Here is a 72089-nt window from a genome sequence, read left to right as displayed (position 1 = left end):
ACTTAGATGTACCCTGTGTCTTGCACTGACTAGTAAAATGTAGCAGAAATAATATGTGGCTTTGCTTTGAAACCTAGAACTCAAGAGACCGTGTGGTTTTCTTTCTTGCCCTCTTGTAATTCTGTAATGATGATATAAAGAAGCCAAATTAGCCTCCTTGAAGAAGAGAGGCCACTTGGGGAGAAAGTGGCTTAGCCAATAGCCAGCACCAATGGCCAAGCAACTCAGTGAGGCTGTTGCGGACTATCCAGGCTCTTGAGCTTTCTGTTTCTTGTGTGTTTATTACCGGGAGCCAGTCACTGGCTCACCATTTCATTGCCATGTATGTTGGCTGTGTGAGTGGCAGTTGACTTGTCTTTCTGGTTCACAAGTCTTTGAATTAAGCACAGCGCATATGAGGAGCTGTGCTCAGAGAGACTCATCTGTAGCCAGCCTTGAGGCAGTCTACAAAACTGTGGATTTGAAGCCTGATGCCATCATGGTATGAGATTTGGGGGGGGGGGGGGTCTCTCGAGATTGTAAATGTTTTTTATGTGAAATAAATATGAAGTAAAGTGACTTGAGAGAAGACTATGGTAGATAATTTCATGGTCAGAAATTCTTCCCATCACTATCTGCACATCCATTTCAATGGAGATGAGGAATTTTGCTCCACTCCTTAAAGAGCTGGTCTCATGATGTGCTTTGACCAGTAGAATGAAGCAGATTTGACACGGTGAAAGTTCCTAGCCTAGACCTCAAAGAAGTCTTGCAGTTTCTACTCTCACCTTGGAGCAAGTGACCTTAGACTACCATAAGAAAGCTTGGCTTAGCCGACTGGCAGAGGAAAAGTCATGAGTTGAACTGTAGCAGCTAACGTGCCTTAGAAAGAAGCGGTGGCAGCCAACTCCATCAGATGTGTGAGCTTACCGTAGACATGAAATCTAATGAATAATTTCTTTAAAAAAAGGCATTCTACATATGGATCATTGAATTTACAGGATATTTAATTCCTAAGCAAAGTTCATTGAGAAGAGAGAATTTTCTTCTATTATTTACAGGCTTGTGTGTAATCCTTTCTCCTAAGAAATAGACTATGGCAGAAGTGATGGGAAATGGAAATAATTTCTCATACAAAGTTATAGAAAGAGAAAGACTGTGACACCTCTCTCTCTCTCTCTCTCTCTCTCTCTCTTTCTCCCTCTCTCCTTTCTCTCATCCATTTTCTTTCTCTCCCCTTCTCACATACGTTGTCAGAAGTGATCAGTCATGTGTGAGCACCCCACATGGTATGATGAGAAACCAAGGCCCCAAGTCCAACTGAATCCTGCCAACAACCACATGTGTGAGCTTGGAACCAGATCCTTCGGGCTCATCCGAATCCTGAAATGACGACAGCCTCAGAAGACAGCTTAATGGCAACATCATCAATGACCTTGAACCAGAGGCACCGAGCTAAGTATCAGTTTAGTTTCCTGATTAAATTATGAATTAATGTTTGTTCTTTTAAACTGCTAAATTTGGAGGCAACTTGTTACACAGCAGTAGGTAACCAAGACATATTTACTATAATTTATAGTCACTCAATCAGGAGGTACTACAGAGAGCATTTGGTGCGAGCTCCTGAAGAGAGAAATGGATTCTGCTCTTCTTCATATCCTGTTTTCACAACCAAGAATGGACACTTTTCACACACAAAGCATCTTCACTGGAATTATGTTGGAAGATAAGAAAATGAATTTCTTCTTGGGTATACAGAGGAGGGGACTGACAATTAATTACAAGAGCTCCCACCAATTCCTGTGTTTGATAACTTCGTAAGACGGCTAGTTCAACAGCATACGGCATACATTTTAAGCGACTCTCAGAGCTATGCGGGAATGTGTTGGCACAGAAAACCAGCCTAAATGTGGCTAGGGGAGGCATAGTCCCCCATGCATGCTTCAACAATTACCATCTAGCAGAATAAGTAAGACAGACACATAAATAGCCATGAAATATAATGCATTAAGAGGAGGCAGTAGGACAGGGGGCCTTTCTGCTGGAATATGGAAGGGCCTGAAAAAGTTCATTCCATTTGAAACCAGAATATGGGGTTTTAAGAGAATTTGAGAAAACAAAAATACTTGAGACTGAGGTCCAGGTTTTTGTATTGTTTTGCTTGTCTTTTTAAATTTTTGCTAAGAGTGGTATTGGGTTGCATGGTGATCTCGATGCCAGGCAGTGAGGAGTCGTGAAGCTGCACTCTTTGACTGCACATATGTGAGATCAGCTGTGAGTAGAGGTGACTTTCCTTCTCTTGTCACCTTAATTAGCTTTTTGGCAATGGTGTCTCCACATGCAGTTGAGTTTTCACTAAAATCAAAATTTAATTTTTCAAATAAAAACTATTCTGAATTATGATAGAATATAGAATCAAAATGCAAAATCATTGTATATACGGAAGGTTACCTGCAATTAAAGACAGAAGACATTGCCAAAACTCTGGATAAGATTGCAGAATGTTCGAAGCAAGATGTTAATATGAGCTGTTCTTGAGATTTAAAAGCTTAAAGGAGGTGAACATCTGTCAAGATCTTCTGGCTGACTTGGGAGAGACCTTGTATTACTTTTAAAAACAGGGAATTCAATGGAGAAAAAAAAAACGTAAAATTATAACACAGTTTGCTTGATAGAAGTTCAGACTATCTATCTTAAAATTTTTCATACATCTTGAAATTTTACTATTAATTTTAAGAATGTTACAAACAAAAATGGTGATCATGAATTAAGGGGATAAAAGTGTTATTTTCAAGCATGCACATGACAGAAACCAAAATGCAACATTTAATAATATTTTGAATGTGAAATATGATTAGACTTAAATGGAATAAAGAAACTTAAGTTTTATAATAATAGGGATGTTTAGTACTATGTTTAGTAAATGCAAGTGGGTATTAATATATTTATTTGTTCTATAAAAATTGTTATTAAATTGATGATTTATTTTGCAATTGAAGACAAATACCTTAATATACATTCTAACTGAGTAAAATAATATTAAAAGGAAATTCATAGAAAAATTTTTATGAAAATTTTCTAACCATAATATAGATGGCAAGAGATGTTTCAAGAATATTAATTTTTGTTATATTATTGACTTTGATGTTTCAGAATCATTTCACATTAACATATTGCTATTTTTTAAATTGATTTTAGAGAGGAAAAAAGAGAAAGAGAGAGAGAGAGAAACATTAATTTATTGTTCCACTTATTCTTGCATTTATTGATTGACTCTTGTATGTGCCCTGTTGAGGATCAAACCCACAACTTTGGGGTGGGAAGACAGTGCTCTAGCCAACTGAGCTACCCGGCCAGGGCTGTTATTTTCTAAAGTAAATTACCTTTAAGTATCTGTGATGCATTAGGCAGAGATACCTACTAGCAATCAAATCTAAGTACTTTTGATTTTTTAATGGAACGCTATTATGAAGGCAAATTATTGAAATGAATATAATTATCTATGCATGATTTATCTTTTGTAAAGCAGAGTTTTATTAAAATTTATTTTCTAAGGGTATTAGGCAAATTCTTAAATCTCAAATTAATAAAATCCCAGCTGTCAGAGAATATAAGAACACCCACTGTAAAAGGGGAGAGCATTCAAAGTGCTAACGAGTAATGGTCAGCTAATGATCTAAGACTTAAGATTGAATCCAGCATCACTGAGTTGAATATAATTATAGTCTCTTCTCCATTACCCACGCAAATGAAGAAGAACCAAGTTATGGTGTACCCAAAACCTTACACAGGTATAAAATAGGATAGTTATGGTTACTTTTGTGTTGTGTGTGTTTGTGTGAGTTTCATTCTATGTTATAGTTTGTGAAGCATTTGCTTTAGTGTTTGTCTAACAGATATCAATGTTTGATGGCAATAAAATAGTTTTTACCACACAAGCAGTGATGACTTCTATTTGGGGGAAAATAGAAATAAAAATGAAAAAAAAAACAATAAAAAATGATTTTAGTAACATTTGAAATGCACTTTACATAGTAAGATATTTTTCTGGTAAGTGACATGAAAATTATATTTCTTAAAATATACCTATTAAGGCTTGTTTAAGTAAACTTTTATAGAACAATACTTTTATTTGGATTCAATTACCCACAGATTTTCCCTTTTTTTTTTTTGGCTTGGCCATTTTTAAATGAAAGGGAGAAATAAATGATGAACTTTTGAGTAGTATATTTCTTCATATTTAACAGATCTCTCCTTGTCAAAATACGGAGAATGTAACTCTAGGTGGTTGTTTTAAATTTTTAAAGAATCTTCTAGTAAAGTGTACTTCCATTTTTGAAGTAATAATTCTTCTTTTGGAAGACTGATTCTGCCTTATCACAGAACAATTAAATGAGACCTTTAAAAAAAGTCTTTATGTCTTGCCCGCACATTCTGCGCACATTTCCTGTAAGTAGAAGGGTCCATTAAAAAAATGCAGTCACAAGCTGATCTGTGTCCTTGGTCATGTCCAGAAGAACAGTGGTCAGAGAGCTGAGGCTCAGGCAGGTTCAATAAAGACCCATTATATAAACTTTCTAACGTTGCTATTTTTACATAAAAGTCCTGAAAGTAGCAGGCATCTATAATGTGATAGCATTCTCTGCACAGGGAAGTAACCGGATGGCAAGGTTTTGAGAGAATGACATCCCCTTCACTGCTCCAGCACCTCTTTTATCCTCTTTTAAGATGTTCTCAGCCTGAGCTTTCCCACAAAGGGAAAGTCAGCTCAGTTTTTTTCCGGGAAATTAGGGTAAGGTTAGATAAGACTACCCAAGGACTTGCTTAGAAAAAGCTCTTTGTGTAGAGACCTACAAGCCATAGCCCACTGGAAATGCACCGCAGACAGGACCACTCAAATCTATATTGCTTAAATGGATGGATATGAGGTCATCTTGACCTCTCCCTTATCAATGAAGCCACTGAAGGTTTGGAGATGAATTACCAGGGCGGACACGTCAGTTGTGAATACTCCTTTCCATACCCCATTTCTGTTTCTTATTTTTTCAGAACTTATCTAAATGTTCAAGAGTCAAGTCAAATAATTGTTGAAAACTCTGTTGAGTAGCGCTGTGTCTATAGTTATCAAACAATTCCCAGTCACATCCCTGGCAGGTAAGCTGCAAGGAAGGTCTGACAGCGTTTCTCCTTCTTTCCTAGAATATGAAGATCCTAAGACTTCAGAGTCTGCTAAATAAGCTTCTTAGTGATGAGAGCCATTATAATTATAATTGCTACTCATCCAATATATCTCAGTAGAAAATAATTGTTTATAATACATTTCTATACCATAGCCATTTGCTTTTAAAATCAAGTCTCAGAGGTGTATTACTTGTTTGATCACGTATTTTATCAAATCATATTTTAGGAATTGTAAGATTCTAGATGACTTGTCTGCAAAGCAATTAACAAGTATTTGTCAGCACAGGTAATACATTCTATTTAAGAACTCATCTCCTATTTTTCCTTAGACATTAAGATGAAAATCAAATGTGGACGTCTTCCTGCATCTAGGAGCCAGATAACTTTGGACATGATACTGGACCTGTGCCCTTGTTTTTTAAACTATACAGTGGGGATCGTAATAGTATCCACCTTCAGATGTTTGGGTGAGGATTCAGTTCTTTCATGTCCTCAATGAATGTCACTTCTTACCATTTGCTTTCTCCCAGGGTTGCTAGTCAGTACAGATGTATATTCAGCCTTCTTTCAGAGCCCCCCCACTTTAAAGTTCATTTTGATTCTCCTACTAAGAGTACACTAAGATTTTTTCATTTACTGAAATTTAAATTATTTATAACTTGCTTAAACTACTTTTCATTTCAAAAAATTTACATTTAAGACATTTACATGAAGAACCCCCGGTTTATATTAAAAAGTTAGAATTTTGCTCTTATGATATCTGGTCTTGGGAAGGTACTTCTCTTAGTTTTATCATCTGAGTCTTAAATTTTAATCTGTTAAATGAAGATGATATTTATCTCACAGATTATTAAAAGAAGTTAACTTTCAGTTGCAAGAGAGAAAAATCTAACTCTAACTAACCTGGCAAAAAGAGAGAGAGAGAGAGAGAGAGAGAGAGAGAGAGATTTATTAACTCACTTTCCTGAAAAGTCCGAGCAAAACCAGGCTTCAGGCACACACCTGGATCCAGCTGCCCAAATACTGTCTGCAGGGATTATCTTCCCTCTGTTTTTAATTCTTGTTCCTCTGAGTCAGCTGTATTCTTGAGCAGCCTCTCTTCTGAAGATGCCGTCATGAACAATAGGCAAGTTTAATGAGGCAGCTGTCTACTCCTTCCAAAAAGGCTCATAAAGGCCTGTACCACATTGCATGGCCCTTCCTTGACCAGATACCTGCAGACAGTCAAGACCAAGGGGCCTGCTCCACCAGGCCGGGCTTCTGTGCACATTCTGACATCAAGTCAGTCAACTTGGGAATGAGAGAACCGTGTTCAAGTTTCTCAATAATGGAAATGATTATAACTATCATATATATTATAAATAGTGTAACAGATTATGTGTGTTATATATATTAACATATATGATAAATAAATGGATATGTGTGTGCTGCATGTGGTTTATGTTATACACCTCTTTTTTAAACTCTTTTTTATTTTCCAAGCAAGATGCCACCATTGTATGTGGGTACTGGAGAGTAGTGAGAATGGGTGGTTAAAGTGGAGGGAAAGTTTTACAGGCTCAGTTTACATCTGGCACCACAGGTTTATTGGATCAAACACGAAACTCATAAGAATGTGGTTAATACTGCATATTGCATTTGGTAATGCATTTTGTTCATTTTATGCCCCCTTTAAAGTGCGTATCTGTGCATGTCACTTTCAAACTAGCAGCGGGGGCTTTATAAACATCGTGGTACCACTGTACAAAGCCGCCAAATGAGTATTTTGAAATTTAACTACAATACAGCTGGCCACAGATCGAGAAGTGGTTTAAAAATAAATGAAAAAAGAAATAGGTCTGGTGTCTTTATTAGTGGGTCCAGGTAGAAACATTTGTTTAGGGGAGCTGGCCTGCTTATCAGCAATTGTTGACTGAGTTTCTCCTTTTGTCTAGCTCCACAGAGTGTTTTAAAACCCACGGCCTTTCTCTAGGGCATACTGTGGAAACAGTTTTGTGTCTAAAGAAGTCCAGAAGGTTCTTATTGGCAATCATTTCCCCACTACCTAAAGGGAAAACACAAATTCCCCGAACTTCCCTTGGAGGACTCTTGATGTGGTGTGGTCCAAATGGCCAGCATCTAGTGGAGATAGCTAAGAATTCAACAGCCCGTGTGAGGCCAAAGCAAGCATTTGGTTATGAAAAAAGAGGTTTAGACATAAATGTTTGCAAGAACTAGATCTGTAAGATGACTACTCTAAAGTCATTCTTCTTACTAGTAATAATAATATTTCTGTTCTTGTTCCCCTTTTAAAAAATACTCTCTGACCCTCTGGCACTTGAAGTCGTTTTGTTTTTGAAATGCAGACTTTCTTTCAGGTTCCCTTTTTTTCTCTCTCTTTCCCAGAAAGAAGAAAACTTGCTAGCTATCCCATTGCAATCCAGATTCAAGAAATCCCTCTTGTCCTCACAGATGGCCACCTGAGGCCTGGGAATGGTCAAGGTAAGCATTGCTTGTTCCATTGTTGACGTGGTAGCGTTAGGCATCTTATAGATCACTGCCAAAGTCCCATCACGCCCTCCCTCACCGACTTCTTCCTCATGTTCCGGTGAAAGCCCTGGCGTGCAGACCTCTGTGAGCCTTGGACGTGCCCATTCAAAGGGGCAGGGAGAGCAGGGGAAGGCACAGAGCTCGTGGGGCGTGTTCCCAGCTTTGTGGAAGCCGGGAGAGGGGCCAAGTCCAGACCTCAGTGAAACCACCCTGCAGGCCTGGCCAGAGATGACCCCGATAGCAGACAGGAAGTGTTCTACTGCCAAAACCTTCTCAGGAGCTGGCTTTGAGGCAAAGTTGAGGCATTAACTTACCCCCCAAACAGATAAGCTTTTCATTATAGGCCTTCCTTGGAAAGCAAGTTTAACACGTTTGATATTTATACTGGGACCGTGAAGTTTACTGGCAAGTTCAAAGGCATAATCCATTGCTTCATGCAGCTGCAAGTGGAAAGATGTTTAGCTGTATTTTCACATGAGTGATGGAAATGCTCAAGGAGTAATGATTTTTCCAAGGAAAAGGCCGAGGTTAGGCAAGCAACATTTGGGTTATGTCAACTATTATATTGTACAAAATTGGAAAATGCGTGCTTTGGTGCTCCCCATATTTGGAGCTGCATTTCTTCCACCCAGCTGCATGTGAACTGACAAACTCAGACACCTAGACCCATAAACATTTATATAGTCACACACGCGAAGTGTGCACACAAACGCACCCATACACTTAAGAAAGCAATCATGTTCACTCCCAAAGTCGCCATCATATTCTCTCTTCCTTTTCCTCTAAAAATCCTGAAAAAAAATGAATAAAACCAGTCAATAATATATACCTAAGATATCAATGTCTTATATCTTCCTTGAGATTTTCTGCATTTTAAGCTTTAAAAGAATCTGAAGCCTGACCAGGCTCTGGTGCAGTGGGTAGAGAGCCAGACTGGGACGCAGAGAACTCAGGTTCAAAACCTCAAGGATGCCAGCTTGAGTGCGGGGTTGCTGGCTTGAGCGTAGGCTCATAGACATGACTCCATGATTTCTGGCTTGAGCACAAAGGTTGCTGGTTTAAAGCCCAAGGTCGCTGGCTTGAGCAAGGAGTCACTCGGTCTGCTGTAGCCCCCCCATCAAGGCACATATGGAAAAGCAACCAATGAACAACTAAGGTGCCACAGCAAAGAATTGATGCTTCTCATCTCTCTCCCTTCCTGACTGTCTGTCCCTATCTGTCCTTCTCTTTCTGTCTCTGTCACAAAACACACACACACACACACACACACACACACAAAAGAAAATGAAGAATTGCTTTTCATGTGATTTAACAGGGAGGTAGGATACGTGATAGGAAAAGTGGGGGTTATGTTACAACATCATCACTGGTTTCAACACCGGCTGATTGTTGACTATGAATGAATGATTCACCCATTCTGGCCTCAGTTTCCTCATCTGCATCATAAGGAGATTGGCATCGTGTTGCCTGATTTTTCTAAACACACATCCTGAATGGCAGAAGAAGATGAATATATCATCTAAGGTGTTTAGGAGGCAGAGATCCAAGAGTCTAACACAAGAAAGTATTTTCTTTGGAATCATATTGTCATCCCAGAATCCAGCCAAACATGTGCCCTACTCTGTAATACTTGGATGGGAAATATAAAAATGAGTTTTTCCTTCACAGGTTTTGGGGCAAATTTAGCATTGAAAAAAATCAAGCCATACTTAACTTCTGTGGAATTGTAGACCCCCCTGGCACACTACCAGTTAGTCCATACCATATATATATTTCAGTTTGCAAAGCAATGGGTTTATATTTGGATTTAGTATTTTCTGAGGTCCCACAGGTCTGTGGTCTTGGTGAAGGGTGATTGATATAGCACACCAACAGTTTAGGGATATCACTAACTTATTTTGGTAAGGGGGCACATTAATATAAACCTATAGATCTTGGGGTCTTGGTCATTCTAAAACTTCACTTTGGACTCAAGAAGACTCTGCTGTGTTTGCTCAGAAGGGCTTAGAATCCAGGGTGTTCTGCATAATGGGTCATGCGATGGGCTCTTTGGACTTGGAATTTGTTTTAGAGATGCACAGATAACGTAGCAGAACAATTCCCTCGGAGTCATGACATCCTGACTTAGGGAATCCGAGACCACTCTGTACCTACAGGAGGCGTGGCGTCACTTCAGAACTGGATGTTGTTTGGGTCTGAAGGAGAACTATCACAGACCTTACCACAGGAGTTATCTGGGTATCACAATGAGCCTGAGGTTCACATGCTCTAGGCCAAGCCTGTCTTCTGCCCAAAGAAATGGACCTGAACTTCATGCCAGTTTGTGAAAACTGACCCAAGGCTCTGCAATGAAGGCAGGAAAACTTTCACCAGAATAAAAAAGCATTCTTTGGAGCAACATTTTATTCATTCCTCCTATTGACTACAGTGGGGCCCTAAAAATAAATTCATTTATTTTTCATATATTTCTGTTGCATGTTCAAGATGCAGAAAACCCCAACCCAAAATTTTGCTCTTCATTATTTTTCAATGAGCTCTTGATGGACAATAATAGACATTTTGTTTACATCAGTTTTGTTTACATCAGTACTCTGTTTTTGAAAAAAAAAAAAGAAAACCTGTTACCACGTGGGACTTTCTCTCATATCCCTGTTAACTCTAACTGCTATGCAGTCACCTGTATAATATCCTTGGGGCTCCTGATGGGCCTGTCCAAGTCTATAAAACACACAGAAATCAACTTTAGGAGACAGCCAGAAATGGTTCACCCAGTAATCAATTCTGCAGGGACATGGGAAAGTTAGTAAATAAAAACCTTAAGTCAAGAAAAGCACATGATTAAGGAGATTAGGTTTCAAACATACAGGATCTGGATTTTTCAGGGAGGAATAAACTTAAGATGATATATTTTCAAGATGTTGTTGCTTTTATTTAACTCTGTAAGATAAGTTACAAAGCTGTAGGTAGAACTGGAAAGCCTTCTGGTCCTTGAAATCGCTATTACATGGGACTATCAGACCTAGGTTAACATGGTGAATTGAGACATGTAGAGACGTGAAGATGGTTTAGGCTTTAGGAGGTTTTTTTTTTAACATTTCATTAGTTTTATAGGAATAAATATTTTCAAATATGGTCTGTGAACCCATTCAAAAAATTTTTTGCTACTCTATGTTTATTAAAATGTAGTTTCTTGAACCTCACCTTTGACCGAGAGAATTTCTGGAAAGCCTGAGAATTTATATTTTTATCAGATCTCCAACTGATATATTTAAACATAAATGTTGAGAACCACTGCATTAGGACATGAAAGTTTTTTGGGTTCATAGGAAATGGTAATACTTGATTTTCTTCCGAAGAATATTAGTTATATGTCTCTTCTCAGTTGGATAATAATTCAAGACTTGAACAAAAGATGAGACTTGCAGAATAACAAGAGGATGGAGGCAAACTATATTAAGCTGATTTTCAAATCTGACTCAACTATGTGGTTTCCAAAGCAACTTTTGAATGAAACGTTACCCTACAAATGAATGCTTGTGAAAATCAGTGTAAAGTAACTACTTGAAAGTCTGAAAAATGGGATTGTGCTTTGAGAATCTCTGTCCTGGTTACATGTCAAATTAACCAGGCAATTGCTGTATCCTGAGTTTCTAAATAGAAAACTGTTCTTTGTACTTGAGATGGTTTAGTGCCATGTTTAATTGACCTTCCTTAATTAGGTTGAATTGGCCATTCTTTCATTAAAAAATCTCAATATTGTGATTACTTCTCTTTACCCTTTTACAAGGAAACTTAACCTGAAGCTGGCTACAAATAGAGTTCTTCAAAGTCAGCAAAAAAAAAAAAAAAAAAAAAGAGAGAGAGAGAAATAAGAGAACCTAGTTTAGAATGAGCTTTAGTCTGTCAAACGTGGCAAAGCAAAAGATCATTTTGGGAATGAAAAAGAAAATAACATCGCATGATAGAGAGTATTAGAGACCCTGGTGTTTTCCCAGCCCTGGGATTAATTTCTCTGTGACAAGTCACATATCATTTCTGTGTGTCAATTTCCTGCACTTGTCATGAAAATGACTGTATCTATGACAAGCATGACCTATCAGTATTCAGTGGCCAACATCCCTTAGGAGACTCCAGCAGACCAGTCATCTGAAAAATCTAACTGTTGAGAGAAATTGTTTTCGATAGGCTGAGTGATTCCAAAGTAGCATAATAATGACTAGTGGAGAATTGTTTTAAGGATGTGAGATCAATGCTGAAATAAACATTAGAAATTGAGATAGGGTCAGAGTTCAGAGATCTATGACTAAATGGGTAAGCCTTTTTTGCCACAGTCACTAGATTACCTGTACTAAGCACTGAGACCTACATTCTCAACATAGACTTGAATCAATCAAAGTCTAACTTCAGGTGTTATTAAGAAGCTTCCCCTACTAACCTTCATTTTTGGGGATGAGTTCACCAGCTTCAACTGTACTCTTATGTTATTCTGAATGCCAGATAACCTTTGGCTGGTGTTAGCTGTTACTAGCCAACTCCTCCTAAGGTCTGTGTGTGCATTATGGACTCAAGACTCCAGACCAGGGCCCTATTTCAGGCCAAATGGACTTTCGGTAATCTCTGTAATTGAAACAGGACTATCTATGGTGTCCAAAGAAGCCTGGTGCTGAGTCCCTGCCTCTGAGGTCAGATCAAGCCTACCTGGTCAGATTGGGGCAGGTCAAACCTCAGGTCTTAGACAGAGTGATTGGGGTCATTGTGTTTTCTCCTCAGAGGGAATTTCAATTACAAGACTACTTGTCCCACCCCTGGCCTTTCCAAACTAACCTACTCGTTGGCAGTGTGCTATGATGCTCCAACTGTTCTTGTGGGTGAGATGATATTAACCACACCACTCAGACTCTAGGACTGGGAAAGAGGCACAATTTTATCAAGATCACAAGTGATTGGTGGTTTTGTTCCCACACAGGTGGCATGCCACATCTGCATAACCTAGTTATACTTACCCCCTTATAGGCCCTGTACTGGGTTCCAAAGTCTAAATGTATAAAAATTAAAGAGAGAAAAAAAAGAAATTTTTTATATATGTTAGGGCCAAAATATGAAAAAGTTCTCAAAGTAGGTTAGATATGTATTACTGTGTGTAAAGCACTGACATGTAAATATTATATATGCATTTAATCTCTGTTTAGAAGAGATACAATACTTGCCCTAAGAGATTTATGTTCTAGCTAGGACCACAAACACATTAATTTTAATAATGAATATTGTTTATGGATTTTTATAAGCATCTTGGGGAAAAAATCTCCTTGTTTATGAATATATTTTGTACTGCATTTCACTTAAAAGGTTATTAACTCAACAAAATGTATATTTACTAAAGAAAGCTATTCTACCTAAAAAAATTTCCACCTTAACATATTAGTAATGACCACTCCTCAAGATTCTTGAGATACAGATAATCTGAACAGGTACATGGCTAGGTTTTAGTTTATTTATTCAACTCCCATTTCATAAGCATCAATAATAGTTTTTGCCTAATGGCATGCGTCATGGAAAAACAGAGATGATAAAATACTCAAGGAATTTATAATTCAATTGGGAAGATCAGGCAGAAAAATAACCTTAGTATAAGAAAGAATGAAATGAGCACTATAATAAGTTATGAGTTAATAATAAGTTAGAGTTAATTGCAATGAGACTTCAAAAGTGGATATAATTATGGGGTATTATTGAAGAACTTCTGACCTCATTGAAACAGTTTTCTTCAATGTTTAAGGTAATGATAGTGTCAGATCTTAGCAGTTTCCCCTTGGAAATATTGAACATTGCCTAGAATCTCAAACTATGCCCTAAGTCAGATGCAGAGTCACTGTGGAAAGAGTTACTCTATGCTGTTTATTTACTCATTCTTGTGCAAACACTGAGGATTTTATCTCAAGGAACTGTGAGATCCCACAAGAAATCAAATTCTTCACCAAGTAGAACACTAATTCTTTTTCTTTATCTTTCATGGGAACATTTAAATTATTAAATGGATTTTGTCCTTATGAACATTTCCATGTGGCTATATTCAATATAAAAACAGAAAATTTGGCCACAGTTTAGGTTTCCATATCCAGAGTGCTTTAAATCACTTTTTGGCATGTTGACAGGTATCTCCCTAGAGTCTGTTGAAAATTTCTACAGCAGTTGCAGCCCAGGCTATCAGTGAGTTAAATATCCCCTCCCAAGAACTGATCATAAACACAGGTTAAATATGCAAAAAGCAAGAGTAAGACTGATTCTTCTTCAGTAATTCAAAAGATGCATTGTTAAGTCCTTTAGGATGGGGAGATGACAGGTAGAAGATAGTTTTCACCAACCAGTTCTCCAAAAGTTAGCAGAGTGCAGAATTACTAGAGGACAGAAGATGTCCTTGACTTTGACCAAGTAAGGCAATGATCAGAGATAAACTACCAGGGTCCTCCTTCAATTTATGCATTCACTCTGACCTTGTTCCCGGATTTATAACTGTCTTGTCTTAATACATACAGTAGAGCATGGGTCCAGTCAACCCGGGTAGCTCTATTTAGTGGAACTATGCCCTTGTTATTGTTAGTGCATAGCATGGTTTACTAGCTAAAGGTCTTTATGAGGCAATAAGTTTTAAACCTTATTTGGAGGCCAAATTTTTTATCTATTTTCAAGTTTCTATTCAGTAAGAAAATGTATAATAAAAATATGAGCTCATCTGGTGATACTGTTTATCTTCATAAGTGATGAAACAACAGAATTATTAATAAGCAAGCAATATTTCAGTAGGAGGTGGAGGAATAGCTCAAATGTACCAGAGTATTATATTTAATGGATTTTAAAAACATCAAAATTTATTTTTTAAGTTAAATTATCCAAGTATACCTTAATATTCTTATCTTCCTATCTTGGAAGTTTAGACAAAATGAGAAAGAACAAGTTCATAGATTACATATGAATGTACAGTATCTGTGCAGATGTATTCATCTCCAAAGAAATGATGAATGCATATATGTGGACAAAAAAATGTAAAATATATTATTTCCCTACAAGCACAGCCCATAATTCATTAATTTAAGTTTAAAATACCAAAGAAAAGTGTTTGCTAATTTCTGCTAGTGTTTCCAGCAAAGTGAGTGAAATGCTTGGGAGTATTTTATGTTGTAGAATTTCAACTAATTTTTTTAAAGAAATAACTCTTCAGATAAAAAGCAATTTTTGCATGTGAACAGAGTAGGCAGGACCTTTGCTCTCTTCTTGGTCTCCTCTGACTGAGCCAGGCACCACCAGCAAACTCATCTTCAGGTGGTTTTTTTGTTGTGGTTGTTTTCACCTTCTTGTTTGAAGACAACCATGAATAGGCCCTCTGAGAGGCTCTTGTGCTTTTCTCTGCACCAAGCTCTGGGATCAGATACCCATATCACAGAGTATAGGGAGGGAATCACCCATTTAACTTGAATCCTCTATGCCTTGGATTGAGGAACTTTAGTTAAAAGCCCTGAGTGAATGTCTCTTGGATGCAAACACCAAGAGAGTGTGAGTGGGTGACCTTTGTGCAGACACAGAGGAATGCATGTGAACGGGCTTTAGAAAATTAGCCTAGAGGTTCTGGATTGCCCCTTCCTTTGTGCTTGTTAATTAGCAAAAGAAAACAATGTTCTGTCCAAATTAGTCCTTTCTCCATGTCAGCGAAACAGCCATTAATCATTCTTCCCCTTGTCACCTGATCTCCCTCCCTTGTGATCCTGCTATCTCTGTTCTGCTTCTGATAATAAAAGCTAAGGGAGAGGGAGATGCAGGAGGTCTCTCTTTGCCTCCCTTGGCAGGCCTCCCTCTCTCTTCCTCTTGATGTAAGTTTGTGTCTTGAGTAGGTTTTTTCCACGCGACACCGGTAGTTCCCAGTGGACTGAGGGGGCACGTGGAGCAGGGGCGAGCCACTCCAGAGCCTCTCTGCTGTGGGAGAGTGGGGACAGCTGTGAAGACCTGGCAATCACAGTAGTCCTGCTTTCAGTTAAGAAAAAAATATGTGTGTATGGGGTGGGGAGGTACAATACCTCAGCCTCAAAGCTTTTGCACGTATTATTTCTGCTCAGTATTGTTGAGCAAGGACGCTACTGTTGGACCAGTTTTCTGTTGGACCGATCTTCTTTGTCTGTGGCTGTCCAACGCACTGCAGGACACTGAGCTTCCTCAGTCCCATCAGCTAATTACCAGCAGTAGTGTGCCCTCTGCCAGCTGCCTCCCACTCAGTCACTGTGACAAGCAAACACACACCAACACAACTGCGAATGGACCCCTGTGGCTGATGATGTTCTCAATCCAGTTTTGCATATAATTCAGCCCAAATCCTACAGGTCATTGCTCAAGTGATGCCCTCCCTGTGAAGCTGCCCATGACCAGTGTGTCTCGGGTGGGCAACTCCTACCCGCCTCTCCGCACTCTGCTTCCCCTTCCTCTAACTTAATTCTTTTTCCCCATAGCTCTTACCATCACCTGGTATATAATTTTTCCTTCTTTATTTTCTGTCTGCACTCCCAACTCACCATAATAGGTGCTTAATAAATAGTTGTCAAGCAAAAAAGCTAAATAGAGCAGGAAGAATTGTTCTTCCTTGGCCTCCTGAATTTCAGCATAAATCAGACAAGGATGACAGAAGAAGACAGATACTATTGCAAAGTATTCCCCAGGCTTATTAGTCAGTGCAGTGCCACAGGCTGGTCCATGCCCTGAGGCAGTACTTTCCGTCTCTTCTGCTTTATTGTAGGGGTCTCGGCAGCTCGGTAGGGTACCAGGATGAGAATCGGTGACTAGCGAGTGAAGGAAACAGATGGCACATCCAAAGTAGAAAGATTCAAGGACACTTTTATCAAGGTATTATTACCAGGCAGGGTAGTGTGTGGTTATGGGGATTCCAAGTTGAGAGTATTTTGGTGAAGGCTGGTTTGAGAAAGCCGTAAACTTTGGTTGGGTAAAAGCCAGCCACAGGGCATTCTAACTCTTCTGCCAATCAGCTCTCCGTGCCTGCTGGGCCAGTGGGGTCCCCACAGATGACTGGTAAAGCCATCATTCTCTGAGCGGAGCACATAGCTTGTACTGGCAACAAGCCTCTAAGGACAGAACAGGAAGATTTCTTCACCAGCCAGTGCTTGATTCCTGTGACTGGGTGTTATGTCATATTTTTGATATTAATAAAAAAAATTCTTAAAAAATTATTTGTAAGATTTCTTGAGGGATTTTGAGGACAATGAGAGGCCAACAGGAAACCCTTCTAAAAAGAGAGCAGATGGAGAGATTCCTGCCAGAGAAACCCTAGCAGAATTTTTCCTTCTCTTCCTGCCCTGTTGCTGTGTCCCGAGGAGTGGCAGACATGCAGTTGGGATTCAGCAAAGATTTCCCCAAAAGCAGTAGATTCATCTGATGTCATGGGACCTGTGCAGCCTGGACAAGAGGGACATCGGCAGTTACTGTGATCCCCAGAGGTCAGCATCCATGCCCCCACTTTCTGGGCATCACATAAATATCCTCTTTTCTCTTCTGAACTGACCAGGAGTCAGGTCAAGGGACTGGGCACAAGAGTAGCGATATCTAAGTTTGACTATCCCACCTCCCACCAAGGATAGAGACTTAAAATTCTTTGATTTGATTTAAAGAAGAGAAACAGACAATCCTCAAAAGCTATTTTTTTTTTTTTCTGGACTCAAGTTTCTTGCTGGCTAATCACAGACCTTTTCAAAATAACTGCTGTGGTTGTAGACAAAGCCAAGTAAACTGTATTACTATTTCCATGAGATTTTTCAGTTTCCTTCCTCTCTTTAACCTAATAGGTCTGACGGTCATTAACACTCATTCAGCTAAAAGAGGTAAGACTAAGTTAACTGGTCCTTCCTCCAACAGTTTGGATGGAGACTAATTTGGTATATGTGCTGCCCACGCGAGCACAGGACTGAGAACAACTTGGAAGAGGACTCAGAGGGACAGTGGGAAACGGGGTAGGGAGATGAATGGATCAGACAGATATTAATAGCATACAGACACTTGCAGGATTCCTGAGACTAGAGATTCTGGAGAACAGCCCAACACAAGAGAGGAGGAGTGACGAGGATATTGTATTTTTTTTACGCTGCTTCCTAATTTTCTCTTGACCCCCGTGGCTTCACGAAGGCCCCAAACAGGCTTTAGAAATAAGCGCACTCCGGATGCACTTTGCTAGGAAATTTCCAGGCGGTTCCACCCCTCTGCTGTGTTTACTGCCTCACTTTCTGGCGCTTTTTCCTAAATGGTGATCTACATCTGACCGGCCTCCGTCTCACCCAGGAGGAAGGGACGTGACCCCTTCACCCCACCTGTCTCTAGGTCAGGCTGTGATTTCCTCTGAGTCCTGCAGTCACCATGAGGGTATTCTGCACTTTCCACTGCACTCCACCTTCTTGAATTTGCTTTCGGATCCTCCCGTGCCCCGTGGACACCTGGATCCTCCCTCTGCCTCCGCCCGCCCCCAGCTCCACTTCCCTGACATTTAAACAGTGTGCGGAGCATTCTGGCGAGCAGGCTGACCTTTGAAGGGATGTCCCGGATGAAGTACTAGAGAAATGAAGAAAGAAACAAGAAGAAAAAACGCTAGCTGACATCTAGTTAATACTAATTAAGGAAAGTTGAAATTTGTATATTGATTCCAAAAATGTTCTGTCTTACTTAATTCGATTGACAGCTTTAAAACCGGGCTGTGTTTATTTTTGGTGCTTTGTTTTCCCATTTTATTTACGTCCTCTTTCCTTGAATACTTCCTCCACCTCCTTCCCCATATGAGTTTTCAGTGTAGCTTGGGCTCTAGACTCTTTACGGCGAATTGAGTGGATTTGGCTCTAAGTAGTCCAGGCTCCCTTCCCTGGTGAATTCCGTGTTTCTGGTGGTATATTGCCCACGTGGTTAGCATCCTGAAGTAAGCACACGCAGGAGCCCATTTCATTAATTGCAGAGATCCAGAGAAGTTTCATTTATTCTGTCAGAAGCTAAAGCTAGTCATTAATTTATCAGAAGAATTGACTATACTCCTGGGGAAACAGTCCAAACATTATTTTTAATGCTGGCAGCAAGAATTGATCAAATGGCTATCATCCATGATAGAACATCTTTTTTGATGTATGTTCTATATGGGGTGAAAATAAAAGTGGCAAATAGTAACGCAAATTCTGAAATGGTTCATGAGAGAATATAGTAACATTAAGAACTTCTCTCGTAAGGTACAGAAACTGTCATCACTCAATCATGAGCCTCTAGAGATGATTCAATGGACTTAACAACTTGATCATTTCTAAATGAATTTGCTTGTTTGCAAACAGTCTTGCTGATGAAAATCGGTTGGATACTGGTCCTTTCATTTTTCTCTTTTGGACTGACCAGAAAGTCCTTTTACCAACCAACACTGTGCCTATCAGAATCTACACACATCAGTCAATGAATCTACCTGATACAGATTTACTTAGGCCTAATGAGTGCCAGGCACAGTGCTGGCTTTGGGGATACAACAGTGACAAGACAAACCCATCACTAGTCCTACAGAGAGAGCTTCTGGTGCAGGGAAATATACCACAAACAAACTGACTAAGATACATAAAAGCTATTTTAGAGAGTGGGAAGTGATTCAAAGCAAATAATAGACTAGAAAGTGGAAATAGTCATTGTTAATCAAATAGGTTTATAAATATGATATATATGTTTGCTTGCTTATAGTTTGCATTGGGTGTGGGGGACAGGCTGTAAAGCTGACAAAGTTATTATAGCCTAAGGCTTAGTTTTAAGTCTAAGCTTTTCCCACCCCTTTAATACTAAGATCTTTAAAAAACTAAGCTCTTCCCCACACCCTTGACTGTTGCATGATGTGGGATGGTGCACTCTTATGAGGAATCCCATTTATGCCTCAGATAAGTGGCTTTGTATCAGAGACTTTCTTATTTGTATATTGGTTTAAAGGCTTTAATTTCTACAGTATAAAATGAGGCAGACGGGGGGAGGGGGACACATTCTCTCAGATCCTGTCATCAGATTTGCAGAGGAGAGGCAGCCAAGATGTCGGAGGGAAGGAGAAGCCAGTTTGTGCAGAAAGAAGGACATGAGGAGCAGAGGTGAATAAGGCTGGTGAGGTAGAAACCTTTGATTCTAGGAAACTCGGATGAGTCAGTGGCTTTGGGAGCCCTGAATGGAAAGGGAAGTGTTTTCCCACTGTGTGTATTTCTCGTCCGCCGGATGCAAGCTAGGATTAAAGCTAATGGCCCACCAGTTCTTGACTCCATTGTTTCATTACCGTCTGTCTGAATCAAATGCAAACCTGCACGGACCAGGCGCCTGTGATGGTGGCCGTGGCTACTGGCCTTACAGTCATGTCATACAGGGTAATTGGAGAACACATTTCTGAACAGGTAAGACATGATTTATAAGGGGGAGCCAGCTTTGAAAAAGTTTTGCAGAAATATTCCAGCAGAGTGAATAGCTGGAATGGCTCGAAATTAGAAACTACTTTGGGAAATCTGAAGAAAAGGAAGCAGGCCAACACAGCAGGGACAGAGCATCATGAAGGGAGGAGTGTGGGAAGAGACCGGAGTGGAGAAGTAGACTGGGCCCAGATAATGACGTGGACTTTATTTTGATGTACTAGAATGTCACGGGAGGCTGAATCAGTGGAGGGGTATGATACAACCTACATTAAAAATATATATATTCTTCTTGTTGCTCTATGGAGTAAATAGGATTTGGGGGAGGAAAGAAGCTGGGTGTTCAACAGAAAGCAATTTTAGAGTTCCAGCAAGAGACGATGATGGTTTAAATTGAGATTTGGGTAAAAGTAGAGAGAAGTGCTTGGGTTGTAGATAAAGAAGGAGGGACAAATAGGTTTACAGTTGTTCATATGGGAAAACTCTGTTTCACACAATCACAACCAAAAGCCTACTTTTGCCTCACCATGTAGCTTGGTTGCTGAACTGGCAGAATGGAGTCAGGGACCAGATATGGGGAGAGTGAAGGAAAGAAAAAGAGGATAAGCTATTCTTGGGCATTTGACTTGAACAACCTAGAGATTATGCTTCACGGCCATGGCCATCTAAACAAAGACTTCACAATGGAACCAAACCTACTGTCTTTAGTAGTCAACATATGAAAGTGGAAAATTTTGACCCAAAGACTGACTACCACATGTTTTTTGTTTGTGTAATGAATAACTTTGTAATAGTTACTAAATTGTAACTATTTACTCTACAGTGTTTTATCTTTTTTTCTTAAATATTTTATTTATTCATTTTTAGAGAGGAGAGAGAGAGAGAGAGAGAAGGAAGAAGGAGAAAAAATATTAACTCCCATATGTGCCTTGACCCAGCAAGCTCAGGGTTTTGAACCAGCGACCTCAGCATTCCAGGTCAATGCTTTATCCACTGTACCACCACAGGTAAAACTAGAGTGTTTTCTCTTTGGCCCTGGCTGGTTGGCTCAGTGGTAGAGTGTCGGCCTGGCGTGCAGGAGTCCCGGGTTCGATTCCCAGCCAGGTCACACAGGAGAAGCGCCCATCTGTTTCTCCACCCCTCCCCCTCTCCTTCCTCTCTGTCTCTCTCTTCCCCTCCAGCAGCCGAGGCTCCATTGGAGCAAAGCTGGCCTGGGTGCTGGGGATGGCTCCATGGCCTCTGCCTCAGGCACTAGAATGGCTCTGGTCGCAACAGAGCGATGCCCCAGATGGGCAGAGCATCGCCCCCTGGTGAGAATGCCGGGTGGATCCTGGTTGGGCACATGCAGGAGTCTATCTGACTGCCTCCCCATTTCCAACTTCAGAAAAATACAAAAAATAAAAAAAAATTAAAAAAAACTATAGTGTTTTCTCAACATGGTGATAAACTATTTTGAATTTTCAGTATCTGTGTTCAAAATGATGGCCAATTCATTGCTGGTAGGTGTTAGAAATGAGACATTACTCTTCTGAAGAAAAAATTCTTGAGTAGAATAGAATGCTTGGCTTTTTGCCAAGATGTGTTTGGCTTTTTCTAGAGTCTTCTCATTTTTAAGGTCCGGAGAAAATCATTTAGATGATATGGACCTTATGCCAAATGTTGATTCTTATCCAAGGTTAACATATCTTGAGTTTCATTCATCAAAGTGATTTTTCCTTGAGATTTCTCTTAAAAAGAATAATTCTATTGCATAATGGGGTAAATTAATGCCCTACAAATGTAATGTGCCTTTGTGATATAGAGTATTTTAGTTTCTATACACTTAGCAAAGCATTTATCCTATTATCAAATAATCACTTCCAGCCTAAATAAAGAACCTAGAGATTAATGCACAATGAATCCTATCTTCTAGCAGCTTTATTGCTATATCAGTTATTAATTTAAATTTGTGTCATTTTTAGTTAACAAGAAAGATAGCTTAAAGATTTGTTTGCATAGGTCATAATTTGTACGCTGTACATTGAGGTATTTAACATTGCAAGAATAAACTACAATATTATTACTGCAATCTAGACATTCCAACAGTGTTTTTAATCCTCCAGTATTCTAAAGTGCTTTAGAAACCATAAAAACCATAAATACAAAGGACTCATTTAACTTTCAAGTGCTAAAGCCATCTAGGAGATAGGTGTCTGAATCACAGAAGTGGGGAGGCTCCCCGTAGTTAATGATCCAATAGTTTATGCTATACTTTAGTGCATGGCAGCTTCATACTATAGGGAGGGTTAATTAGATTGTACTTAACAAGAACTTAGAGGTCCCGTAACGTCCCAGAGTCACACCAAGTAGGTCTAACCCTTCTTGGTTTTTTGTAACCCTATTTCCTGAAATGGATGAAACAGTCTGTAAAGCCAGTAGCCACAGCCACCATCACAGCTGCCTGGCCCATGCAGGTTCGCTTTGGATTCAGACTGATGGTAATGAAACAACAGAGCCATGAACTAGTGGGCCATTATCTTTAATTCTAGCTTGTACCCGGCGGGCAAGTAAAAACACACACTGGGCTCCAAAACCCACTCATTCAGTGCTCACAAAGCTACTGGACTTATCTGAGTTTCCTAGAATCAAAGTTTCTACCTCACCAGCCTCATTCTCCTTTGTTCCCCAACTCCTTCTCTCTGCACAAACTCTGTACAAACTGGCTTCTCCTTCAGCACTCTGCCATCTTGGCTGCCTCTCCTCTCCTCCACGTGGCCTTACTCTGCTATCCTCCAGTATGGGCCCCATTTTATAGTGTAGAAATCAAAACCTTTAATCCAATATTCAAACAAGGAAGTCTCTGATACAAAGTCACTTATCTGCCCTGGCCGGTTGGCTCAGTGGTAGAGCGTCGGCCTGGCGTGCAGAAGTCCCGGGTTTGATTCCCAGTCAGGGCACACAGGAGAGGCACCCATCTGCTTCTCCACCCCTCCCCCTCTCTTTCCTCTCTGTCTCTCTCTTCCCCTCCCGCAGCCGAGCCTCCATTGGAGCAAAAGATGGCCCGGGCTCTGGGGATGGCTCCTTGGCCTCTGCCCCAGGCGCTAGAGCAACGCCCCAGATGGGCAGAGCATCACCCCCTCGTGGGCGTGCGGGTGGATCCTGATCGGGCGCATGCAGGAATCTGACTGCCTCCCCGTTTCCAGCTTCAGAAAAATACAAAAAAAAACCCCAAAAAACAAAGTCACTTATCTAAGGCATAATGGGATTCCTCCTGAGAGTGTACCACCCCACATCAAAAAGGGTGGGAAAGGCTTAGTCCCAAAACCTAGCCCCAGGCTACAAGGATCCTGCCTGCCCATAGCCAGACCCCAACACACACTAATATAATCACACCCATCCCAAACAAGAAGGGCAACTAATATAATCACCTGAGCGATGGGCTTCCACATGGGCAGCGCCATCTTTAACAAAGTGAGTATAATATATTTTATCTGCCCAACACAGTCCATTTGTCCTTAACTTCATTTTTCCTTTAGCCTGTATCTTCATGGTGATAGTAATGGCCACCATTCCTAATCATCTATGACATGATGCTCTACAGACATTTCCTTATAGAATCTTCATGTACCTATGAGTTCTCACAGTTGCAATGTTTAACTACATGCTCTAGATGAGGTGAGTGGGGCTCTCAGGGTTTCAGTAACTTGCTCATTTTTAATTTCATATGTATTGAAGGGAAGGAATTGGATGGGGGATGTGAAATGTTCAGAGAAGCACAACTTTTAACAATAAGTATGTGGCAAAATATCTTGAGACACTGCTTTCCTCTTGACAGTTCATATTATTTCTTTTTCACTTTGTCTTCAACCAGAAAAGATAATTCCAGGCCCACAGTGAAGAGCTAGATCTGTGGCCATTCTGGTGTAGACTATCCGTTGAGGTCCAATGTGAATGAACTTCCTTTTCTGAAGTAAGAACAAGCTGCAGGACATACACTTCCATGCAAAGCAGAGACATGGCTGAATGGGATACGGGCCATGCAAAGGTTAGGTAGAAAAGAATAAGGCTCATTTCAGCATGGAACCCCAGAATTTGACTGCTGTCTCGGAGCTCACCTAGAAAGAACATTTGAAGCCCTGATTGTGGCTGCCTCTCCCCCATACTTTTGTGTGTGTGTGTGTGTCTTTAAAATTCAGAATTTAGGTATATTTCCAGAGAAAGAACTATGTAGTTCAAAAGTGCAGGTTTAATATTTTGCCACCTTGGCTCAAGTGAGCCAAAATTAAAAATAAGTTGAAATATACTAATAAATGTCTTAATTTATCAAACAGTGATACAGACCCAAAACAAACATGTACTCAATACTAGTCACTAAATGATCTAAGGCATTAGCCTCAGTAAGCTAAATTTCTTTACTTGTCCCGAGGGAAGATAGCACCTTAAGAGCCAAAGACATGGGATTTCCCTGGGAGGGAATGAACTTGCAGGCTGGCCTTGTTTCCCTAGTGATTCACACTTTAGGAGATCTGATGGGATCATCGATTCCACGGGCTTTAATCCAACCGCTATTCCTATTCAGTTACAGCATTCTGCCAACTGCTTCTTTGACATATTTCTCATATTTGGTCTTAGTTTTATATTTCTACTGCCACCAGACTCATTTATCTTATCATTTCCTCAAACTTTAATTAACAAAATACCTGATCTCCCAGATTTGAGTCTGTCCTATTTCCTATCCAACATGTTTTATAGTCAAAAACTAAAACATTTTTAGATCATCGCAGGACCTTGCTCAGAATCCACTGGTCATTGTTAACAGAATAACATCTGAACCCATGAGTTTGGCTACAGCCAGCCTTTCCGGTGTATCTCCTGCTTCCCTCCCAACCTCACCGGCCCGTGCTGTCTGCTGTCTTCGGAACACGTTAGGATTAATCTTGCCCTCTTTCATGGTTCTTGCTGAGCTTTCTGCTTGGAACCCTATTGGTCAAATAAGTTTGTAAATACGATATATATGTTTGCTCGCTTATAGTTTGCATTGGGTGTGGGGGACAGGCTGTAAGCAGGCAGTATCCTTATAGCCTAAGGCTTCGTTTTAAGACTAACCCTTTCCCACCCTTTTGAGGAAGCTCATTATGCCTCAGATAAGTGACTTTGTATCAGAGACTTCTTTGTTTGTATATTGGATTAAAGGTTTTGATTTCTACACTATAAAATGGGGTAGAGGAGCCCGTGCTGGAGGAGAGCAGAGAATGGCTACGTGGAGGGGAGGAGAAGCAGCCAAAATGGTGGAATGCTGAAGGAAAAGCCAGTTTGTGCAGAGTTTGTACAGAAAGAAGGAAATGGGGAACAGAGGCGAATAAGGCTGGTGAGCTAAAAACCTTTAATCCTAGGAAACTCAGATAAATCAATAGCTTTAGGAGCCCTGAATGGAAAGGGAAGTGTTTTCCCACTGTGTGTATTTCTTGCCCGCCGGGTGCAAGCTAGGATTAAAGATAATGGTCCACCAGTTCTTGGCTCTGTTGTTTCATTACTGTCTGTCCAAATCAAACCTGACCTGCACGGGCCAGGCGGCTGTGATGGTGGTCGAGGCTCTGGCTTTACAAACCCCTTCTTCTCCCTGCCCCCTTTCTTACATTCCTGGAGTTCTCCCCACCGCAGAAGGTCTTCTCTTACATTCTGCCTCCTCTGATGCTTCCTCTTCGTTTTCACCGTTCTTGGGACTAATTCCTGCCTGATATTTGGACTGAGTAACTCAGCCCTGTTTGCCTGTGGCCTTTCTGGTTTTTGCACTAAAAGACCTCTGTCCTGGAAATCTCTGCAGTCCTGGGGTACTGCCATTATGTTTTAGGATCTCTTGTCCCCTGTTCTCAGCTAAATTGGAATCTTGGCAAAGGTGGGACGTGCACCACATTCTTGTTTTCTAGTGTGACTTAGAGTCCTCTTCCACGTGAAACGTCCTACTGTGCAGCTCTCTGTGTCTTCCATCACCCTACACATGCCCCCAGCATACCGCTCACAATGCAATGGTCAACAAGAGCCAAGAAATTAATGACCCTCTTACGGGTATTTCATTGGTCTGCTTCCACAGTCTTCCACACCATATTTTAGATGGTGATAGAAAAAGTTTTGGGGGTTAAGGAGTTAGACAGAAATGTTCAATCCTGTCAAAACTCCAGGAAAAAAATTTGCAGCTGATCCTGTGAAAGCAGTCCTCGGCGGTGGAGTCTGGAGTATTTTAGAAGTCTTAAAATAAACTTGGACTGCTCCTTCAAGTGAAAATTTTCTCTGGGCCAGAAAGCCTCCTTTTTGTTGCCTGCTTTATTCCTCCTAAAAGCTCAGTGCTAGTCAAATGGCGGTAGGAGACAGTGGTGGTGGTGGTGGTGGGGCATTGTTTTAGAAAGAGAGGGCTTGTGAACATAGCCTGGGAAGTGTATGCAAGCAGCACGAGCCCAGTAAAGGTATCCTCTCGGCTGGAGGGGAAAGCTCATGAGAGCTTCATAGGACCTTCTGGGGCATGTCCCAAACCACTTCAGCAATCTTTCTGAAAACTTCTACAACCAACTAACAAAATGCTATCTCTATAGGAAAGCCTTTGGGTAAACAAGATTGCATCCACTTTGAAAATATGTTTTAGACAGTGTACAGCCAATAATTCCATTGTAATAAACGTCTCCCTTGGGTGGAGGGGTGCCTGGGGGGGATAAATCGTGATGAATGGAGATTTGACTTGGGGTGGTGAACACATAATTCAGTGTACAGATGTTGTGTTGTGGAATTGGGCACCTGAAACTTGTATGATTTTGTTGGCCACTGTCACCCCAATAAATTCAATTTAAAAATAAAAAATAAAAATGGAACAGAATAAAAACAGGGAAAAAATACATGTCTCCTTTCGGCTGTTGAAAAATTTCTTGACTCTAGCATCTGGGCTATCTTTTACTCCCTTGTGATGCTTATTGTCCCAAAAGGCACCACGAACTTTCAATCTACAAAATATAAAATTATCTATACCTCTGCGGTCAGAATGGAAACTAAAAGACGTTGGTCTTTGGATTCATAAAGTGTTTTGGAAGAAAGTTCCTTAATGAATAGAATCTTAGGGACAATTTAGAAAAGACTAGAGAAGAATGAGGCAGAGTGAGTGTACCAGTCAAGATTCTCACGGAGACAGAACCGGTAAGCCACATATATAGACATATTGGTTTTAAAGAATTGGCTCATGTGTCTAGGTTGGGGTGGAGGATGGGGGGCTGCATACATAGACACATTGGTTTTAAAGAATTGGCTCATGTGTCTAGTTTGGGGCAGGGGGTGGGAGGCCACATACATAGACACATTGGTTTTATAGAATCAGCTCATGTGTCTAGGTTGGGATGGAGGGTGGGGGGTTTGCAAGTCCTAAATCTACAGGGCAGTCGGACACTCAGCAAGAGTTGAAGTTGTAGTCTTGCATACAAATTCTGAAAGCTCGGGTAAAGTTTCTATGTTGCAATCTAGAGGCAGGATTCCTGCCAGAGACCCCAGCTTTTCAAGGCCTTCAACTAATAAGATGAGTCTCAGGCATGTTATGAAAGTACTCTGCTTTACTCAGCCTGACCTGTGGTGGCACAGTCAATACCTGGAACACCTGAGGTCACCAGTTCAAAACCCTGGGTTTACCTGGTCAAGGCACATATAGGAGTTGATGCTTCCTGCTCCTTCCCCTGTTCTCTGTCTCTCTCTCTTTCTAATAATGAGTAAATAAAATCTAAAAAAAAAAAATGCTCTGCTTTACTCAAAGTCTATTAATTTAAATATTAATCACATCTAAAAAATATGTTCAGAGCAATATCTAGACTGATGTTTGACCAAACATAGGGCACTATAGCCTCGCAAGTTGCCACATCAGATTAATCATCACAGTGAGGCATGAGAGTATTTCCTGTCAAAGAAAAATAAAATGTTATTAAGCCTAAGCTAACAATCAATTCAAGCTAAGAGTTATATTTTAAAACCTAAAGTAGTCCAGGGATAGCAAAATCTCCAAAACTCCTCAGTGTATATCCTTAATGTTGAATCATATCTGAATATAAAGTAGGATTGATTTCGTTTTAATTTTTCACTTCTCCCCTCCTCTCCCCCTCCCCCTCCCCTCACGAACAAGCAGATGAGAATGTAAAGGTCCCTACATTGCCTGGTTTAGGACAACAGGCCAAGTAAAGGCTCGACCTGCAGTATTTGTAAAGCTAACAGAAAAACACTGCAGGGGAAGGTCTCACAGCCCCAGAGTAAAGTAAATACTAGGTTGTAATCTAATTAGCAAATGATGATAGAAGCCAAAGGAAAACAGGCCACATGCTTAAGAAATACAATTCCCTGGGGACATAAGTGATTGATCGCTTGGAGACAGGAAACAGATAGGGAAAAGCGTGTTCTTGCCTTTGACCTGAAACATAGATCACAGCTCCCAACCCAAGTAAAAGCATTTGTGAAAAACCAAATGCTTCACATTCCAACGGTCTGTCATTTCCCGGGAAGACTGGTGAAATCCTCCAGCAGAACTCCAGTGACTCTTACTATTGAATTCTTAACTCACCTAAGAAAACGTTGCTAGATGCAGAATTACAGCAGAAAAGTGACATTTAGTCAATTTGAAAATCAAAGGAGTAGTTTCATTGGCCCGAGCCCATTTCACTGCTATCAGCTAGTCAAGACAGACACACACAAAATCTGAAAGTTCAAGAACACTATGTCTACCCCCCTTCCTGTTCACTGTGTGACAAGCTGCCTCCTAGGGAAAGTCAGCACAGCTGTCCTGGAGTTTCCAGGGCTCCGCCCCCAAAGGGAAGACCTGCCCCAGGACCAGGTTTCAGCAGGACAGACTCAGCTCTATCTCCTGAGAGAAGGACAGTTAGGGAAGCACATCAGACTCTGAGCAACATTCCAACACCGTGTGAAGAAATTCCACTCAAAGACTGTGGCACACTGGACAACCCTCTGAGTAGATCATTCTCAAACTACAGGTTGAATAAGGCTATTGACCTGAACCGGCAAGTAGGGGGGATCGATGGTGATGGACACCCCAATGCGTCTGTGAGCGAGTGAGCTGAGAGAGCTAAGGCGGCCAGAACAGAAGGGGCAGAGCAGAACTGAGGGCACAGGGACGTTTGTAGAGTTCAGAGCGACCACTTGTTTTGTGTCGCAGATGGAAGTAAACCCAATGTCAGGGAAAGCAAAAAGAGGACCACTTCTCGCTTGTGTGAACCACATTGATGTCTGCATCAGAGCACGGGAGGAGAGAGTCTGCACGCGCCTGAGAGGCAGAGGGGCAAATCAGCAGGAAGGACCCTGGGGACTATTTCTAAAGCGACACGGGAAGGACTTTCTGTTTCGCAAGGTCAGAATGTAGATATAAAATGTATACATTATTTAATTAAAGGTAAAAATATCAACTCAATGTAAACATTGCTAGAAAATCACCCCCCCCTTGTACATTTCCCTTCAATTACTTTGCATTACCTCTGGTTAACGATTCCTATAAATAAATATTGACTACCTGTAGTCATGGTAGTCTGGAGTGAGGTACAATCTAAAATTAGTTTTGGAAATGGGCAGCAGTCATGTGTATCAGGAGACGTAAAAGTTCACTCTCCAATCATTGATGCATCGTCAGTCTGTCCTAGAAAAACAAATAAGTAAACAACTTATAGACAAATATCTTCCTGCATGTTCATACCTCAAATATATGCAATTCATACTCCTGGAAATAGCTTAAATGTCCCCAATTAGGAAAATGTTCAAATAAATTATGTTATTGTCATTTAGTTGAGTATCATGCTAACATTAAACTGGAATTTATCAAGTGTTTTTAATTAAACGGAAAATACTTATAATAAAATGCAGAGGAAAATAAATCAGTCTAGAAAAAAAATACACATTATGGTTTCAACTCTAAAAAGGCAGAGCAGGAAAAGGACTGAGTAGAAGAAGCATTAAAGTGTTAACAGTCAATATCTCTGGGTGACGTTATGATTTTGTGAGTTGTTATTTCCATTAGAATTCTGTTTAAAAATTTAAATACTATATTTAGGAAGAGTAACATTAACAAATTAGTAAAAGAAGATAAAGATAAAGGGGTATAGCTGGGAACAAGAATACTGCTTTGGTTCTGGCCAGTTGGCTCAGTGGTAGAGCTTTGGCCCAGGGTATGGACATTATGGGTTCTATTCTTAGTCAAGGCACACAAGAGAAGCGACCATCTGTTTCTTCTCCCCTCTCTCTTCCCATTCTCTCCCTCTTCTCCCTCACCCCACTTTCTCCCTCTTCTCCTCCTGCAGCCAGTGGCTCAGTTGGTCTGAGTGTCAGCCTCAGGCACTGAAAATAGCTCAGTTGATTACAGCATCAGCCATAGACAGAGCTTGCCAGGTGGATCCCAGTCAGGGTGCATGCAGGAGTCTATCTCACTATCTCCCTTCCTCTCACTTAAAAGGAAAAAATACTGCTTTTCCTAGGTGGGAAGAAGGAGGCCGAGTAGCATCTGGGTAGGTAATAACTCCCAAATTTCAGAGACAGCTAGCGTGCAGACAACTCATGTGTAGTAGAGTTTGGATCACATATTAGCAATGTCAAGGTTAAAACATAGCCAGCCATCTAATACTCTAGGACAGTGGTTCTCAAACTTTTTGAAGTCAGACACATTTAAAAGCCTACAAATAATTGTCGCACTATATACAAATTTCCGAGAAATGTTATAATAATTAAGTCAAATGTTAAAGGAAAAAATATATAAAATCCAAGCATGCTTTTATGGTAATTAAATAAAATAAACATGATAAAACTAAATTTATTCTGACACTAAAAAACATTTTTGTGTGACATTTTTTGAGTTATGCTTTTTAGAATTTGTAAAAAAAAAGGGGTTAAAAATTAGAAAATGACAAAAAGTTATCTTTTTATATATATAAATACATTCTTAGTAAGATTTAGTAAATTCTGCAGGTCCCAGCATGAATGTGTTAAGTTTTTTCATTCTTGTGTTTATGAGAAACATGAGCCTGATGTGTCCTAGCAATTTCTTCAATGTTTGGGCATATATTTGAAAGGCAAAACTCTCATTTCCTTGTCAATACATTGAAGAATTCCTCTCTTTTTTTTATTAATTTTAATGAGGTGACATTGTAAATCAGGGTATATATGTTCAGAGAAAACATCTCTAGGTTATTTTGACATTTGATTATGCTGCATTCCCATCGCCCAAAGTCCAGTTGTCTTCCATCACCTTCTAACTGATTTTCTTTGTGCCCCTCCCCTCCCCAACCCCCTCCCTCTCCTCCCCCCCACCATGTAACCCCCACACTCTTGTCCATGTCTCTGAGTCTCATTTTTATGTCCCACCTATGTATGAAATCATATAGCTCTTAGTTTTTTCTGATTTACTTATTTTGCTCAGTATAATGTTATCAAGGTCCATCCATGTTGTTGTAAATGATCTGATGTCATCATTTCTTATGGCTGAGTAGTATTCCATAGTATATATGTACCACAGCTTTTTAATCCACTCGTCCACTGACGGACACTTGGGCTGTTCCCAGATCTTCGCTATTGTGAACAATGCTGCCATAAACATGGGGGTGCATTTCTTCTTTTCAAACAGTGCTATGGTGTTCTTGGGGTATATTCCTAACAATGGTATAGCTGGGTCAAAAGGCAGTTCGATTTTTAATTTCTTGAGAAATCTCCATACTGTTTTCCACAGTGGCTGCACCAGTCTGCATTCCCACCAGAAGTGCAGGAGGGTTCCCTTTTCTCCACATTCTCGCCAGCACTTATTCTGTGTTGTTTTGTTGATGAGTGCCATTCTGACTGGTGTGAGGTGTTATCTCATTGTAGTTTTAATTTGCATTTCTCTAATGATTAGTGATGTTGAGCATTTTTTCATATGCCTACTGGCCATCTGTATGTCCTTTTTGGAGAAGTGTCTATTTATTTCTTTTGCCCATTTTTGGATTGGATTGTTTGTCTTCCTGGTATTAAGTTTTACAAGTTCTTTATAAATTTTGGATATTAACCCCTTATCAGATGCATTGTCAAATATATTCTCCCATTGTGTAGTTTGTCTTTTTATTCTGTTCTTATTGTCTTTGGCTGTGCAGAAGCTTTTTAGTTTGATAAAGTCCCATTTGTTGATCCTGTCTTTTATTTCACTTGCCTGTGGAGTCAAATCGGCAAATATATTGCTGCGAGAGATGTCAGAGAGCTTACTGCCTATGTTTTCTTCTAAGATGCTTATGGTTTTACGGCTTACATTTAAGTCTTTTATCCATTTTGAGTTTATTTTTGTGAATGGTGTAAGTTGGTGGTCTAGTTTCATTTTTTTTTGAAGGTAGCTGTCCAATTTTCCCAACACCATTTGTTGAAGAGGCTGTCTTTACTCCAATGCATGCTCTTACCTCCTTTGTCAAATATCAGTTGTCCATAAAGGTGTGGGTTTATTTCTGGGTTCTCAGTTCTGTTCCATTGATCTATATGCCTGTTCTTATGCCAGTACCAGGCTGTTTTGAGTACAATGGCCTTGTAGTATAACTTGATATCCAGAAGTGTGATACCTCCCACTTTATTCTTCCTTTTCAAATTGCTGAGGCTATTTGTGTTCTCTTTTGGTTCCATATAAATTTTTGGAATATGTGTTCTATATCTTTGAAGTAAGTCATTGATATTTCAATCAGTATTGCATTGAATTTATAAATTGCTTTGAGTAACATAGACATTTTAATGATGTTTATATGCTTTCACTTGTTTGTATCTTCCTTGATTTCTTTTTATCAATGTTTTATAATTTTCCAAGTACAAGTCTTTAATCTCCCGGCTTAAATTTATTCCTAGGTACTTTATTTTTTTGGTTGCAATGGTAAAGGGGATTGATTCCTTAATTTCTCTTTCTGACAGTTCATTGTTAGTGTATAAAAATGCCTCTGACTTCTGAGTATTAATTTTATATCCTGCCACCTTGCTGAATTCATTTATCAGGTCTAGTAGTTTTTTTACTGCGACTTTAGGATTTTCTATATACAATATCATATCATCTGCAAATAATGATAGTTTTACTTCTTCTTTTCCAATTTGGATACCTTTTATTTCTTTTTCTTATCTGATTGCTGTGGCTAGGACTTCCAGAACTATGTTGAATAAGGGTGGTAAAAGGGGGCACCCCTGCCTTGTTCCTGATCTTAAGGGGATTGCTTTTAATTTTTGCTCATTGAGTATGATGTTGGCTGTGGGTTCGTCATAGATGGCCTTTATCATGTTGAGGTATGTTCCCTGTATTCCCACTTTGCTGAGAGTTTTGATCATGAATGGGTGCTGAATTTTATCAAATGCTTTTTCTGCATCTATTGAAATTATCATATGGTTTTTCTCCTTCCTTTTGTTTATGTGATGAATCACATTGATTGATTTGTGAATATTGTACCAGCCTTGCCTCCCAAGAATAAATCCCACTTGATCATGATGTATGATTTTTTTTCATATATTGCTGGATCCGGTTTCCTAATATTTTGTTGAGGATTTTTGCATATAAATTCACCAGGGATATTGGCCTATAATTTTCTTTCTTTTTGTAGTCTTTGCCTGGTTTTGGAATCAGAATTATGTTTGCCTCATAAAAGGAGCTTGGAAGTCTTCCTTCCTCTTGAATTTTTTGAAATAGCTTGAGAAGGATAGGAGTTAGTTTTTCTTTGAATATTTGGTAGAAATCACTTGTGAAGTCATCAGGCTCAAGACTTTTCTTTTTTGGGAGATTTTTGATAACTGTTTCAATCTCATTTGTTGTAATTGGTCGGTTTAGGTTTTCTGATTCTTCCAGATTAATTTTTGGAAGATTATATGTTTCAAGTAATTTGTCCATTTTATCTAGGTTGTCTAGTTCTTTGGTGTACAGTTCTTCATAGTATTTTCTTACAATATTTTGTATTTCTGTTGTGTCAGTTGTTATTTCTCCACTCTCGTTTCTAATTTTATTTATTTGAGTCCTCTCTGTTTTTTTCTTGATGAGTCTGGTTAAAGATTCATCAATCTTGTTTACCTTTTCAAAGAAGCAGCTCCTAGTTTTATTGATCCTCTGTATTGTTTCTTTAGCCTCTATGTCATTTATTTCTGCTTTGATCTTTATTATTTCCTTTCTTCTACTACCTTTGGGATTTACTTGCTGTTCTTTTTCTAGTTCTTTTAGATGTAGGGTCAAGTTGTTTATTTGAGCTTTTTCTAGCTTCTTGAGGTATGCCTGTAATGCTATGAATTTCCCTCTCAGGACTGCTTTTGCTGTGTCCCATAAATTTTGAGTTGATGTATGCTCATTATTGTTCATTTCTAGGAATTTTTAAATTTCTTCTTTGATCTCATTGTTTACCCATTCATTATTTAATAACATGCTATTTAGTTTCCAAGTGTTTGAGTATTTTTTAGTTTTTCTGTTGTGGTTGATTTCTAGTTTTATGCCATTGTGATTGGAGAAAGTGCTCAATATGATTTCAATCTTCTTAAATTTGTTGAGACCACTTTTGTGCCCTAACATGTGGTCTATTCTAGAGAATGTACCATGAGCACTTGGAAAGAATCTATATTCTGCTGTTTTCTGGTGAAAGGTTCTGAAGATATTTATTAAATTGAGTTGATCTAGTATGTTCTTTAAGTCTGCTGTTTCTTTGTTAATTTTCTTTCTTGAGGATTTATCTAGTGATGTTAGTAGGGTATTGAAATCTCCTACTATTATAGTATTGCTGTTGATTTCACCCTTTAAATCCATCAAAGTCTGCTTTATATATTTAGGTGTTCCTATATTAAGTGCGTAGATATTTATAACAGTTATATCTTCCTGTTGGATTGCTCCCTTTATCATTATGTATTGACCTTCTTTATCTCTAACTATAGTCTTTGTCCATTTTGTCTGATATAAGTATTGCTACCCTAGCTTTTTTTTCATTTCCATTTGCATAAAATATAAGGTCTACCAGAAAGTTCTGTTTGTTTTTGTAATAAAACAAAATACAAATTTTCTTACTGTCAATAAACTTTATTAAATAATATAATTGCCATTATTATTAGTGATCTCTTGCCAGCATGAGGGCAATTTGTATATCTCATTTTTGAAAAATGTTTTATCTTTTGTTGCAAAAAATTGAATCAGTGCTTGTTTGATATCTTCTTCATTTTTGAATTTTTGCCCTTCAAAAAATTTTGTAAGGACAAAAACAAGTGATAGTCAGAGGGTGCTATGTCCGGGGAATATGGTGGATGCGACAGACATGCTTCTGTAGCATTTCTTTCTTGTTGAAATTTGTAAAAATTATAATGGCATAAATGAACTTTATCAGTAGCCATGGGTACACTATTGCTTCACACATAAGACTAACGTGAATCAACTTTGATTTAATTAATTTGCTACGTCAGTATGTATACATTAAGTGATAAAAATAGAGGCACACATGAGCCAAATAAACATGTACTTACATGTCAAAACTTGTTGTGATAGAAACGAACAGAACTTTCAAGTAGACCTAATTTTTTTTTTCATTCTTTTATCTTCAGTCTATGTGCATCTTTTGTTTTAAGGTGCATCTCTTGTAGACAGCATATGTATGGGTCCTGTTTTCTTATCCATGCAGCTACCCTATGTCTTTTGATTGGATCATATAAACCATTTACATTTAAGGTTATTATTGATATGTAGTTGTTTCTTGCCATTTTATTCTTTAAAGCTGTATTCCTCTTTTGCTATATTCTTTTTCTCCTTTGATCTGTTTATAATAGGCCCCTTAGCATTTCTTGCAGCCTTGGTTTGGTTGTAGTGAATTCCTTGAGCTTTTTCTTTGTCTGGAAAGCTTTTTATTTGTCCTTCAATTTTAAATGATAGCCTTGCTGGATAAAGTAGTCTTGGTTGTAGGCTCTTGTTCTGCATTAATTTGAATATTTCTTGCCATTCCCTTCTGGCCTGAAGTGTTTCTGTTGAGAAGTCGGAAGTCATCCTTATGGGGGCTTCTTTGTAGGTGATAGTCTTTTTTTCTCTAGCAGCTTTTAATATTTTCTCTTTATCACTTAGCTTTGGTATTTTAATTATGATGTGTCTTGGTGTTGATTTCTTCAGATTTCTCTTTAATGGAGTTCTCTGTGCTTCTTGAACATGTGAGATGTTTTCCTGCCTTAATTGAGGGAAATTTTCAGCTATGATATGCTTGAACAAAGTCTCCCTTGTTCTTTCTCTTCTTCTTCAGGAACCCCTATGATGCAGATGTTATTTCTCTTCATGTTGTCACAGAGCTCTCTTAGAGTTTCCTCAGACTTTTTGAGTCTCTTTTCTTTTTTCTGCTCTGCTTCCGTGCCTTTATTTATCATGTCCTCTGACTTGCTGATTCGATTCTCTGCTTCATTCATCCTCCTTTTAATTCCTTCCATTGTGTTCTTCATTTTTGATATTGTATTCATCATTTCTGACTGATTCTTTTTTATTATTTCAATGTTTTTTTATATTTGCTATCTTTTTATTTAGGTGTTCGTAATGACCATCTATTGTTGTTCTAATGTCTTTGAGCATCTTAACAATCATTATTTTAAACTCTGCATCTGGTAATTTGGTTATATCTGATTCACTCAGGTCCTTTTCTGTGGATTTCTCTTGATTCATTTGTGTTGCATTTCTCTGCCTTCTCATTTTCTCTGTGTAAAGGAAGGTTTTGGCCACTGGAGTCCACTGGGTGTGGCCTCTGTTCCCTAGGTATCTCTTTTTACTCTTAATTGTGTTGAATGTAGAAAATTCTAATTCACATTAATAAGATGTTGAAAGTTGTAGTAAAATGTTCAAAGCTTTTCTAGATATTGCCACATATTCTTTTTTTATAGACATCTAAAAGGCTCCAAGAGACAATTCCTTATGTTTAATCATACATATCATCTTAACTTTACACCAAACAAAAGATAGAAGAAACTTGCCTCCAGTCTTCCCGGGGAACATGGGAGGTAATGTAAACAATCCAGCACCACAGTTCACCACAGTTTAACAGCCTTTTGCAACCTAATCGGGCAAGTGAGGTGGGGGGGTTGGGCAGACTGTCAGATTATAGCCAATTCCCCACACCTCTGTCCCCCAAATATCTAAACTCCAAAAACCCTGTTGGCCTTTTCGTCCCCAACAGGCACATATTTCTCTGGAATACCATAGGGTGCACTGGAAATCTTCTAGGGAACACCAGTGTGCCCTGGCGCACACTTTGAGAACCATTGCTCTAGGACATTTTATTTATGATGTTTTATGTTAAATATCAACAAAGAGCTTCTCCAAAAATAGTGGTTTGAAAGAAGAAAAAAAATAAAAGTATGTCAAAAAACAAAGGGTATAAACTAAGAGTAAGTAGGCATAGTTACTATTTAAAACTTTGTGTCTTCTATCTTTTAACTAAAGGGTCTAATAAAAAAGCTGTGGGATCTTGGCCATGTTGTGATTTTGAAGACATCGGCTTTTCCCTCATTTGGTGGCAGAATTCTCTCTCCTCATGTATAGGGGCTATACCAGGGCATGGCCCCAAAGGAGAGCTATTGCTGCTAAATTTAGCCCAAGGAACATGACTGGGAAATGGGACAGGACTAGAAGCAGTGGATGTGCAGACCCTTTGTTCTGCAGGGGTCTCACAGAGTAAATCCATGTGTATATCAGTAAAACAAAAATTAATGAGCACTGCATTGCTTGCTAATCATTTTTTTTTCTTTTCTCTCTTTTTCTACTCTATCCATGTTACATAGAATTGTCACTAATTTTGTGGGTGGCAATGAACTAACTCCATTACCACATGCCTGTGTTGTGTAAATAAACCATGTTTTTATCAAATATTTGTCTTGATATGCCCTCTCCTACATGTTTAAGAGCAATTATATGAGTGTTGCTAATATGCATAATATTGCAAAGCAGATATTTCCATTTTAAAAAGCAGGAATGTTAAAATTGATTTGAGTTTGAAAAATGAAAATACACTAGTAAAGAAAAAAATAATAGAGAACAGGAGTGTCCCTCCACAGAGAATTGAATAAAGAAGATGTGGTACATATATACAATGGAATACTACTCAGCCATAAGAAATGATGATATATTGCCATTTATGACAACATGGATGGACCTTGAGAACATTATACTGAGTGAAATAGATTAGAAAAAGCTAAGAACTATACTATTTCACACATAGGTGGGATATAAAAATGAGATTCATGGATATAGCTGAAAGTGAAGTGATTTCCAGGGGGAAGGAGTTTTGGTGGGGAGAGGAGTAAAGAGGGGCTGATACATGGTGACAAAAAATTATTTGACTTTGGGTGATGGGCATACAACACAATCAACAGTTCAAATGTTATAGAAATGTTCACCTGAAACCTAAGTACCCTTATTGATCAATGTCACTCCATTAAATTTAATTTTCTAAATAATTCTTTTAAAAAAAATGGAAAAATAAAGAGAGAACCAGAGACTTGTAGGATTTTAAATGAAATGGAAGTCCTAGAGTCTTAGCAAATTATAGAATTTGAACCTCTGCTTGGTATTGTATACTGTTCACAAAAATTAGAGGATATTTCAAAATGAATATGAAGCAATAAATATTCCCTAATTTTTGTGAGCAGTATATTTACCTGAGGAAATGCCTTGAAATGCTGTAGTCATATTTTTACCGACTTAAGAGAAAGCTATTTGTTGGAGCTGTCTAACATTGAATGAATGCTCAGTACATAGTGAAGGTAAAAAGTTGATAATCTTCAAACCACTGAAGATAAAGTCAAATCAGGACTCTTGTTAAACTGAGAAAGGGAAGGTCTGAACAAAATGTTGCAGGTCATGATGAATGACCCAGATACCCTGTCTTTGAATCTATATATTTCTACCTCTCTTCTTTTTTCTTAAATTTATCCTCTTTCATATGTTGTTATGTACTTCAAATAGTCCCCAAACCTGGCTGCATGTTAGAATCACCGAAGAAGTCTTTGTTGTTGTTTTTTTAATATAGATTCTGGATGTTGCATTCCTGGAATTCTCTGTCAGTAGGAACTAAGGGACTAAGGTAGAGCCTGGAAATCAATGTTTTAATAATTCTGATGCAGGTTGTAAGGGACCATATTATGATTAAGAGAGAGAAGTGTTGGGTCACTTGAAAAAGTATTCTCCAACTACTAACTCCTACATAAATGTTTTCATTTTTTGCTTTCTCCCTTCCTCTTCCTGCTCTTCCTCTGTCTCTTAAACAACCAAGATGGGAGATGAGACATGTGCAAGGTCAGCACCTGGAGAGTTCAAACCAAAGGGAAAGTGTCCCTGAGAAACGTCAGCGGCAATGAAGGAGATGCCCAAACAGATTTGGAGAAGAACTGGCTGCTCATGAACTTCCCATCGTGAAAGCTCAGAGAAATTTATTACAATGTGTAGGTGTATGTTTTGTGTCTGTGTGTGTAAGTGTGTGTTGAGAGAGTGATGCTGGTGACGGAGGAGTTTGCAGTGTCAAGTGCATAGTCAGAATGAGAAAGCAAAGATGGGAGAAGCTGTTGGAATACTGACTCAGCATCTAACAGATCAAGGTGATTTTCAGAATTTGGACCTGAGGGAAAGGAAAACAGCCAGTAAATTGTGAGGGAGTCGAGATGGCAAGTATACATACATTTTTTATATATGTACTCATTTACTGTTCTCATTCATTTGTTTGACAAGCACTTACTGAGCATCTACTATGCTTGGGTATTCTGTTAGATATTGGGAATACCCATGAACCACAAACATTGGCCCTACCATAATGCCTCATGGATCTTTACAAGAAAAGTTATTTTGAAAGGTTTTTTTTTTCCTTATGATTTGGACAGGTTGAGTAGGCTATATAATTCATTTTAAAATTAATTTTTCCTCATAATTTTATTGAGTTATAAAAAAATTGACATTTTATACTGTGTAAGCTTATAATATATAAAATAATGATTTGGTATATACTGCAGAAAAATTACAATAAGTTTAGTTCATATCCATCACCTCACAAAATTATATATTTTTTCTTGTGTTGAGACCTCTGAGCACATTTTTCAATATGCATATTTGAAAAATAAACTACAATTTTCAAATATAAACTACAATTTTCAAATATACAGTACAGCCTTTTTAACTATAGTCATCATACTATATGTTTTATCTACATAAGTTATTTATCTATTATAGGAAATTCGTACCTTTGAACACTTTCACTTTAATAGAGCAAAAATATGTGTATGATTGACAGCAAGGAGAAAAGGATTAGAAAAGAAATTCAAATATTAAAGACATAGAGACAAAAACCAGAAATAATGGAATATGATGTCCCTTTGGAAGTACTATAAGGAGGTAGGAGAAAGGAAACAGGAAAAAGGGGGGTAGCCCAATAAAGAGAGACAATCTGTTCTTCCTCTGATACAGAGTTAAAGGGAAAAAGAACATTCTAGAAACAGATTAGAAGTAGAGAGGAGGAAAGACACTATAGTTATTTTAAATATATACACCTTTTAAACACGTATTTAGAGACATTACTGAAAGTGTAAGCCATTTTAAAGTATAAACAAAACTCAAATATGTATGTGTTACAAAGCCCATGGTATCTAAATACACTAATACTCACTTAATACACAGTTAGTACATTTGTAAATGAAAAAAAAAAGAAAGAAAAAGAAGTCACTTATTTTTCACTACTAAATAGTGCTATTTAATTTATTACTGTCATTCTCACTGGTGGCATTTAAATCAAAATGGGATTTGATATACATTCATAGTGATGAATCATGCTTTGAATCTCCAGGTTAACTTAAAAACAAAGAAACACATATGTGGGTTAAGTTTCAGCCTTACCACATAGGATGCTTTGTTTGGAACCTACACGGATTAGAGCAGTCCGCCAGGACTGAGAAATGCTGAGATGCTCAAGCTTATATGTGGGGATGGCATTCTGGGGCTCTTGGAAAGGGAGGCTCATTATCCAAAGAGATATCTCACTTAAATGACCCCTAGGACCCAGACTAACTCTAGGAAACTACAATTCAGTGGATTGCTACCTGCTTTTATGCCATCCAGCAAATCATGCTTGCTCAATCCAACCTGGTGGTCAGTCTCTGAAATTATTTGATTTGTTTAAGAGACAATAAGTTCAATGTTACCTTGGTTCATTTGGCAGTTTGACAAGAAACATTATAACCCTTTTAAAACCCCTTCTATCCCCTCAGAAAAAAATAGTATCCATTTCAGTAGCTACAGCTGGCCTCTGTCTTTGTAACTCTCTTTGGCATTCAGCAAGACGGCCATATTGTAGCTGCAAGCTATTACAACAACACACTGACTTCCAGATTTACAACCGTGTGCTTGTCATTTCCAGATGTAGTTTTACTAAGACAGTTGTGCAGGAAACATTGTGAGAAGCAGCAGATTTCCAGTAAAACATGCCTATAAACACTATGGTTTCTGGCAAAGAAGGAAAAAAAGGTTTACACCCAGATGCCTTAGAAAAATATAATCTATTCTTGTTCATATTTACCCAGAGGGTTTAAATATGATCTATAGGTTTTGTTTTTATTTTGTTTGTCCCTCTCTGACACTGGAACAACTTATCTAGACCCCTGGTTCCAATAAATACTTTGAGCACTGTGATATGCATTTTCTGCTTATTGTTCTGCTAATGATTTAGGAATTTTCTAACAGAAATTTAGAATCCTAACTAAAAAAACAAAATTACTGTGAGTATTTTTGATTAATCTCCATAATCTATAAGCCTCTGAGCAGCCATTGGACAGGTTAATTTGGAAGCAGAAACCAAAACTTCCTGGGGAAGTCACAGACCCTTGAGTTTATGAATATTTCTCTACATCTCATTGAACATGCTGCCTGGTTTTCCCCTTAGCACAATCCTGCATGACTCAAAAGACAGGTTTTGGCAGGAAACAAATTAGTACATATGGGTGTGGGTGGCAGTTCTTAATGCCCCAAATGGGTCCACCCTTATTTTCAGCAATAGCTGTGTCCATATAATACCAAGTCAAGGAAGAAATTGGTTGTGCCAGACCTGTCCCTCAGCAAAGTTTGGAAGTATAGGAGATAAAATATACTCCTGACTCCATGTCTGTTATTCTGACATTTCTCTTAAGCCATCCTCTTTTCTTTAGGGACCTATTATAATGCTAATGGCATATCAAGGTTTCCCTTCACTGTAACAATACCATCAACTTGACTCTGGACTCTACAATGATCTATTTTTATTCTTTCCTTTAATACTTACTGCATTCTGCTATCTATCCATCATTCCTATCACCTATCTCTATATCTCCCTGTTAACGACATGAATAACCACCACAGTGTTGATGCTATAGAAATATTTCACACGGAATAATTGAACCTGAAGAGATGATTCTTATACATTCAATAATTTTATAATTTTTAATTTTCTTTCCTCTGGAGACTTATGCTTCCATAAAACGATCTTGGGGCTCACGTAAGAGTGCAAGAGATTGGAAAAGTGGAAGTGCAGCAGAAATAAAAATGAACAAAAGAGTGTGCTCTACCAAAGTAGCTTCACTTCTTTGCAAAATATATTCTTAGATTCATATGAGATGTGTATAAAAAGGTTACAAAAGAAAATAATATAACAAAGAATACCACTACCTGAGCCCTAAGAAATAAATCAGTTTAGGACTGGCCACATTAGTGATAAAGGTAAGTTGAACTGTCCTATAATAAGCTCTTAACGTCACACTGTGTGGCACATACTGTCCCCAATTTTGGTGAACACATCATCCTTATGGTTTAAACTTAGGTTCCTGAATACAGTTCCTCATCTATGCCTCCCGACCTGAGGTCATGCTCCATGGAACCAAAATTGCAGAAAAAGCCTAGAAATGGGGCAAGCCAGGGCATCCTTTCCACGGGGCAGAGCAGCTCCAAAGGGAACTAGCCGGGCAGCCTCTATCCCTAACGGCGTCCTGGGTTCAGGGTGATGCAGAATGCCAACCAGCCAGGTTACTTCTCCGACATACGCGCAGGCAGAAGTATGATGGAATGAAGGAGAGCAGTCTTTTCCCCAAGTACGAGATGTGCGGTACACAGGTATGCCCAGCTGGGGCGCTGCGGGGCGGTAGCACTGCGGGACACTCTCCTAGGAGGGCACCATGAAAGCCCAGCTTCATTTTTCCAAAGATTTCTTTTAAAATTAGTTAAGAATATAATGTAGGTGTGATACTTTTTTTTCTAGGTTTAAAATAATGCGGTGAATGAGAGATTTCTGTAGAGTGCAGTGTGTTCTAAGACAGGGTCTCATGTCTCATGTTATGACTCCTGCCTTCTTTCTCAGCAACTTCAAAGCAATGGACTGGGCCAGCAATAATAACAAAGAATGGGCAAATGGCCACATCAGGCTCGGAATTTAATTTTTATTTTTAAAGCTTTGCTAAAGAAAAAGACTATCAGGCAGAACTAATTAAATAAGAAGCATTATTATTAGAACTTTCATTTGCATTTCATAAGTCTCTAAAGTAAAATGATGCAAATATATTGACTAGAGTTGGCAGATATTATGGAGAATTATTGCTCTGTGGATTGCAAAATGATTGACAGTGACATAGAATATTTAACCTAATGGACTCAGAGCAGTATCATTTGTTAATGGTGGGATATCTTTCTCCAAAACCAAGGGAGAGAGAGAGAGAAACATTTATTTTGCAGCCTAGGTGTAAATAGTTTCTTTTCCTATTTCTCTTCTCCTAGAACCAGATTTTTATTCCGTGGCTTCATTTTTACCAACTGAAATTATTTCTTTATTATTTATTAGTTATCAAACACTGCATTCTTCCAAGAAAGAAAGAGAGAGAGAGAGAGAGAAAAGAGTGATGGAAGGATGGAAAGAAGGACAGAAGGAAGGAAGGAAGGAAGGAAGGAAGGAAGGAAGGAAGGAAGGAAGGAAGGAAGGAAGGAAAGAAGGAAGGAAGGAAAGAAGGAAGGAAGGAAGGAAGGAAGGAAGGAAGGAAGGAAGGAAGGAAGGAAGGAAGGATGGAAGGAATAGAAAAAATCTTCAGGTCAACTTTTACCAGTGGAGGCGAGTAATAAGGTAACTCAAGATGTCAAAGCAACAAGAAAATAAACCTAATCCACCCGTGTAATCTCACAGGGCCTTTAACCAACAGGACTGCTTCCAGAATGTAAAAATGAAATGGCCCTTTAGGGGAGTCACTGGTGGGCTGAGTAATGAAGAGGAAGAGAGGAAACAAGGAGAGGAAGGGGAAGAGGAGGAAATCAAAAAGGTGGGTGGAGAAAGGGAGGAACAAAGAATACCTGTGTTTCAAATACGTGGACAGACGAAACAATATGATATGCGTGCTTTATTTTCAATGGCTCACACTATTACATCACACCAGAGAGGTATAATAAAGCATGCAAGTGAGTGCTTAGGTCACTCTAATGAATACAAATAAAGTGTCTCTTTCTCCTGAAGAGGTGGAGCATTTTATTAACTAGCATTTGGAGTGTTATTATTTTTTATGTCTAAGGTTTTATGGATCCTTTTTTCCTCGGAGGCTGTGGATGCAGTGACACATTTCACAGAGCCTGGCCTCCTGTTTTGTGTCTCAAAAACAAAGCAAGGAATTCACAGATGGGAAAAACAGATCGAGTGAGCTTCGGCTTTATCTAGGAAGTTTAGATGTCAGCATACTTTGTGAAAGCTGCCACCCCTCCCCTGGTTAAAATGGCACCGACAAACACAAAGAAGATGTTTCATTCAATGACAGTATGTGGGCATCACAGATCCTGAGAACCACACTTGTATTCCCCAGCCTCCTAGGTCCGTGAGTATAAAAGAAATCATGGGCATAAACAGATATCTCTTCAGCTGAGGCAATACATAGACAGAGGTAGTGCTACAGAAAAAAAAAATTAGAACTGAAAATCTTTTAAAAAAAATGGATTTCTAGGGAAAAAAAAATGGAAACTGATATCCAAGAACATTATTGAAAACATTTCGGCCCTGGCCGGTTGGCTCAGTGGTAGAGTGTCGGCCTGGCATGCAGAAGTCCCAGGTTTGATTCCCGGCCAGGGCACACAGGAGAAGCGCCCATCTGCTTCTCCACCCCTCCCCCTCTCCTTCCTCTCTGTCTCTTCCCCTCCCGCAAGGAGACTCCATTGGAGCAAAGATGCCCCAGGCGCTGGAGTGGCTCTGGTCACAACGGAGTGACGCCCCGGAGAGGCAGAGCATTGCCCCCTGGTGGGCGTGCCGGGTGGATCCCGGAAGGGCGCATGCGGGAGTCTGTCTGTCTCTTCTCGTTTCCAGCTTCAGAAAAATACAAAAAAAAGAAAAACAGAAAAGAAAAGAAAACATTTGGCTTTGTATATAATGGTGAGCAATAAAACAGAGCATTTTACACTTTATGTAATTAAACAGAATACACAAAATTTCAATAAAGTCACTTAAACTTTATGCATGATAATTTATCTAATAAATAACAATATATAATAGTTACATAATACTTAAGTATAAATGCATATATACATATGTAAATATATGAACACCATAATATATAAATGTACGCATGTAAATAGTGTATGTAATTAATTTTTTTCCTCTTCCAATCATTTCTTATTTGTGTAATACCACTACAGATTCATAGAAATGAGAGTGTATGAAATAATCATGTCTAGTGACAATAATATTTGGTGCATTTGTTATAAGTCTTCTAGAAAGCCTATGTGACAAATGTTGTTCTAACAGGAGGCACTTACATTTCTGTGTATAGAATCACAACATTATAGATTTCCAATATGCCTAACAAACCTTTGAGATAAAGAGAACCCAAGTTTATATTTTTCTCATTTAAAAAAAATATATTTTTTTTTATTAGAAAAAAGTGGAGAAGGCTTCATTACCCTTCATCAGAATACGGCATCAGACAAGGGAGAGTGCTCCCATTGATTGGAGCTGTCTGGTGTCCTCCTTGGAAACATAGCATTCCATTCTGGGGTGATGAAATTATTTAAGTTCTCTTGTCGCTACTTTCTTGAAAGTAGGGTCCATGTAGGTCAAGGGGAAGGAAAATTAAGGGTCCTTCTAAGTTTATACCATATAGTGTTTTGTTTTCTATCTAGCTAAGTACATCCAGGCTCCCTGTTGGGCAAGCCTCCTTTTTCTTTTTCTTTTTTTTTTCCTTGTCTGTTATTTTCAGAAAAAAAAAGAGACTGCATATGACAGTCTCCGAATCTTAGCAGCCTGAACACAGATGGTAAAGATTACAGCACACTGTGTAGTGACCTTTAGAAGCTGCCTTTCTTCTCAAGGTTCTTCTCTTTTGACAGTGAGACTGGTTTTTCTCAATTAATTTCATTACCGAAAACTTGTTTGGCCTTTTATTTTTCCTCTGGAGAGTGTTACCTAGAATTGTCATCAAAGTTCAAGTTATGTTCTAAGCAGTGCTCAGGCCAGACCATTACAAATAGTTATCTTCCACTCTTTGAACGCACTGGCCCCTGGGAGCCTGGAGAGAGTGGAGACATTGTTTCAATTCTGGCTTTCCTTTTTCAACAGGTCCCTAAGCTAATGAATTTCAACTGGTTGCCTGAGAGGAGCAATGAGCGGTGACCTGGGAGAAGGAGGTCGCGGACAGAAAGTAGGAGGCCCACCATAAATCACAAGACCAGGAGCATTTATGAGCGGGTTGTAAATTGTCGGCATAACGCTAAAAAGTGAGCCTATACTTTGATCATAAATAAAGAAGAAAGCTAAAACAATATGAACTGGGGCGCCCCAATTAAAGGCAGAATACAACAGGGCTGTTCATAGATCCAAAAAGCCATTTCAGGTATCAAATGTAAGAGATACAGCTGGAAATTTGGAAGAGAGACTAGAATACAGATATTTCCTTTGTCACTGAACGAAGGGAATAACACCATGAAGCTGGAAACTCACACGTGCGCGAGAATTTTACAATCGTCAAAATGTAACAGCAGGTACTATTTTACATCGTAAACCTTGGTTGCGATATGAAAGCATCTCCTTTTTCACTATAGAGAGGTTATTTGGCAGATTTATTTTCTGATGGAAAGTTTAGGCCTATCTATTAAGTTTTCGAGTTGAGAATCCGCTTCCTACTCTACTTCAAACAGTGATAAAAATCATTACAATAACATCTTCGTACTATAAAACATGTTGGAATACAGCACTAAAGCACTGTCTGCATTGTTTTATTTTGCTCAAATAAATGAAAGCTCAACCATTGATCGGAGATAAAAATTACCATTTTAACATGCACCTAAAATTTGGTATAATTTTAGAAGGCAGTATACAGTTAGACTTTTGATCTCAAACGAGCAGGTGATAAAAGTGTCATGTAAGATTTGCTTATATTTTACAATTTCATTAAAAGGGGATTAGCTTTTCAGAGAAAATATGAGAAAAAAACTAATTAAAATTGAGAGGCTCAATAAATTTACCTTAGCAGTGTCACATAACATTTTGCGAGCGCCACGGAATTGTGGTGGCAAGGTGAATCATCCTAGGAAGTCTTAAAACAAATACAGGAAAATCCGTTCTTATACAAGTCAGAGCAATTGCTCTGATGTATCAGTCACCTAAGGAAGCAGGGGAAAGAAACCAGGCATTGGCTCCATCACTGGATGCTGAAGAGAACAGCGGTGACTTGGTTCCCAAAGGAACGTGGAAGCCTTCTTTCATTTCCTTGCAACAGCTTTTCCCAAGACCATCAATCAGGTCTATTCCTTAAAGTCTTTGTTTGTTTGTTTGTTTTAAAATATATGTAAGACTGAAAACCAGCATTTCAGGAGCAGCATGTTTTAGAGATATGAACTTAAAAGATTTTAGATTTGAACAGGATCTTAGAAATAGGTCACTCCGTCAAACATACTCATTTTAACAATGTAAGTGGCTTGTCCAAACAAGGACAGAAATCTAGGTGGCAGAACTTAAATTGAAACCCAGCTACATTGGTTCCCTCATGAGTTTCCTGTAAGAAGTTTCTGTTGTACATGTTTGTTACTGTAAGCCACGGCCAACATCATAGCCGCCTGGCCCGGGTAGGTTCGCACTTGATTCGGACAGACAGTAATGAAACAATGGAACCAAGAACTGATGGGCCATTACATTTCATCTTAGCTCTCACCCAGAGGGCAAGTGATACACACAGTGGGAAAACACTTCCCTTTCCATTCAGGGCTCCCAAAGCCACTGACTTATCTGAGTTTCCTAGAATCAAAAGTTTCTACCTCACCAGCCTTATTCACCTCTGTTCCCCATCTCCTTCTCTCTGCACAAACTCTGCACAAACTGGCTTCTCCTTCAGCACTCTGCCATCTTGGCTGCCTCTCCTCTGCAATGCTAATTTCAGGAACTGAGAGAGAGCGGGAGCCCCCAGTCTGCCCCATTTTATAGTGTAGAAATCAAAGTCACTTATCTGAAGCATAAAGGGATTCCTCACGAGAGTGCACTACCCCCCATCATGCAACAGTCAAAGGTGTGGGGAGAAGATTAGTTTTGAAAAGATCTTAGTATTAAAAGGGTGGGAAAAGCTTAGTCTTAAAACTAGGCCTTAGGCTATAAGGACCCTGCCTGTTTACAGCCTGTCCCCCACACCAATGCAAACTATAAGTGAGCAAACATATACATCATATTTGCAAACTCATCTGACCCACAGTTACCTAGTCGCATTCCTCTCTCTCTTTATGTATGTATGTATATATTAAGAAGTCAAAAGGAGGATTCAATTTGTTGTGCAATAATTTCTCTCCATTTATATTTTCCTGACATCTGGGGACTCATATGGTTCTAGAAAGGCTAGTCCCACTGCCAAATTCAGGAGTGGGCACTGACTTGCTCAAACCATTCTGTTCATTTCATTCCACCAGCCACGATGGGTGATGGGTTCAGAGATAGACAGATGGCCCAGTTTGGGACAGTAAGGTTCTGTTTGCTGGGAATTGAAGTGAAAATGTAATTTCCATTCCAACTCTTGTAAGACACAGTCAGTAGATAAGATTTCTTTCTGTTGCAAATGAAAAGGGCTGCAAAGAGGTCTGGGGCCCATCCTGTAGCAGCTGGCTGCCATTTGCCACCATGGTGAAGGTCACCTGAGGGCATGGCCAGTACAGGGAGGATGAAACTCCAAGGACTGCAGAGAGATCAAGCTGGAATCCTGAACAAACTGCAGCTACAACCTTCCTCACTTTTCGATTTCTTATTTCATATAATACATGCCCTTTACCATTTTGACCTTTTTGAGTTGAGTCTTGTTACCTGCAACTCAAGCATGTTAGCAAATGCTAACATTAATATAGTTAAAATTAATTTAGTTTCTTCCTCTCATCATGTTTTCCAATTGTGTAGCAATTCCTTGATCATAAGACTAGTGCTTGTTTAATATACTTGTAAAATGATTTGTGTGTGTGCGCGCATATTTTTCTGAAGTGAGAAGCAGGGCAGGGGTGGGGGTGGGGGAATCAGACAGACTCCCGCATACACCCGACCGGGATCCATCCGGCATGCCTACCAGGGAGCAATGCTCTGCCCATCTGGGCTGTTGCTCCGCTGCAATCGGAGCCATTCTAGAGCCTGAGGTAGAGGCCATGGAGCCATCCTCAGCGCCTGGGCCAACTTTGCTCCCATGGAGCCCTAGCTGCAAGAGGGGAAGAGAGAGACAGAAAAAGGAGAGGGGGAAGGGTGGAGAAGCAGATGGGCGCTTCTCCTATATGCCCTGGCCGGGAATCAAACCCAGAACTTCCACACATGAGGCCGACGCTCTACCGCTGAGCCAACTGGCCAGGGCTGTAAAAAATTTTAAACATCTTTTTGTTTTGAAGAATCTTGATGGCCTAAAAATTGTTGAAGATACTTGTATGACCAGTAGCCATGGCCACCATCATAGCCACCTGGCCAATGCAAGTTCGCATTTGATTTGGACAGATGGTAAAGAAACAATGGAGTCAAGAACTGGTGGGCCATTAGCTTTAATCCTAGCTTGCACCCAGTGGGCAAGAAATACACACAGTGGGAAAACACTTCCCTTTCCATTCAAGGCTCCCAAAGCTGACTTATCAGAGTTTCCTAGAATCAAAGTTTTCTATCTCACCAGCCTTATTCACCTCTGTTCCCCATCTCCTTCCTTCTCCCTGCACAAACTCTGCACAAACTGGCTTTTCCTTCAGCACTCCACCATCTTGGTTGCTTTTCCTCTCCTCCATGTGGCCTTTCTCTGCTCTCCTTTATAGTGTAGAAATCAAAACTTTTAATCTAATATACCAACCAGGAAGTCTCTGATACAAAGGCACTTATCTAAGGCATAAATGGGATTCCTCATAAGAGTGCACCACCCCCTATCATGCAACAGTCAAGAGTGTGGGGAAAAGCTTAGTTTTGAAAAGATCTTAGTATTAAAAGGGTGGGAAAGACTTAGTCTTAAAACTAAGCCTTAGGCCATAATAACCCTGCCTGCTTACAGCCTGTCCCCCACTTCAGTGCAAACTATAAGAGAGAAAAAATATATATCATATTTACAAACTTATTTGACAAACAATACTCTTCCCAGGAAAAATATTTTCTCTTTTTATTTTCATTGACCAAGTCCCAATTTTATTGAAGAGAATGATGATTAGAAATTTATTTTAGAGTATTTGTATCTTTGAATAAAAGCAAATAGGCAAAGAAGCAAACTCTCATTACATCTAGAGAATCTGATTAAGGTAGAATTTTTTGCCTACTTCAATTCAGAGTTTAAAGAAAAAATAGGATCGGTAATCAGAATTAGTAGGAATTAGTAGTAAGTGGATTGTGGTTCAGCCACAAAATAATAAAGCGCTTTCACCTAGTTTGGTGTCATTTACCAGACCATTTTTGTTTGTTTGTCTCTTTACTATCTTTCTGGGTTTCATGCTCCCTTATTGGTCACTCCATTCTTTGCAGCTATTGCATTACCTTTAGTCTAAGTCAGTGGTCCTCACCCTTGGCTGGTTATTAGAACATCTGGGGAGTTTTTGACAGATGCCCAGTCCATAAACCCTGTTTAATTATATTAAAATATCTGGATGTGGGGCCCAGGCATCAGTGTCTTTTAGGTCTGCCTAGGTTATCTTAGTGTACAGCCCAATTTGAGAACCAGAGACCCTGAAGCATTTGGCTTCCCCAATGTTAAAAAGGCTAATTGGAAACCTGGAAAGGAGCATTGGAAAAGGTCAGTGGAGAAGGCTTCGTCTGCTTCAAGTCTGAGTTGAAGTCTTCTTTTGCTCTCTTCTGCATGTCTCTTTTCACAGTGCGCAGAGATCCAAAGGGTCAAGATCCAGGTGCTGGGCTGGGCAGAAGGAACAATGACTAAGGCCACTTAAATCTCCCTCTGGACTGGAATTTGCAGTAAAGAGGCTAAGAGAACCTTGTGGCTAAGTGGCTTCATTCCAGCTTGTCAGGAGTAGGAGGTCCTCTTAGTGATGTTAGCACAAAATGCATCTAGTAATAGACACTGTCCCATTTCCTTGGAGTCCCTTCTGTGAGTCTATTCCGCAGGGACCTAGTATAGGGATCAGAAACAGCGTAAGGATATTTGGTCCTGATCTTCTCCATCACAACTGACCAAAACACCATTCCCATGTCTGTTCTCCATGATATGCTTCCCTTGTGGGTAAGCCACCCACGTTCATACTAAGGATACAAGGTTGTTGCGGATACCATGTTGTTATCAGCCTTGTTCTTCTCTCCCAATATACAGGTTTGGTTTTCAAACATCTGTGCATGCATATACAAATTTATTTTGATAGGTATGAAGGTTTTTAGCATGTTTATTTTTATGCTTTCCTATCAGGGTTTATTTTTTTTAATTAATAAGTAGGACAAGGACCTCAGGTTAATTTTTTTTTATCTTTGCATTTCTCACTTAAAATTTTTTACCCATAACCAAGTTTACTTGGACCTTTGCTGATATGCCTCAGAGTTATTTCGCATAATTACTAATAAGTTCTGCATATTAAAATTCTAGACCATTCAACACTGCCATCCTGTTGAAATACATCTCTATATGTCAATACCAGCTGAGTAAACATTAAAACATAATTGAATTTTTCAGCAATGACATTTTAATTAAGAAATGTTCTTGAGCTTTTAAAGAGTTCAATGTATTTCTTTGTAAGAATTTGCTCCCTCAGAATTTGCTTGAAAAATACAATTGGACCTGCAACTGAATTAACTTGCCATTGTTTCAGCCTACTGTAAGAAAAACTTATCATTTGGGGTCAATATAATCTGTATAATGTTGGCCAATACTAATTCATGCGAAATGACAAACTCAAAAACGAAGGCTGTGAAGGAAGCTGGCACAAGATACTTTATAAGGTTATTGGCATTACTTCAGATGTCTAGATTTGCATTTTAAACTTATAACTATCTAATACCAGATGAATCTGGCTTTAGCCTGGGCTTTTCTTTATTTATTCTCTTGGGGAAAAACAAAACAAATCAAACAAACAAACAAGAAAAACAAATGGAAATAAAACCATTGCATGTTATGATAGTTAAATATGACATGGTGATGAGTAGATTTTGTAGTTGCATTGAGTATGCTTAAAAAAGATGAATCATGTACTTCCAATTCTCAGCCTTTGACAGTTGTCATTTTCATTTGTTTTTGTTTTTTTGGATTTCAAAGAAAATAAATTCCCAAGTTCTTTTCATCCCTACTTGATGCAATGTCACACTCTCTTTATATCTGTGAGTTACTTCTGACACCCCAGCCTTCCTTTTTGCGAATGAATCAATTGGTGCTTAAGGAGATATTGACAGAAAGAATCAATAAATCAATAGTCACTTATCAGGGACATATTCTGTATAACATCTTCTGTTTGGAGTGTAGCAGATGCTGGTTTCATAAGACATCTTCTCTTTCCTTATGGAACTTACATGTTGTTAGAACTGTATGTCATGGTAAACAGATAAATGAGATAAGAAGCATAGACGATTTAAGGCAGATAAACAAAAGGATGATATTTCCTTTCCCAGGGTCTTTTCTGAAAGCCTGAAAAATCTTCCTTTGTATGTATGTAAGAATGTATGCATGCATTTTTTTTTATCTATTATAAAATTGAGCAAGAAAATGTGTTATAGGTTGTGTAGTAAAAATTTGTCTTTTTTTTTTTTTCTTTTCCTGAAGGGATTTGAAATTTCTCTGGTATTGTGGATTAGTCTCATGACACCAACATACCCAGGTCCCTGACATATAGAACACAAATGCAAAATCTAAGCTCAGCCACTCGAATGCCTTCATCCTAAACTTGGCTTTAAATGAAGTGATGTACAGATAGATGCAGGGACAGAAAACCACTTATTCTGCATGTACTGGTTTCATAGCAGTGGAATTAGCCACAGGGGCCAGTATCTCGCTCACAGAGATAGTAATGCGATTAGTCCCAGTGTAGACATCATTCTGGAGCATCGGCCAAGGCATTTTTAACCAGTTGTTCTTATCAGGGGGTCTTTTCAGCATTTCTGGCTGCCTTTGCTTTCTGCTCATGTGTAGAGCTGTGCTCTTCTGTTTCCTGTTAATTCTGTGAACTGCCCAATGCATTCCTTTCGGGATTATGTTAGTCAGAGCCAGGTGTTCTCAGTCATGGACTCTAATTGTTAGAGAGGATGGAACTGGGAGTGGACAGCGGGCAACAAAGCAAAAGTCAAGAAAATGGAAGGAATCTGGGATTGGTTCTCTGCTCTGGTGGAAGCCAAAACACTGAAAATCCAGTTAAGCAAGAATTGGGATCAACACCGCATGCGGTAGTGAGACAGCTATTAAGTTATTACCTTGGTCATCCGGAATGAAATTTACATTGAAGGCAAGGTTTTAAAAAAGTAAGTTCTTGCTACCAAACAAAAATGAAAGAAAAAGGAATTTAAAGACTGTGTATAGTAAACCGGCTTTTTTTTTTTTTTTTTACAGCAGTGACAAACCAAGCTTGTTTTATTCTGATTCTCTTGGGTATCATAAAAAGTGACTGTCACATACACAGCTTTATGCCCAAGAGTTGTAAGCTGCCATGCTAAAAGTGACACCTCTGAACACACCCCTACCTGACAGACAACCTTGAAATTAGATATATAGAGAAAGACAAATTGAACTCACTGGAAATGATCGTTTTTGTTACTTTAATGGTTTTTTCAACCTCAGAGCATATATTCCATAAATACACAATTCCTTTTATAAATATACCACAGCTCTTAAGCCTGTATATCCATTCTCCTCTAGAGATGGAGCTCAGAGGTTCAAATGGGTTAAAATGCCTTAAAATAGTTTCAATCCAGAAGTAGAGAGTTATCTCAGATATATCTGAATCAAGAACATGATATCAGGTGTAGATAACAGATAGCTTCCTTGTAAGACCTTTGAATTAAAGTTTGTGTTTAGAGTAAGAAGTCTTATATTTTCTTTCTTATTTCATTTCTCTGGTGGCCCACTGTATTCTTTTTGTGTTAGTCCAATATATTACATAATTAAAGTGAACGTGTAATTTTTTGCCTTTTCTCAACTACCTTATTTCCTATAAATACTTGCACTCCTTAATTTTTCTTTCCCAAACATTTGCAGAAATTTTCACTTTTTTGAACTCTTGAATATGTCATCCCAAGAATATAATGCCAATATAGCCTCTCTGCTATCACCGCATCTTGTGTTTTATTTAATAGAAGATTAATTATCATTAACCCCAGCATATCTACATGTCTTTACGGGACACGTGGTTAAATTATTTCCCCTTTTAATTATGTAGAAGTGATTACATGATTTAACTCCATCCATACTGTTCGTCCTCTATAATGAGACCAATGAAGTCCGAACAATAATTTCTACCAAACATTTACTGCAAACAAAACTCATACTCCTCATGTTGTACCCATGGGGCTATTCTTGTGAAATCAGATGCCCTCTTGTGTTCATCACATCAAAATTAGACCTATGCCTTACATATGGCCATCTGGCCTTTTATGAGATGCAAACTTCCAGGTTGCTTGTATTTTATTAAGATAAACCTATGTACATTTTTAAAAAGAGATCTGAGATACTGAATTATACTGATTTGTACAAAATTCTACCTTCATTAGAAGTTTCTAAATAAACAGTGTGTTCTACAAAATATTCCTGATGTAGTGCAGATGGAAAATAAAACAACACAAGTGTTAGAGGCCCTAATGGACCGTCATAGATTAACCTATTAAAATGTTCCTAAGAAATAGACTTGCCCTCAACCATTTACTGGCCATCAAAGGGAGAGTCTATGCAATTACTGAAATATCTCGTTTCATCTGGGGAAGCAATTCAGAAAAAGTAGAACAATCAATTAATCAATTGAGATAAAAAAAAAGTTGCCTGGTTATTGAAGGTCAACCAAACTGATTCTTGAGACGATTATTTTTGTTAGACCTAAGCCAATAAAAAATCTTGGAACAAAATAAGTCCTGGGCATTTCTTATGATAATATGATGTTCTTCAGATCTCTTGCCTCTTTCTACTACCCGATTTGTAGATACTTCAAGATACCTCACAGCAGTTATTCTGAGCTGACATCTGGTGGATAAAACCCATTCAACCTAGTTTCTCTGAAAGCCCAGGCTGACCATAGAGGAGTTGAAGAATCACAGTGGGAGAGACACTGCAGCTCTAGCTTAAGATGGAGGCCCTCACCTAAGGACCATACCGCCCTTACTCCTAGAGACCACAGGATGCTTAGATAACCCACAAATAACCACACTCCTCTCCCCGGTAACTCTTCCAGTCTGTTCAGGGGGAAATTGTCCTCCTTGATATCCTACTGTAAGACAAAACAAAATAAGATGCTCTGTTTCTTAAACCATCAGTGCATTGTGCCTTTTTAGACTCTGCTATGATTGAGCTCCTTTTTATGTAAGTAAATTTCAGCTGAGTTCTAGCTGAAGGTGTCTAGAAGCCATTTTTTTTTTTTTTTGAGCAACCACTAATTGACTGTGGTAACTTTGTTATGGGTACTGCTTTATGTGTTTTAAATGCATTCAGTTGGTTATTCCTCACAATGACTCTTTGAAACTAAATACTCTTTTATGGCTATTTGCCATATGAGGAAATAGACATAATAGCACAGGTCAGTAACCTGCCCATGCTTACTTAGCCACTAAGTGAGGGAGCCATGACTTCAACCCAAGAACTTTGCCTCCGAAGCTCAGGTCTTTATTTATCGTTGTTGTTTTTTTTTTAATTAAAGAATAATATACAAAAAAATGTGGCTATATAATAAGTGTACAGCTTGATAATTTTTCAAAAAGTGAACCTGCATATTTAACCAATATTCATATAAAGAAACATAACATTACCAGCGCCCCAAAAGTAGCCCTACTGCTCCCTGTAAGTCTATACCTTCCTTACCAGAGATTAAACAATTTTCTGATGAGGTGAACCACTCTTATGACTTCTACTAGTAGATTACCTTTGCTGTGCTGGTCTCTTTAAATAAATGGAAGCATATAGTGTGACAGAGTGTGTTCTTTTGTGTTTGGCTTTTTTAAATTGTTCAGTATTTTATTTATAGTTTTTAATATAAGTATATATTTTTCATTCTTATATATGTGTGATTCCATTCAGTGAATATATGACGACTTTCTCATTTATTCTACTATCCATAGGCATTTGAGTAACTTCCACTTTGGGGCAGGAAATATATAAACTTCTTTCTTCTGCATATACATTTGGGAAAAAAGCTTCATTATAGGATCTGTGTATATTTACCTATAGAAGATTCTATCAGTTTTTTAAAGAGGACAAACCTCTTACATTCCCGTAAGCAGTATTTGAGGGTTTCAGTAGCTCCATGACCTTGTCAACACTTGATATTGAATGTCTTTTTCATTTTGGCTATTCTAGTGTATGTGCTGTTTTATCACATTGTAGCTTTAATAAGTATTTCCCTCGTGATTATTTAATAAAAGCAGCTTCTTAATACTCTTTGTTTTTAAGGGTTAGCCACTTAATAATCCTCTGTTTTTAAGGGTCTGTTCAAGTTCTTTGCCTTTTTTCCTATATGAGAGTCTGTCTTTTTCTTATTAATTTGTTGTGGTTGTTTATATACTATTCCGCAAATGACTCACAGGCAGATATAAGTATGGAGAATAACTTCTACCGATTTGGGGTTGTATTTTTACTCTCTTAATGGTGTCATTTGATGACTTCAAGTGTGTAATTTAAAAAGAAATTCATCTGTAGTCTCTTTGTTTATAGTTGAGTCCTTTTGTGTCTTGTTTAAGAAATCTTTGCCAATGTTAGGGTCAGAAGGATGTCCTTGTGTTTTTCTCTAAAAGCTTTATTGTTTTTCCTTTCACATTTAGATCTGCAATCCATCTGGAATTGTGTTTGTGTATAATATGAAATGAGGGCCAAGGAACATTTTTAAAAAATACATGTGGATAACAAATTGACCAGCATTGCTTATTGAAAAGATCTTTTTTTTTTTTTTCTATTGTATTTTTTTCCCCCTAGCATCCTTTTGGTATAAATCAGATGCTTGTATGTGTGGACTGATTTCTGGACTCTATTCTCCATTATTAGTCACTTTGTCTTTCTGAACCAATATGGAATCGCCCTAACCCTTTGAGCAGTATGAATGTTCATGTACATCCTCGTGCCTCCTGACCATCCAGAGTACCATCGTACAAAAATTTTTATTTTAAAAATGTGTAAGGCACGTTAAAAAAAGGCAAATGTATGTTCTTCTTGTTTCCATAAATTGGTTATCAAACAAACATAATTTTAAGTTAATTAAACTGGAACTGGAACTAATTTTATTTTTTGAAAAACAAACAAACAACTCACTCCTGGGGGTCAGCGAGCATGTAAAAACCTCACTACTCAAAGGGTTAATGATTATAGCTTGATTATCTCTTGACAACTCTTACTGTTGTCTCCCGCGTTCATAGTTTCACAGGGCCTTTGTTATCACCTAAAGGGATGTATGTTCCCATACTCATTTCAGAAAGAGTTTATACATTTTTATTAAGATTGTGCTGAATCTATTGATAATTTGAGGGAGAATTAAAATTTTACAATGCTGAGTCTTCTTCTGATTTATGAATATACCGTGTCCTCTATTTGTTTAAATCTTTAAAATATTTTCTCAATAATGTTTTGATTTTTTCAGTGTAAATATCTTAAATAATTGTCCAGTTCTCGATATTAATTCTACCTAATATGTTTGAAAAAATTACCCAAGGAAGCCAAATAGGCCTGGATATTTTATATGAGGAAGTAATGGTTTTAATTTCTTTATAAAATTTTAAATTATTCAGATTTTTGTTTCACTTTTTCAGTTTGGGTAAGTTCTTTTTGTAAAGAATTTTTCAAAAATAAATAGAAATTGTCATACTTACTGGTGCTCATAATATGTTTCTAATAATCATTTTGGTGTCTTGTACTATCTCTGTAGTGTGTTCCCTTTTAATCCTGATATTTAATTATCTATTTTTATATATCATGTTATCACATTTATTTTGTTTTATAAACCTTTTGTTGAAGTTTATATGATATATTTTAAAAGTTTGAAATTTCTTTTTTGTAATTTATTTTCTTCTATTCACTTAAAATTAATTTGCTATTTGTATTGTCATGTCTTCCCATGTTGGGGTGGAAGCTGAACCATATAGTTCTATCTTCTTATCTAACAAATATAATAAAATGGGATAGGTTATAAAGTCTGCGGATTATTCTTGATTTTGAGAGGTTATCTTCTTGCTTTTTCTTTTCTCTCCCTCTTCCTGGTCGGTGACTCTGTACCCCGGGTTCTGCCCCTTTGGCATGCTCAGGTAGAGGTTTGCAGTTGATAAGTCTCTATGGCGATGTCATGTATTGTGCTTTAGTCTCGTTGGCAGTCGAGGCTCATTAGCATTTATAGGCTCCGCCAGTGAGAGAGTCCATGTTCCTGGAGCCTCTCTCCTAGTCTTTCCTTCCTCAATTAGTAGCCTGATAATCCAGCTATGGGGTTGCTGCTGCCTCTGCCTGGATAGTAAAAGGCTCAAAGAGCTGGCAACTCCCCACTCTATTCCCACTCAGCACAGGGCTCTGGGTAAGGCTCAGTCAGTCAGAGCTGCTAGCATAATCAGGCGGGGCTTCCGCCCACTCAAAGACCTCTGGCTCTGCCACTCTGTCTGGTAACATGGGCGGGTGCCCACTCCTGGGGCACTTGGAGGAAACTCTCGCTCACTATCTGCGCGCGCAGACCAGGATATCAGGCCGGAAGTCTCACACTCTGAGTGAAACCCCCACCCGCACGGAAAAGTTCCAGCATTGGAATTGGCTCTCGCTCCATCCCCGTGCATGGCTTTCCCAGGGCGCTGGGGCGGTCCAGAGATTCCGCCTTTGGCCCACATAAAGGCCTCTGACTCTGCCCCTCTGTGGGACAACACGGGCGCTCACTCCCGGGGCTTTGGAAGGAATCTCTCGCCCACTATCTGCGCATGCCGACCAGGGGATCGGGGAAAATGGCTGCCCCACTTGTCTTTCTTTGTCTGGGTTTGGCGTGAGTGTTAGCTTGTATTGCCCGGGTTGCCACAGGAACAGTTTTTCCTCGGCTTGGATCTCCATGCCACAGCCTGGTTCAGCCGTTTGTGCCACGGCCTGGATCTATTCACCCCCTTTGCCCACCTTAGTTTCTATATTCTCAGTTCCCAGCGAAAGCAGCCCTGTTTAGGTTAGTGAGGAAGGCGGAGCATTTCTTACTCCCTATTTCCTTCAGGGTTTGATTATATATTTAGCCAATTTTTTGCTCGACCATACCTTCGGATGTATTGCGAAACATCTGGAGGCTCCAAGGATAGGTTTTTCTGTTTCTGGTTGAAGATCTTGTTGAGTTTTGGGGGAGATTTTTTGGTATTGCTTCCTACCGCACCATTACTCTGACGTCATCTTGTGTCTTCTTATCTAATATGTGCATGTCAGGTATAAATTTTTTCTCAGGTAGTCTATTTATTTATTTACTGACTTTTAGAGAGAGAAATGGAGAGGGAAAGAGAGAAAGAAAAAAAGAGAGAGAGAGAGAAACGTAAATTTTTCATTCCACCTACTTATGCATTCATTGGTTGATTCATGTATGTGCCCTGACAGGGGATCGAACCTGCAACCCTGGTGTATCAGGATTATATTTTAACCAACTGAGCTGTGTGGCCAGAGCCCTAGCATTGTTTTAGCCACATTCTTCATAGGATATGCCACTCATTTAAAAAAATATTTTATTTTGTTTTTAACTTCAATTCATGAATTAAAATAAACTTTATTGTTCAATGTTTTATTTAATGTTCAGGCCATCAGGGGTTGCTAATTATTTAGTTACAGCTTACTCTTCAAATTCTCAAATATATCTTGAATTATCTCAAATTTTGAAGAAAAAAAACTTGAAACCTTTATTTATGACCAACCATATGGTTAAGTTTTTTAAAGACTTCATGTTCTCATGAAAAAAGAAAAGGTGATTTCAATCATATATATAAGAATTAGGTCAATTTTGTTAATTTTCTGATCCTTGTTAATTATTCAGATCTATTTCTTTATTCATTTTGTATCTGTGTGTTCTATCAGCTAGTGAAAATTGTTTTAAAGTTCTTCACCATTCTTGTAAGTTTATACATCTATCTTTTGGTTATGCAATCTCCACTTATGTATTTAGAAAGAAAGGCATTATATATATATTCAAATTAGGCTTATGCGTTATTTTAAATGTCCCGTTTTACCTCTAATAATTATAAAACATCTTATCTTTAATGCTTATTATTGCCTTAAAATCTACTTTTACCAAGACCACTAGAAATAATATCTGATTTTGCTTATCATCTTATCTTCAGCCATTATTGCAGTACCTGGTACATAGACAGGTATGCAAAATATGTGTGGAAGAGAAGAGAGTGTGAAGGATTTCCTGCAGTCCAGATCTATACCCTAGTGTTAGTCAGAATTCTCCAGAGAAATAAAACCAATAGGATGTCATAAGATGTGTGTATGTGTTTGTGTGTATGTATGTATATATGTGTGTGTGTATAATATAAAAATATATATGCTGTGTAATTATTATCACATATGTATTATATATGTATATACATGTCTCTATATATTATAGTTATATTCAAATAAACAAAGAGATAGAAGGAGAGAAAAAGGGATCTATTTTAAAGAATTAGTTCACATCATTGTGGAGGTTGATGAATCCAAACTCTGCAGAACAGATTGTCCAAAAACAAAATTGCACTTTGAGCCAAGAGGCAGCGTGCTGGTAGAATTTCCTCTTTTAGAATGGTCAGTCTTTTTTCTATTAATGCTTTCAACTGGTTAGATGAGGCCCACCTACATTAAGGAGGGTAATTTGCTTTACTGAAAGCCTACTGAATCAAATAGCATCTAAAAAAATACATCACAAAGTAACTGGAATAACATGTGATGAAATTTCTGAGTACCGAGGCCCAGCCACGTCGACATATCAAATTGACCAGCGCAGGTCTCTTGATACCCATGATAGTAATTACTTTTTCTTCGGGGTTCTAGTCACAGAGGAGGTGAAAAGATAGCAAGGCCCTGGCAGAGGAGCAAGTACTACTTCACAGTTCTTTATTTGCTCTAGTAATCATTTGGTCATGAAATTAGTTTCACCCATCAAGCTCTCCCAAAACAATGTTATGTTATATCCACCAAGGTCAATGAATAAAGCATATTTAGGAAAGAAAGGAAAAGATTTGCTCTTAACAATACTATGTTATCGGTGGGATATTTTCTGATTTTCACAAACTTGTCTGGTTCTGCCTCTCAGCCCTCCTGCATGTGCAGAAAGTTCTCCACTGGCTATTCAAGGAGGGGAAAGAATCACACAGTCAGAGTTATAATTTCTTCTTTTAATTATTTCTTCCAAAATATTTGTTGGAAGCAAATATAAAATTTATTCTCACTGAATTTCAACCTCCATGTTTAAAGGACTCCCATTAAAACTTGTCAATTCTTTTCAATAAAAGAGAAAAAGCATAGATTTGAGTCAGCTTCTCTTGCCATATGATTAATGTGCTAAATAGGTGACACGGTGAGAAAAATGTTTAAATTAAAATATTTACCTTAATCAACCATTTTTTAGGTACTCATAATATTTAAACATTATCATAAAAAATCCATTCAAAATTAATCAAAAGATGAATTAGCTTTAAACAGTTTCACTCAGTAGATACTAATCACTTTCTTCAACTCTTATTTGTTGAAAACTCTCAGGAAATTGAATTAGCAATTAACCACATTCTGTTTTACATTAACAAGGGCTACTAAATTACTAGAATGTCTTCCTACCTATAATTTTCTGTTTCTTTAAACTCAGATCAAAACTCACCTCTGGTCATTCCTAAGTAATGACACCCCTCCCTTCAATGCACATACACACACCTAACTTAGATCGCTTTATGTCCTCTGAACATTTAAGCTCGTTTATGTGTTTCTTTTGAGTGCATTTATGTCTTTTTCACATGTGCTGGTTCTCTTAATGCTCAGTTGTAAATTAAGTACTTTTGTAAGTTCCGTTAACTTCTTAAATACCCTAAGGCTGTATTTAATACACCAAAGCAGTAACATACTAAATAGCTCCCTAGTGATTTTAAACAGTTAATGCAGTGTCAAAGAAAGCCTAATTTATTATTAGGGAGTAGTTTAGACATAGGAAAAAATGTATTATGTCAGAATTTTTTATGACCATAAATCAAAATTTCAAAGTGTCTTTAGTTGTTTGTGTGCTTTCTCAAGTTGCATGATGATTTATCATCATGCTTGTTCACCAGAGTTCTTCAATAGTGACACCAGAAAACACATCGGACCTACCTAATTGTTTGGAAGTGAGCTGGTCTATGTATTATAGGATATTTCCTAGCATTTCTGGCCTCTACCCAGTAGATGCCAGTAGTCTAGCCCCCTTTGGTTGTGATAACCAAATATATCTCCACACATTGCCACATGTCCCATGGGGGTTAGGGGGTAAAATTGACTCCTGGTAAGAACCAACGACTTTACATGTTACAGCTTTTTCTTTAAAAAAAAAAACAAAAACTAAAAATGAACTGTTTTACAGAAAAGTTTTTATTAAAGATCAATGCCATTAGGATTATGTAAGTCAAAATTTTTGGCACTTAGATGTTACCTAACATAAGGTCTTGAGCTTATTCAAGAACTCCAATCTGCCTGACCTGTGGTGGCGCAGTGGATAAAGCGTTGACCTGGAATGCTGAGGTCGCCGATTCAAAACCCTGGGATTACCTGGTCAAGGCACATATGGGAGTTGATGCTTCCTGCTCCTCCCCTCTTCTCTCTCTCTCTCTCTCCTCCTCCTCCTCCTTCTCTCCTCTCTAAAATAAATAAATAAAGTCTTTAAAAAAAAAACAAAACTCCAATCTGGATAGTCCATGTACTGTTTGGTTTAATATTATCAATACGGTCCAAGCAGCAACTTCAAGCTAATCCACAGTCTCCCAGGCACTGCTCTGATACAGTTTAAATAGAGAGAGTGCCGGAAGCTTGGCAATGTGCATTAGAGATCTCAGATAAAAAGAGTTATCTATTCATAGTGACTTCTGCAAAGTACTCTCTGACCTCCATGGAAAAAGACCACTTAGACCATTGCCAAATGATATTTCACAGGAAGATTTAAAATTTAATTCTACTGGAAACATTTTAAAATGCTAATTTCATCAAGAATTCCTGGAATGACCGCTGTCATTAATGACTAATTCCTTGTCTATACCTGGGTCTTCCTGTTGCATACCCAGGGGAGGGCACTTTTTTCCCCTTAGAACTATCTTTAAATTTTTCATTTATCTGGTAGTTGTTTGTGCTATTTAAATACTTGTTGCAACTCCCTTTATTTATTTATTTTTTTACTTAGTGAGACAAACATTTATGGATTTTTTCCCTGTTAGCACGGTAGCTCCCATTGTCATTAAGTACATTGTCATATAAACAGTTAATAAAATAAAGCCACGTTCTTCATGCCATGGGTTTCTGTATGTGCCCTGGAAACTAAAGAAGCTCCAAGGGTAAAATGAAAAGTATTTTCTACATTTTTAAGAAATTGTGACATACAACTATAATTCCAAAGAATATTTTTGCCATGATTATTTGATTTTAACAAGTCATTGGATTACTTGGGTAGCACTATACAAAAATGTCCTTATTTTATCAATTCAATTTTCCCAATGTTTATTAATTTATATTTTATATCTTTCTGGAAAGTAATTTAGGCAAGGTCATCATAATATACAAAACATGACTGAAAAAGGTAGTTGTGTATCTCTCTTCATTATGCAAGATTCTAGGAGCACGACAATGAAGAGTCAACAGTACTTCAGAAATGTTGATTTCACAGGCCTTTAGGAAGATCCTGAGAATTCATTTGTTGACTTCGTTTGAGACTATCATTTTGTTTTGTCACTCCTATTCCCCTTGCCCTGTTTAGGCAAATCTGCACATGTCACCCCATAAGAAGGGCTTAGAAAACTGCTTTTCTGTGGTATCCCAATCCAGTGTACCTAAGCTTCGACCATTGTTATTGGCTTAGTCAGCCCTGCTAAGCACTCACCACTCGCTTGTCCTGAAGCTCCACGTTCAATCCCTTCTCTTTCTCACACCAAATCTTCATTTGCTGTTCTTAGCACCCCCGCACCTCAGCCATTATTTCTTTACTGTTTCAACTCTGCTCTTCACTCTTAGGTTTCTAATGTACCAAGCTTATGGGGAGATCCGCCATTGAATGACATTCTCCAGTTCAACTCTTTCTCATAGCTTGTGGATAACTCTACCGGATAGAAATCAAAGGGCAGCAGAAGGATAGAGAGCTGTGGGGAATGTTCCACCCCCGGCATGACTCCAGACTAGATTCTGAGCCACAGTCCGCCTTCTTGACTAAGTAGACATGGACCTGAAAAGAGTGGATGTTCATAGTCTGCAACCCCTCCATGGGATGGGAAGATTCAAGAGTGATAAGGAGAGGAAAGGAAGTTAGCTCATTATAAGCTTAGCATTTCAATCTGTTAAGAATTGTGTTTCTTGTATTTGTATCATTATCCTCTTGACCCATCCTAGTAAATATCATCCTATTCTACATAGTTCTTCCTTCTGAAATAGGAGAGGTTAGGTCGAGCAAACAAATTATCCTTCAGCCCGGGATGTCCCCTTAAGGCTGCCGTTTTCTAAGAAAGGCTGAGGAATCCTCTTTTAAACATTCTTGGGGAGTATTATATGGCTTCCCCTTCCTGTGAGATCCATTTCTTTACTCATTAGAGTATGTAACCAGATGTGCCTGTCACGTATGGATGGGGACAATTTGTAACCAAGAAAGAAAAAAAAAAAGAATAAAGCACAGAAAACAGTTCTCCTATTAATTTGCACATATGCAGGTCTTGTCCAGATACCTTAAAAGTAATAGTTTCCTTTCCCAAAATCTCCAAGGTTATTGTGGTTGACCATGAGGTCAGGGGAAGGGCTAATTGCAAGAGCAGCTGTCATCGACCCAAAGAGTTAGCTGAAGAATCAAGTACAAACTGTTCTATACTGATTCTTAAGAGATTTCTAGAGATACTCAGAGGGATCTTGCCACTCAGTGTTAAGAACATTAGTAATGGGTAAACCACAAATATATTATGTATGCTTTTCCTCCTTTTATTTAATAATATGGATGGTCACTTATGAGGTATTTTCACATTATTTTAGATCTACCTAACATCATTACTATCTACCAAAACATTGTGCCTAAATTCAATGTCCAGCACCATAAAAACAAAATTAACTTTAAACTATTTGAGCTTTAAATCAAGGACTTTGCCTTGGTTACAGTGATATAACCAAGAATCTCTATTAGTTCAACATGGCCTGAGCAGTGGACATCTATAGCTATATAATAGCTGTGTTTATTTCCTATAAGTAAATAAATCCCACAGACTCTTTATCTTACATCAAGTAGGAGGCATGTAAGTTATAAACCATTAATTACTAGCTATCAAAATTATAAATCTGAAAACTATGTAGATAACAGAAAAAGTATGATGTAATGTAGGGAAGAAATAGCATATATGATGGCTGTCACTGTGAAAATATGCATTCATTTGGACAATGATGAAAAATATTTTGAAAAAGAAATAATTGGTATTTTAGAGTTTAGGAATGCTGAAAATTTTTTTCTTTAATATGATAAGTGCAGCATGATTTCTCTGAGAAAAAAACTAAAATGTGGCTTCCAGGAATATGGAAGTTTGAGTTTAGCTCCTTCACTTAAAAAGATCTGGAAATATAGACAGAGGCAATAGATTAAAAGCACATTCCTTATTCAGTTCAATTCCAAAGATGAACACCATAACTATTGCCAGATAGTTTTCAAAAAGGTTACATCTGGTTCTAAGAACAACTGTACTTACCCTGCTCATCTGGTATGTGCGTGCCCCGTAAATGGACAATCATGTGTGTATGTTGCACTTTCAGCCATCTTTATGTTTGTTCTACTTAAGGCCAGTAAAATCCCTCCAGAAATGAGAAACAAGGTCCTTGAGAAGAATGAGTGTCACACGGCAAATAGTTATCTTGTTAACATGTCTGGTCTGAGTGCACAGAAATCAGAAAGAGCCTATATTTTCAGGCTGACCCCTTAGATCCTATGGTACAGAGTTTCAGACAGGAGAGAGAGTGGTTTGTTCCATAACATTTCGCTACTCACATTTCTCCCAGACCATATATAGAATCTACCCTGATAATGTTAGCAGATATTAGTCCTCAGTTAATCAGTTCATTAAAACCAGGCATCCATTCCTAAAACATCTGGCTTAAAATAATATCATAATTGAGGCAGATGGGAAAAAATTAGAGTCAATCAGTATATTATAACCAAAAATAATATTAATACTATTAGTACTATTAATGCTGTTAGTGTTAATGACATTAACACTCAGCTAAGAAGCGCCTTCTCTGGTATCCCGAATTTGATTTTTACTCTCATCCGTTCAGGTCTGAACCCTCAGGGTCTTCCTGTGTTCAGCACTCCTCCAAACCTCCACTCGTAGCTGGGTCCGCTGCTCTTTACACTCCTAGTTTTGAGTAGGGTGCCTTTATTCCGGTCTTCAGACTCATTAGAATAGCTTGGCCTCTGCTCAGAAGTGAGGTGAGGTCTTTCAACAGCAGTACCACTCTGGGCGATAATACTGGGAAAGTACCTAGCTTAGAAATGGCCGACGATGAACCCAGAATTCCTGCACTTGATCTCTAGCCCCTGCATCACCGATACTGACTCTCTGCTCACTTTCCCTCCACTTCTTTGCCCTAAATTATTACTTCTTTTGTATTATCATCTTCCAATCTCATTCTGTTAACATTATAGTACTGTTTAATAAAAGGACCTTTCCATATTCTGCCTGCCCAAGTAAGCTGTAGACAGAGGTCACCAGGAGGATAGGTCACAGGTGACCAGATGGCCAGACCATTGACTTCAGTAGAATAGCTTCCCAGGGATATGATTAAGACTCTGGGATTTAGAGAGTGAATAAGAGATCGCTGAAGGGTCATTCAGAGCATTAAAATAGGCATTCCGTTTGCAATAAAACTGTATTAAACATTAAATCTACAGATTGCACATGATTATCAAGAAATCTGCAAAGAAAAACCTCTCAAGAAAACATGAAGATTACTAGTTGTTACCAGAGAGATGATGCAAACCTAGCTTTTCCCAGAGCTCCTGTCCTGTGTTCTGGGCACCACCCTTCCTCTCCTTTTCGTGAGGGTGTCTACTTTCCATCCAAGATCACTTGTTTGGTTTCTTCCCTAAGCTGGTGTTTTCATTATTCTCTTCTACTTTTTAGAAACAACTAATATTTTTTATTTATTATAAAAGAAATAAACACTATGTAAGACATCATCTGTCATTATTCCAGAGTTGAACTGTCTTCTTCACTTTCACTAACTAGACAGAGAGTTGGACATTGATCCATGTCAAAAAGCATAGAACATGCTCAGAGGTCATAAATCTATGTTGGTCTTCACAGCTACTGTTGCTATCCAGAATTATTGTGTGTGTGTGTGTGTGTGTGTAGGGGCTATGACTGCATCACAGTTTTTTTACTATGTTAAAAAAGAGAAGATTTTTTTTAACTCTCAGAGTTGTACTCACTGAGCCTTCAGAAGTCTCTCATTATAGGTTTTCCTTCCTGCCTGGTTCCCACAACTGATTTTGCTTGTTTTGCTCTTGAGTCTCTAGGAAGCTGTGCCCCCTGAATTCCCCCTTGTGTCTCTGTAATCTTGGGGGCAAGAGTTCTCCCTATGCTCTCTCCTCTCCCACAGATGGAAAAAGATGTGAATTTTAGTCTGTTCAGCATTTTTCTTGTTGTTAGGACAGAGTGGTGACATGCAAGCTCTTTACATATGGAACGCACGACAGGAAATCTGCAGTTACTTTCTATGCAATGACATCAATAATCTTTAGGTAAAATGAACAGTAGTCTCATCATTTTAATTCCTTTTTTTTTTTTTTTGCAATCCTTTCTCCCATTAAATTCACTCTTCCAGGGTAAGTATTTTTCATCTTTGAAATTATATTTGAGTGCCTGACCTGCGGTGGTGCAGTGGATAAAGTGTCGACCTGGAATGCTGAGGTCGCCGGTTCAAAACCCCTAGCTTGTTTGGTCAAGGCACATATGGGAGTTGATGCTTCCTGCTCCTTCTCTCCTTCTCTCTCTTCCTTTCTTTCTCTCTGTCATCCCCTCCCTCTCTCCTCTCTCTAAAATGAATAAATAAAAAAAATTATATTTGAGTTAGAAATGAACTTCATCTGTAAATATACCTTTGTAAACCACTGCATTCCTTTATGTTTCTCTTTTTCAATGGGAAAATACTAGAATTTTAGTATGTTCTTTATCTACCAAATGCAGCAGTCCTCAAAGCATTTTACAACATCAACTAATGAGTTAACGTTACAATAATTGCTAGATGTATAACAAATAGACATTCCTCTTAAATAGATAGATTTTATAAGCTATCATAGCTCATGTTGCTTAGTGTAACTTGAGGCATAGTTATTACCATAGTGGGATATTTGGTTAGCATTAAACATTTGTTTTATATATAATGACTCAAAATGCCCAAAATGGAACCAGCACTTTACAACTTCTTTACATGATGTTATATTTACAAAAGGCTATCGCTCATATTTAAATATTTATAGAAGACTTTAAATTAGTGTTTATAACTTCAGAACATTGCAATAGAGAAATTTTTAGTAAACATACTCATGTATGTCATTGGAAAACTCCTCACAGTCCCAAAGAAAGCATATATATCTTCATCTTTAAACCATTCTAAGCATAACTGTTAGTTTTACTCTCATTTAGCTTGTGGCTTTCCCCGAGAGAAGAGCTTTATTTTCCTTTCTAGGACAATTCTTTTCTGGGGCCTGTGGGTTAAGGAGCTTCATTGTGGCCTCACTCATGAAAACTCATGATGTGACAAGTCACAGCGAATTGGGGCCTCAGTTCTTTTCCCAGTAGATTGTGGAGAATGTTCTAGATGATTCCTTTGAACATCTGACAATTCAGTTGACTCTTCATGTATTTTGTTTGCCACAACACTTGTATTCATGGTTCCCTCTTTTCTTCACTTGCAACATAATTTTAAAAGAGTTTCTTCACTGATAACCAAGATGGCTTCCTATAGCTGTGAAAACTGGTTACTCTTATTTCAAACACTTTTAAAATAATAATAATAATAATAATAATAATATAAATATATTTATCACATGACCCAGTAATCCAACTCCTGAGTACTTACCCAAGAGAAATGAAAACTTATGTTTATAAAAATAACATGTACATGAATGTTTGTAGCAGTGCTATTTATAATTACTAAAAGTTGGTGAAAAAATAACCCAAATGTCTTTCTAATAAAAAACTACTCAACAAAGTAGTGATGTATAATAACTTGGACGACCCTCAATAATAGTAGGTTGAGTGAAACATGCCAGTCTCAAAAGATTACATACCGTATGGCTCCATTCAGATTAGACATTCTCAGCAAACCAGAATGATGGGGAATAGAGCAGTGGTTGCCAAAGGTTGAGGCATGGGGGAACGTTTGACTACAAAGGAAGAGCATCACAGAGCTTTTTGGGGTAGAACTGTCCTTCTGCCCTGATTATGGTGTCACACAAGTTCATACATACATTAAAGTTCATAGAACTGTATGCCAAAATAGTCAGTTTTACTTTATATGTATTTAAAAATAAGATTAAATCAAGCAAGGTATATAAATGAATCAATGATGATATTAAGATAAATCAGCAGATCACTATTTCCCATTGATTCAGAAATAACTTCAAGACAGGAAAATATAATGATTGAGATTCCAGTTTGATACTCGGTCGTTATAATTTTTCTGCTATTTATTAGTTTTGTGATGTTGGCAATGACACTTAACTACTTAACTATTCTGAGACTCACAACCTCACACATCAAATGTAGATGATAGTAAGTCTTACCTCAAAAGTTGTTGTAAGGGTAAATGCTGATACACAGCACTTAACAATTAATGCCTTTAGTAATACTGTAATATTATGTTAGAAATAATTGTATCATATATGTTCCTCTATTTAGTTCTTTTCTGATCAGGAAAATCTGGCTTTTACTTTCCTTCCAGAACATGCACAAATGCACATAACCACCACCAACCCCACCATTAGTGCCATCCACAACTCACTGGGGCAATGCTAAAAGCACCAATCTCTAGAAAGATAAAATGCTTAACTACTCCTCAGCAACATATTGAGAATGTCTGTCTTAAGCATACTGCCAACAGTCCTAATATATTTTGAAAGAAAAAGAAAGAAAGAAAGAAAGAAAGAAAGAAAGAAAGAAAGAAAGAAAGAAAGAAAGAAAGAAAAATTCACCTGGTGAAGCAGCAGTGACTATTTAGAAATCCAACATCTTCACTCCTCAAAGAAGGACATTAGGGTCTTTGTCCTTGACTTGCCCTTTTCCCTCTTGCAATCACTCCCTTAACACTCTCATCTCATCTGTCAGCCTCAGTGATTGCATCTAGGCAGCAGATGACTCTCGAATCTATATTTACCATCTGAGTCTCTCTTCTGAGTTTCAAGATTGGATTTCTAACTCCTGTTGGAGTTAGATTATCAGAATTGCAATCTCTAAGGCATTATCAGAGGCTGAGCTCATTCATTTTCTCTTGCAAAGTTTCCCTTTTTCTGATTTCCCAATTCGGTTAATGGTGCCACCCATTTCTCTGGGAACTTGTCCTGAATATTTGGCGTCATGGTCTCTTTCTTTTGCCTAGGACCATGAAGCAAATCTTTGCCTTATTCCCTCTAATACCAACTATAGCTCTGGTCTACTCAGTAATGTGCCATATACTCAATTTCCTTATTATTCCTAAATATAGTCCCTGTGTAACTTCCTTGTTAAATAAGTAGATACATAACACCTTCACTAATTACCAAAAGAAAGAATTCTAGACAAGTTGGACTAACATATATTTTAACTTTATTCATCACCGTGTCCCTTTGGCCAAGCAGTTAGTTTGATACACTGATTTTATACTTCCTCAGTGTAAAGCCAGTAGCCACGGCCACCATCACAGCCGCCTGGCCCATGCAGGTTCGCATTGGATTCGGACAGTCGGTAAAGAAACAACGGAGCCAAAAACTGGTGGGCCATCATCTTTAATCCTAGCTTGCACCCGGTGGGCAAGTAAAAACACATACTGGGCTCCAAAACCCACTCATTCCGTGCTCACAAAGCTACTGACTTATCCAAGTTTCCTAGAATCAAAGGTTTCTAGCTCACCAGACTTACTCACCTCTGTTTCCCATTTCTTTCCTTCTCCCTGCACAAACTGGCTTCTCCTTTAACACTCCGCCATCTTGGCTGCCTCTCCTGGCCTCCTCCATGTGGCCTT

At 38.4% G+C, this 72089-nt stretch overlaps 1 non-coding gene across 1 annotated transcript; it reads right to left on the bottom strand.

Moving 5' to 3' along the window:
- Nucleotides 1-49852: 49852 nt before the first annotated feature.
- On the bottom strand, nucleotides 49853-49928 carry TRNAM-CAU (transfer RNA methionine (anticodon CAU)). Its single transcript has one exon. It is a non-coding gene; the product is annotated as a tRNA-Met (tRNA).
- Nucleotides 49929-72089: the final 22161 nt, after the last annotated feature.

The sequence above is a fragment of the Saccopteryx leptura genome, chromosome 7, assembly GCF_036850995.1.
Source record: "Saccopteryx leptura isolate mSacLep1 chromosome 7, mSacLep1_pri_phased_curated, whole genome shotgun sequence".
Lineage (NCBI taxonomy): Eukaryota > Metazoa > Chordata > Mammalia > Chiroptera > Emballonuridae > Saccopteryx > Saccopteryx leptura.
This window is presented reverse-complemented; position numbering and strand designations above follow the sequence as displayed.